This window comes from Musa acuminata, chromosome BXJ2-10, assembly GCF_036884655.1.
Source record: "Musa acuminata AAA Group cultivar baxijiao chromosome BXJ2-10, Cavendish_Baxijiao_AAA, whole genome shotgun sequence".
Taxonomy (NCBI): Eukaryota; Viridiplantae; Streptophyta; class Magnoliopsida; order Zingiberales; family Musaceae; genus Musa; species Musa acuminata.
In genome coordinates, this window is record NC_088347.1 from 23825231 (window position 1) to 23897319 (window position 72089).

General features: G+C 41.9%; 6 protein-coding genes across 6 annotated transcripts; all 6 read right to left on the reverse strand.

Moving 5' to 3' along the window:
• Positions 1-9606: 9606 nt before the first annotated feature.
• LOC135625682 (agglutinin-like) lies at positions 9607-15157 on the reverse strand. The gene is made up of 5 exons (XM_065130771.1): positions 14918-15157; positions 12910-13098; positions 12552-12773; positions 10066-10254; positions 9607-9858 (listed from the first exon to the last, which is right to left on the reverse strand). The coding sequence occupies exons 1-5, from the start codon at positions 15155-15157 to the stop codon at positions 9607-9609; spliced, it is 1092 nt and encodes a 363-aa protein (XP_064986843.1).
• A 1126-nt stretch (positions 15158-16283) lies between these two features.
• On the reverse strand, positions 16284-28023 carry LOC135625683 (jacalin-related lectin 3-like). The gene is made up of 5 exons (XM_065130772.1): positions 27841-28023; positions 27429-27633; positions 24078-24226; positions 16743-16931; positions 16284-16535 (listed from the first exon to the last, which is right to left on the reverse strand). The coding sequence occupies exons 1-5, from the start codon at positions 28021-28023 to the stop codon at positions 16284-16286; spliced, it is 978 nt and encodes a 325-aa protein (XP_064986844.1).
• Positions 28024-35670: 7647 nt separating this feature from the next.
• On the reverse strand, positions 35671-36301 carry LOC135625684 (salt stress-induced protein-like). The gene is made up of 2 exons (XM_065130773.1): positions 36062-36301; positions 35671-35925 (listed from the first exon to the last, which is right to left on the reverse strand). The coding sequence occupies exons 1-2, from the start codon at positions 36299-36301 to the stop codon at positions 35671-35673; spliced, it is 495 nt and encodes a 164-aa protein (XP_064986845.1).
• An 8448-nt stretch (positions 36302-44749) lies between these two features.
• Positions 44750-48296, reverse strand: LOC135625686 (mannose/glucose-specific lectin-like). Its single transcript, XM_065130774.1, has 4 exons — positions 48057-48296; positions 47699-47920; positions 45209-45397; positions 44750-45001 (listed from the first exon to the last, which is right to left on the reverse strand). Exons 1-4 carry the CDS (start codon positions 48294-48296, stop codon positions 44750-44752), a joined length of 903 nt encoding a protein of 300 aa, XP_064986846.1.
• Positions 48297-67643: 19347 nt separating this feature from the next.
• LOC135625687 (jacalin-related lectin 19-like) lies at positions 67644-68285 on the reverse strand. Its single transcript, XM_065130775.1, has 2 exons — positions 68103-68285; positions 67644-67895 (listed from the first exon to the last, which is right to left on the reverse strand). The coding sequence occupies exons 1-2, from the start codon at positions 68283-68285 to the stop codon at positions 67644-67646; spliced, it is 435 nt and encodes a 144-aa protein (XP_064986847.1).
• Positions 68286-70559: 2274 nt separating this feature from the next.
• Positions 70560-71190, reverse strand: LOC135625688 (salt stress-induced protein-like). The gene is made up of 2 exons (XM_065130776.1): positions 70951-71190; positions 70560-70814 (listed from the first exon to the last, which is right to left on the reverse strand). Exons 1-2 carry the CDS (start codon positions 71188-71190, stop codon positions 70560-70562), a joined length of 495 nt encoding a protein of 164 aa, XP_064986848.1.
• Between the last annotated feature and the right edge of the window lie 899 nt (positions 71191-72089).

The window sequence follows — 72089 nt, forward strand, 5'->3', positions numbered from 1 at the left end:
ATTGGATTCCCCTGTATCGTCTGGGGACTACGGCGTAGTGGCCTAGTACTTCCGTAGTCGATGAGTCGAGTGAATTATTACAGAGATAATAATTCACTAAGTTAGAAGGAGTTCTGACAGGTATGACTCACGGCCAGCTCGATATTGGGCCTAGAGGGTCACACACATATGGTAGGCATTGCGATGAGTAGAGGTTCGGATATGAGATATCCGACGGAGCCCTTGTCTTATTGGATGCAGATCCAATACCCACTAGGGAAAGGACCCATTAGGGTTTTGACACGGGATCTCTATAAATAGGAGGGATTCACAGCCTCATAGGCTAGAGTCTTTGCTTGCCCTTCCTATTCTCCTCTCCCTCTCCACCTCAGAGTAGGCCTGGAGTTTTGAGGAGCGTCGTCGCAACCCTGCTGTGTGGATCACCGCTAGAGAGGAGGACGCTTGACCTCCTTCACCCTCTCCTAAGGATCTGCAAGGAAACAGGGATATACGATCTCCCTAGGTAACACAATCTCTATACGCAGTTTTGTGTTTTGCGGATTTTGTGCACCAATCTTCGCACGACGACGAACATCTTTTTGGGAATCTGGGATTTTGTTTTTCTTGTTCTTCCGCTGCGCATATGATGTCGCCCCCAATGATTTCCCGACAGTGGTATCAGAGCCAGGTTGTTCGTGCGAATGATTGGTTTTGAACTGCGTGTATTGTGTTTAGGAAGAATATTGACGTCAAAATCGTTGACGCAAAAGCGAGGAAGGGCAGCAACAGTTGCTGCCCTCGATCTGCATGCCTGCAGCCACCTGCAGCGGCAGCCGCAGTCGCAGCCAGGCAGCACAGCGCCGGCGCATGCGCAAGCGCTGTGCCTGCAGCAGCCGGCCGGCGGCCTGCTTGCAGCAGGCTTGCGGCCGGCGGGGCTGGCAGCGAGGGCTGAGGCACCGCAGGGCAGCGGCGCCTGTGGCCGCTGCTCCCACGGGCAAAAACCCCGTAAGGGGCGGCCGCCAGCGAGGCAGCACCGCCTGCGGGCGCTGCCTCGCCGGCAGAACTGCCCGCGGAGGCGGCGACGCCCGCAGGCGAGGGCAGCGCCCCGCCCCTCGCCGCACAGGCCGCCGCCGGCAGGGTGGCGGCGGCGGCAGCAGCAAAAAGGGGAAAGGGCATTAGGGTTTTCTGGGAAAAAGATAGTTTTGCCCCTCGGAATTTGAGAAATTCCAGTTTCTGTCTTTTGTCCAAATTACGAAAATACCCTTAGGAATTGAAAAATTCCCTACATGTCCCTGATTTCAGAAAAATATTAATTAATTAAAAGGTTTAGTTGATTATTATTTTTATTATCTAGTAGTCCTACATGATGATGATTATTTATACATGTGATGTATGATGTGTGGACGGATGATCATGGACCGTGTGATGTGTGTACTTGTGATTATTATTATTGAGGTCTGCGAACCTCCATTATATTTCTCGTTTATTGTCGGGCCTGCGTGCCCATGATTAAGTTGTAATCACATGAGGAGGTGCAGCGGGAGCGTGGATGCGACAGCAGGACCCACGAGACGGACGATCGTGATGCATGGAGATGCATCAAGATGTCGACGAAACCGACGAGGACGAGATGGACGATCACAGGGCATGGAGATGCACCGTTGCACACATATATCTTGATGTGAGTGATTAGGCCTACTGGCTCGGGCCTAATCATATTAGGTTGTGGTCCATGATCATCTGATGTGATTGATTATACACATACTAGATATGTATATATATTTGCATGCGATGTAGATATATATTAAATATGTATATGTGTGACATGTCATATTAGGAGACCAAATTATAGAAACATCTCTCGATAATATTAAGTCGGTAAACGTGAGGCAATTAGATTGACCCACGTGGCCTTCCATCGTTATGAGTAGGAACCGAATCCCGGTGTAGGTTGAGTTGGTCGAGTCCCTCGAGACTCACCTATATCGCGATTCGCTATCTTGCTTACGACATAGAGATGTCACCGGTGACCTGAGGGCATGATATGCTTGGTCGAGTCCCTCGAGGGTATATCATCAAATCAGACTCATCTTGTAACGAAGATGTTGACTTAACCGAGCATCATGGTTGGTCGAGTCCCTCGAGGCCATGGTGATTCGGAGGCCGAACAGGACGGGAATCACAAGGAGTTGTGATCGGCAAGAGTTGTCTACCTTTTAGGCTTAGTGTGATTGGTCGAGTCCCTCGAGGTTACACTAAGACGCTGATTGGATCCTGATCCCCACTAGAAGTCTGCCGGAGACTTCCGTTTCACGTGCTGAGGGTGTCGCGTGACTCGTTAGTAAAATAGTGGGAGCATATTAAGATAGAAGTCCATATCTTGATAGTTTATTTCTTGCAAAATCTGCATGTTATTCATTTTGCTACATCTTTATTTTCAGAAAATGTCGCTTTCAAATCCCTTACGTGGCATACTTGATGTCAACCGCCTCACTGGTCCAAATTATACGGATTGGCTCCGTAACTTGAGAATTGTTCTCACAGCGGAGAAAATCGTGTACGTCCTTGATACAGTGATGCCTACGCCCGAAGAAGGGGCAAGCGAGGATGAGATCGCTCGCTACGTGAAGTACATTGATGACTCCACTCTTGCTCAGTGCTATATGTTGGGCTCTATGACTCCAGAGTTACAAAGACAACATGAAAAGATGGATGCCAGATCCATTCTCCTACATGTCCGTAAATTGTTTGAGGAACAGGGAAGGACTCAACGATATGAGATATCCAAGAGCCTTTTCCGCGCTAGGATGACTGAGGGGACACCGGTTCAGAACCATGTCCTAAAGATGATTGAGTGGATAGAGAAACTCACAGGTCTAGGAATGGTCCTAGAGGATAACTTGTGTGTGGACATTGTGCTTCAGTCCCTACCAGATTCCTTTTCACAGTTCATAATGAATTTTAATATGAACAAGCTTGAGGTGACTCTCCCAGAGCTCCTCAATATGTTGAGGGAGGCAGAGAGTACTATTAAGAAAGAGAAGCCAGTTCTCTACACTGGTGAGATCAGAAAGAAAAGGAAAGCAGAAAGGTCCCTTAAGAAGGGAAAGGGCAAGGGCAAACAAGGTAAAGCAAAGGTTGCTAAGAAAGACCCAACAAAGGACAAAGGCCAGTGCTTCCACTGTGGTAAAGATGGGCACTGGAAGAGGAACTACAAAGAGTACCTTGTAGAAAGGGCGAAATAGAAGCTTGGAGAAGCTTCAGGTATATTCATGATCAATCTCCAATTGGCAGATTTTTGTGATAATGCATTGGTATTGGATACCAATATTGCTTGTCACATCTACAATTTATTGTAAATTCTAGCAAAGCCGAGGGGAGATTGACGAGAGGAATATTGCATAAAGGTTTGTTTATGCAAGACACCACTCCACATATCATGAATGTAAATGTGTCCAAAAGGAAACGAGATGAGTTGAACAGTGCATACCTGTGGCATTGTGACTAGGTCACATCCATGAAAGAAGGATTCAAAAGTTGCTAAATGATGGATATCTAGATCCATTCGGCTATGTGTCATATGCAACTTGTGAGGCTTGCATTCGTGGAAAACTGACCAAATCTCCATTTAGTAGAACTGGAGAGAGAGCCACTGAGTTGTTGGAACTCATACATAGTGATGTATGTGGACCCATGTCAACTCATGCCATTGGAGGTTACTCCTACTTCATTACATTTACTGATGATTTCTCAAGGTATGGATATGTGTACTTAATGAAGTACAAGTCCGAGGCCTTTGAGAAATTCAGAGAGTATAAGAATGAGGTGGAGAACCAGACTGGAAAGAGTATCAAAACTCTTCGATCAGATCGAGGAGGTGAATACTTAAGTACAGAGTTTACTCAGTTCCTCAAGGACCATGGGATATTATCCCAATGGACACCTCCTTACACACCTCAGCTTAATGGTGTCTCTGAAAGGAGAAATCGTACTTTATTAGATATGGTACGGTCCATGATGAGTTTCGCTGACCTACCCATCTCATTCTGGGGATATGCCCTAGAAACCGCAGCTTACCTTCTGAACAGAGTTCCAACTAAGTCGGTAGTGTCTACACCATATGAGATATGGAAAGGGAAGAAGCCTGATCTTAAGGTTGTTAAGATTTGGGGCTGTTCTGCCCATGTTAAAAGACACAACCCCGATAAGTTAGAATCAAGGACACAGCGATGCAAATTTGTGGGATACCCCAAGGAAACTTGTGGGTATTATTTCTATCATCTCGAGGACCAAAAGGTCTTTGTAGCTAAGAGAGCAGTGTTCCTTGAGAAGGAACACATTCTTGGCGGAGACAGTGGGAGAATGATAGAGTTGAGCGAAGTTAGGGAACCAAGCTCAAGCACCACTCTACAGCCCGAGTTTGTTCAGGTACCTAATACACAAGTATCAACTTTACGCAGGTCTGATAGAGTATCCCATCCTCCTGAGAGATATGTGGGACATATTAGAGCAGAGGATGTAGAGGATATTGATCCTCAGACCTACGAGGAGGCTATTATGAGTATAGACTCCGGGAAGTGGCAAGAAGCCATGAATTCTGAGATGGATTCTATGTACTCCAATAAGGTTTGGAACCTAGTTGATGCGCCCGAAGGTATTGTACCCATCGGTTGCAAGTGGATCTTTAAGAAAAAGATCGGAGTAGATGGAAAGGTAGAGACCTATAAAGCAAGGCTAGTGGCTAAGGGGTATCGTCAAAGGCAAGGTGTTGACTACGACGAAACTTTCTCACCCGTAGCAATGCTAAAATCCATCAGAATTCTATTGGCTATTGCAGCACACTATGATTATGAGATCTGGCAGATGGATGTGAAAACCGCATTCCTCAACGGGAACCTGGAGGAGGAGGTGTATATGATGCAACCTGAGGGATTCGTGTCCAAGAACTGCCCAGATAAGGTGTGTAGGTTGCTTAGATCCATTTATGGACTAAAGCAAGCTTCCCGAAGTTGGAACATAAGATTTGATGAGGTAATCAGATCTTATGACTTCATTAAGAACGAAGATGAGCCTTGTGTATACAGAAAGGTAAGTGGGAGCGCTATCACCTTTTTGGTGTTATATGTGGATGACATCCTCATCATTGGGAATGATGTAGGAATGCTATCCACAGTAAAGACTTGGTTATCTAGACACTTCTCCATAAAGGACTTAGGGGAAGCATCCTATATCTTGGGGATTAGAATCTATAGAGATAGATCCAAGAGGATGCTTGGCTTGTCCCAGTCCAGGTACATAGAAACCATTGTCAAAATGTTTGGCATGGAAAATTCCAAAGGGCAAACATGAATATGATACCTTATACCTCAGCAATAGGGTCTATCATGTATGCCATGCTATGTACTAGGCCTGATATAGCGCATACTCTGAGTGTCACGAGCAGGTATCAGGCGGATCTAGGCTTGGAGCACTGGAAAGCAGTAAAGTGTATCCTTAAGTACTTGAGAAGGACTAAGGATCTTTTACTAGTATATGGAGGTAATAGCCTTAAGGTTGAAGGCTTCACTGACTCAAGTTTTCAGTCTGATGTCGATGATAGCAAGTCGAATTTAGGGTGTGTGTACACCTTGAATGGAGGAGCAGTGTGCTGGAAGAGTTCCAAGCAAGATACTACTGCTGACTCGACCACAGAGGCGGAGTATATTGCTGCATCGGATGCAGTAAAGGAGGGAGTCTGGATGAAGAAGTTCATCATAGATTTGGGAGTCGTGCCGAGTAACGAGGAGCCGACTTCCTTATATTGCGACAACTACGGGGCGATTACTCAAATAAGGGAACCTGGGTCTCATCAGAAGTGTTCTGAGGAGGTTCCACCTTATCAGAGAGATCGTGACCCGAGGAGATGTAGCAGTGGAAAGAGTTCCATCCGAAGATAACATTGCAGATCCACTGACAAAGCCGTTGTCTCAGATTGTCTGTGAGCGTCACAGGGGTCTGATGGGGATCAGACACATAGGTGATTGGCTTTAGGTCAAGTGGGAGATTGCTAGTCATAGGTGCCCAGCAAGCCAATCACGTGAGTGATGGCACGTGTGACTTGATACAGAATCTTTTTGCTTATTATATTTTGGCATATATCACTTTATAACTATTGCATAAATGCATATATATTGTGATGTCCTTGGATTTGTGCAATGGGAATCGGATCGTGATGAGATCACGATAATGAGATCGATTCACCTTTAAACACATATCCTAAATAATCCCGGTCATAGGTTACTCGAGAGGGACATCGTGATAACCGGATAGACTGGTGTGCTGTATACCCGTCCATATGATGGATGCAGCTGGTCTCATAGCTGCTCGTGTAGGGACACTAGGGATACAGTACAGGTGCTCATTGGAGAATGAGTTCACTGATTGATCCGCTTACGGAATGCTGGATGGTTGATGATGCCTTATTGTCAGACAGCGATTCCATAGTCCTAGTGGTGTATCTGGTCCTTAGACTTGAGACACCAAGGATGTCCTGTATGAGTGCTCCACTCTTTGATACTAGACTTATAGGTTTGACTGTTCTCAGATCTAGTACAGCTGGTCATTGGGAGTGGTAGTCGACCTTACGAGGGCTATTGAGTGTCGACAGAGGATCATCCACTCTCGGCGTCATGAGAGGAATATCCTATGTGTTCTTGCTCAGACAAATCCCTGGCCAGGGTCATTCGGGTTGAGAGAGAAAGAGTTCTCCGGGAGAATCCGATTAGAGCGAGACTCGAGTAGAAACCGTATGGGTCTGACAGCACCATGCTCGATATACGGTCTCTGGGATATTAGATGGATGAGGGACTATAGGTACATGGTAACTGAGGACAGACAGGTCCAATGGATTGGATTCCCCTGTATCGTCTGGGGACTACGGCGTAGTGGCCTAGTACTTCCGTAGTCGATGAGTCGAGTGAATTATTACAGAGATAATAATTCACTAAGTTAGAAGGAGTTCTGACAGGTATGACTCACGGCCAGCTCGATATTGGGCCTAGAGGGTCACACACATATGGTAGGCATTGCGATGAGTAGAGGTTCGGATATGAGATATCCGACGGAGCCCTTGTCTTATTGGATGCAGATCCAATACCCACTAGGGAAAGGACCCATTAGGGTTTTGACACGGGATCTCTATAAATAGGAGGGATTCACAGCCTCATAGGCTAGAGTCTTTGCTTGCCCTTCCTATTCTCCTCTCCCTCTCCACCTCAGAGTAGGCCTGGAGTTTTGAGGAGCGTCGTCGCAACCCTGCTGTGTGGATCACCGCTAGAGAGGAGGACGCTTGACCTCCTTCACCCTCTCCTAAGGATCTGCAAGGAAACAGGGATATACGATCTCCCTAGGTAACACAATCTCTATACGCAGTTTTGTGTTTTGCGGATTTTGCGCACCAATCTTCGCACGACGACGAACATCTTTTTGGGAATCTGGGATTTTGTTTTTCTTGTTCTTCCGCTGCGCATATGATGTCGCCCCCAATGATTTCCCGACAAAAACCACGGGGCAAACTAGAGATAATCCACTATGAGAATAATGAATATACAAATCTCAATCTCTTGCCTAAAACCCTAGCAACAATCACAAGAGAATAACTGGGATACAAGGATCACGTCACTGCCCACAATATCTAAAACCTCCCCAAGTAATCACAGCAAAAGTCTACTATAGATTTGATCTAACCTGAGATGAGAACATTGCTAGATGATTGTGAACAGTCTCTCTGCGTTGTCCTTGTCTTCTTCCCTTTCTTTCTCTTCCTTTTCTGCCTTGTTCTCCTTCTTCTCTTTGGAATCTCGTGGCTATAAAGATCTGCCTCGTTGCTGCCTTTTTATAGCTTTAATCTGCCTCTAAAACGCAGCCACCACACCCCCCTAATCTTAATTAGGGTTAGGTTAAGAGGGGGTGTGGGCTGTGGGCTGATAAAGCCCACATAGGCTGAATATGGGCCATCAGCCCAACATGTTTGACAATTATTCTCAGACCACAAAATCTTGCTCGGTGACTTATTATATTTACTGTCATTGCTGCGACTTAAGTCGCCGAAGGCCACGCTCCCCTTGAACGATCCAACGTCTCCCCTCTATCACTTCCATTCGACCCGTCGCCAGCGACCCTATACTCTTCCTCAGATCTATTGTTGCTCCTCATCATAACTCCTCACTACCACTGCTCCTCCTCCTTCGGCGGCTACAATCCTCTGGTCATGACTAGACCTCCATTGAGTTCTTCAATAACGTCGAGAAGAAGCAGGTTGCACGGTAGGAGGCTGAGCGCTCCAAATTCCTTATTGCTCGTGCCAGTAGGAGAGACACGTCGCCATCATCCAACTCTCCTAGGACGTCATGTTCGCCAACGCTGTCGAGAAGAAGCAGGTTGCACAGTAGGAGGTCGAGCGCTCCAAATCCCCCCTCGCCTCGATTCATCCTTAGGGCAGATTTGAGTGTTTCCATCATCATCATATGCTTGGCTTGTCACATCAGCGGCGATGAATCCGCAACCATATGATCCTGTGCCCGCGACCTCCTCGCTCGATATTCGCTAAATTAGTTCATATTCTAAGCATGTCTTTTTCATCTACATATGATGCTCCAATTATTCTTTCCTCGAGAAACAATAGTTCTCCTCAACATACAATACTTATATTCATCAATGCTGCAACTCTAAGCCACTTCAAACTATTCAAAAGCGGCAATTATACATCTCGGCAAGCACAATTCTCTGATCTTCTTTTTTGATATGAACTATTAGGTTACATCGACGGCTCTCTCAAATATTCATCAGAAAAAATCTAAATACCTAGAGAACCCATCCCAATAACAGATCCTGATTAGTTGCTACGAAAAGAACGTCTTATTCTATAAGCAATTCAAGCCTCAATCACTAGCTTCAAAGTACCATTAATATCTTTGTATAATACTACGTTAGAAGCATTGTCAAAGTTACACATTCTCAATGGCATAGGAGACGAATATAAGAAACCGACATCAATAATTCATGTATGAGACTCACCGATGTCATTTAAAGAACCGTATGATAAGTCGATTGATCATTAATAATATTTGAAAAGAGAAAAGAGGATGACATGACCAACTATCATAGCTCAATTCAATCAAAAATCTAAAAGAAAAAGCAATCAAAGCAATAATGACATCAACAAAGGATCGAACAAGATGTCTTCTGGATACATGGTAATACGTAGAGCCATCATCTTCTATTACACTATCAATCCTTCAATCATGGTGATAACTTTAATCCCAATAGCTTTGTAAATAACTTGTACTAAAACTCTTAGCAGCTTTGGCACCTTAACGATCACAATCAATAGAAGGTCACCTGCTAGCTCTTTGACAAAATTGGGCATACATAGGAAGTGATTATCGTCAAATAAGAGCCGTGGATTCCATCACGAAAGGCACACCAAGTAATGATAAGATATCAAAGTGGATTCGAGAACATTTCATTATTTATTGAAAGCAACACCGAATGACAAGGATAACAACGATGATGGCAAGAACCATAATAGTAATCGTTGCTTATTTATTACATCATTCCATAGATAGGAACACGAGCCAGTGCATACACTTAGTTAGGCAATGAGCAGTGAATCCCAATAGCGTCAATGGCTGTACCAGCTCGCCCAAAGAAGCCCAGAATCCTACTCCCCTCCTCTAAAGTAAGGGCGAAGGAAGAGCCAGTCTTGTTACCAACACTTATGGATGCACCCTTGTTGGTATCAAGAGTAAGCAACATCACAATTGCATGTCGCTGATAATTGGATAATGCATGAAAGTATCCGGAGATAGAAGTGAAGTACTCGTCCTCCTCAAGGATGATCTGCAAAAAAGGATCAAGGATTTAACGAGAAACAAACAATGGGAAAAAGAAAACTAATATTGCAATGTATTTTCAAGAGAAATTGGTTTGACTACCAAACGTGTTGCTAGAAAACATTCATCTGGTCGAACCAGTTTATATGGTTGGACAAAGACACGAAGTTGATAAGTGTGTATTTATATACACATAGATGTATAGATGATATACCTCCTTGGAAGCGCCGGTGGTGGTTCCACGTTTGTAGGTGTGGGAATTACCGTTAAGAATGTAGGTAATCTCCAACCCCACAATGTTATCTCCGTAATAGATTCGAAGTTTGGTAATGTGGTCGGCTTGTCCCATATCCCACACATTCCCTCCGTTGCCACCCCATGGCCCCACCTTCACCATTCTCCCCTGCGTGCATCAGAATAAACACCACATGTCATCCATCCATCTATGTTGTAGTATACGAGCAAGTGTAGTTGAAGAAGTCAGAAAAGGGATGGAATTTTGAAGACTAACAACGCCACTCACCATATTAGCAGCAACCGAGAATAATGAATGGACGCGCACACTCCCTTGGCGGCAGAAGATGCTATTGCAGGACTTGGTGCTGGGAAGGGCATCGGATGAGGGTATTTATAGCCCACCATTCTAGTTTGGATAAGTATGAGCTGATGTATACATCAAGGAAGAATTGCACCCCCCACCACCACCGTCCTAAAATCTCACGGAAACGTGAAACATGCATATTCCGTGCTCTTCCTTTTTTTTATTGCTTGCATGCAGTGTAATTAATTGTTTGCTAGGAACGAGATGCGAGGACTTCCGACGGAGTCGGTGAGTAAATATGATAATCTTGAACACGGTGGCCGGATGGTTGAGCCCAACAGCACCACTATCTCCTTCCATTGCCTCAGACGACGAGCTCCATCTACATCTTGTCCTTGTGGATAACCTCCAATTAAAAGGAAACATGGATTTGGTGGTCGCCCGCCTCGTCTCCTTCCTTCAGATGAGAAAGGACGGGCTCCATTGTCCACGGCCTGCCTGCTTAGTGCTTAGAGCCTCTAACTTCTTCGTCTCGTACTTGTCATGACAGAAGCATGCCCATTATTGTCACCAAGGTGAGGTGTGGTTAGGAAAATTATCTATCAAGAATAATCAAATAAATTTGATTATTTCTTATTGACACCTCTAATATTGTTTTGAACATACAAATGCTAATCGATAAAGAATTGTTTTTAAATATAATTTTCAGTTATCTAAGGAATATGAATCCTATTATTAAATGGCGAGGAGCCTGATCTCCTGACTTGATAATATTTTGGTTCACTCTAATGTGAACTATATCATTTATTTCTATCATCATCACTAAAGTTTAAGATTTTTTCGAAGAAAAATAATATATAGACTCTAAAATAAAAATCAATCCTAGCATAAACAAGTATTGAAATAAAGTGTTAGATGTCATATCGAGAGTTACGCGCTCATGCGTATAAAATCTAGTATATTTTGAAGATGTTTATTAGATGACGAACCGAGTAAATATTTTGACTCTTTATAGCAAGTATACCAAATCAAATCTCATCCTCGCCACTTACATTTGCAAAGAAAAAGAAAAAACATTGTGACAATGGCTGTTTGAATGAGAAAGTATTGGTACAAGAGTTATGGGTTTGTATTTGAATACAAGTTACATTAGGCCCTAGAGAACTCAAAATGAGATCCTTTATGCTCACACTACTCGTTCCCCAACTCTTCTTTTCCATAAAATCATGACATGCATTTTGGCTAATGACAGGGTTCATAAACTTGAGAGATCTATTCAACATATAAGTTATATATAAATTGAATGGACAAAATCTTGTCGAGGATGGTTCAAACTAAATTGTGAATTGTGATGGTTCGTTTAATGAAATAGATGGCGATATGTTTTGCATGATTTGCTCGCCATATTATCTTTATTGGTGGTAGGTAAATATAATAAAAAGGCATTACGTCATATGAAGCGTCGTGGTGATCTAGGAGGGTTTGAATGCGATTTCACGAAATGATGATTTTTGGCGTATCGCCATAAAATCAAATTTTGAATTCATCGGACAAATTCATTGCAACTTTATTGTACCATGGACACTTCACGGTCACTGACATTAAATATTTGTTACATAATTTCGAAGACTACGAGTTTATACATGTACATAAGAAGCAATCCAGGTGGCTATTCGGTTGGCCAATCACTCTGGAGTAATAAAATCTTCCTCATTTTAAAAGAAGGGAGTGACCCATTGAATATTTTGTGCTCGTTGATTGGATATCCGAGAATAAATAAGTATTAGACATTCTGAAAAATTATTATTATTTTTTATTTGGACAAAAAAAAGACTTACATTACCCAAATCAAATCATCAGGCATATCACAAGAACGGCTTCCACGATGATATATTGTTCATATTTACTCGAAGAAATGACATAGGAATGCAACCACCGATTGGATTCAACTATCATCATGTCGTCAATTAGCGTACAATAACCAGTGGACCCGTAACATACTTCTTGTTTTATTCAAAGAAACACAACGACGACGACGACGACAATTTCTGCCACTTATTTATCGCCCCAACCAAGCAGATACATTGCAGCAGACTAAGACACAGACACCAAGACGTGACGTGTGTTTAATTTGGTATAGTGCAGTAAACTCCGATTGCCTCGATGGCATCGATGGTAGAACCTTCACGTCCGAAGAAGCCTAGAATCTTACCCTCATCCTCTAGATTTAGGGAGAAATGACTGCCAATCGAATTGCCGGCGCTCACAGAATTGCCCTTGTTGGTCTCAAGGGTAAGTTGTGTTATGAAAACGTTTGTCGTCCACATCGTCTTGAAATGTCCAGAGATGAAAGTGAAGTATTCGTCCTCCTCTAGAGTAATCTATACAAGCAATCAAAGATGTAGTTAGACATAAACCACCAAAAAATAGTTAGGGAATTCGCTAGTATCCTAGGAATAATTAATTGTAACCTTTGATCAATAAATACTAAACGCATGTTTTCAGCTTTGACAGTACCTCATTGTACTGGGGTGCATCACCTCCGACGTGGATGGTCTTCTTCTTGCCGTCGACGGTGAAGGTGAAGTCAAACGCGAATACGGCATCGTTGTAATGAATTTTGACGTTGCTAATGTGATCCGCCTGTCTCATATTCCAGGTTTTGCCGCCGTTGCCACCCCATGGTCCTTGCTGGAGCACGCCCGCCTGCAACCGCACCGGCCGCCAGCAACGAAACCACAGCCAAATTAATACCATATATAGCAACAAAAGATATATATACAGGCAGGCATGCAAGCATGGCCTGCCCCAAATTAACACACAAGAAAATCTATTAAGATGGTAAGAAATGGAATCAAGCATCGCACCATTATCCGACTTGTATGAACTACTTCTGCGGAAGATATTAGCACGTATTGCAGGTACGGATGCGCTTGAAGAAGAAGAGCAACGAGTGGGGGTACTTATAGCCCTGCAGCCCTGAGTTTGGATAAGTATGAGGAGGCAGTGGCCCGTTTGCTTCGATGCCTGCCAACAGATCTCGCGCGTAGGTAAGCAAACAAACGTGAGTTTGGTGCGCGAGAACTGATGGATACACACATTAATGCGCCTTCCCTCCCGCAGTACATCAAGACATATAATCTAAAATGAGATCCTTCCTTCTCCCATGCATGAAACGTGAAACATGTTGTGTAGCAAAGATTACGTCTTCCCCTATATGAAACGTGAAACATGCGGAAACAAGTTACGAGGACTGCGAAGAGAGCCGGTGCATCGTACAGACAACCTTATCTCTTTCCATTGCCTGAGAGGGCGACCTCGAACCTCCACATGCTGCGCATCTCGAGCCTCAAACCTCGACTTCTCCTTGCCGTTTTGCATATGGACATGGCACTTCCGAAAACAATGGAGACTCCGCGTCCCACAGATCGAGATGAGCAGATTATGTCACGCGAGGTAGGATTCGGTAACATGGTTGGATATACTAATTTTACATTACATGAGATATGCATGCATATCCGACCAACTTACTTTCTCACAGTACAGTTTGGATGGGAATTCAACTTCGAAACTTAATCTTCCAAGCTGACCATGTGGCGTCCTTACAATGCGGCGATTAAATATAGACCGAGAAATTTTCTATTTTCTATTTTTTATGAGACTTGTGATATAATAATCTAATGGTTCATATTGACGGTGTATCCTATAAAAGCATAGATGAACCCCTCAAGATATATATAATTTCTTAAAGAATAGATATTAATGTGTTATGTAACCAATAGCGAGCTGGGAAAAGCCTGTGTACGTACACGGGAGGAGCACAAATTCTTCATCTCATTACCGACTCTTTTTCAACACATTCATTTGAAACATCATCATTTGTGGACACATTATGATCATCCTATTCCTATCCCGAAGAATTATCATATAAGATGGGGAACAAGTAAACTGCTTCCTTATATCCTTAATCAATCTATGATTTGAGGATAAATCATGAATTTGCGTAACTGATCTGATTACGTGATTTGAGCATTTGATCGACGGAAATCTCTTCCTCACTCACCTCAATGAATAAAATTCATCCCTTTCACAATATATTACTCAATTCTACATGGTATCAGAGGACCTGTTGTCTCGAGCAAAACATTGACCTTCCTCATTGTCTGGCGACTGTAATCCCTCCTCTACATATTTGCCACTACCGATTTTTTCTTCTGCTCGGCGATCCATCTCCTAAGCCAGGTCTCTCACAATCTGTCGATTTCACTATTCTGTTTGACAATTATTCTCAAACTGCAAAATCTTGCTCGGTGACTTATTATATTTACTGTCATTGCTGCGACTTCAGTCGCCGAAGGCCACGCTCCCCTTGAACGATCCAACGTCTCCCCTCTATCACTTCCATTCGACCCGTCGCCAGCGACCCTATACTCTTCCTCAGATCTATTGCTGCTCCTCATCATAACTCCTCACTACCGCTGCTCCTCCTCCTTCGGCGGCTACAATCCTCTGGTCATGACTAGACCTCCATTGAGTTCTTCAATAACGTCGAGAAGAAGCAGGTTGCACGGTAGGAGGCTGAGCGCTCCAAATTCCTTATTGCTCGTGCCAGTAGGAGAGACACGTCGCCATCATCCAACTCTCCTAGGACGTCATGTTCGCCAACGCTGTCGAGAAGAAGCAGGTTGCACAGTAGGAGGTCGAGCGCTCCAAATCCCCCCTCGCCTCGATTCATCCTTAGGGCAGATTTGAGTGTTTCCATCATCGTCATATGCTTGGCTTGTCACATCAGTGGCGACGAATCCGCAACCATATGCTCCTGTGCCCGCGACCTCCTCGCTCGATATTCGCTAAATTAGTTCATATTCTAAGCATGTCTTTTTCATCTACATATGACGCTCCAATTATTCTTTCCTCGAGAAACAATAGTTCTCCTCAACATACAATACTTATATTCATCAATGCTGCAACTCTAATCCACTTCAAATTATTCAAAAGCGGCAATTATACATCTCGGCAAGCACAATTCTCTAATCTTCTTTTTTGATATGAACTATTAGGTTACATTGACGGCTCTCTCAAATATTCACCAGAAAAAATCTAAATACCTAGAGAACGCATCCCAATAACAGATCCTGATTAGTGGCTACGAAAAGAACGTCTTATTCTATAAGCAATTCAAGCCTCAATCACTAGCTTCAAAGTACCATTAATATCTTTGTATAATACTACGTTAGAAGCATTGTCAAAGTTACATATTCTCAATGGCATAGGAGATGAATATAAGAAACCGACATCAATAATTCATGTATGAGACTCACCGTTGTCATTTAAAGAATTGTATGATAAGTTGATTGATCATTAATAATATTTGAAAAGAGAAAAAAGGATAACATGACCAACTATCATAGCTCAATTCAATCAAAAATCTAAAAGAAAGAGCAATCAAAGCAATAATGACATCAACAAAGGATCGAACAAGATGTCTTCTGGATACATGGTAATACGTAGAGCCATCATCTTCTATTACACTATCAATCCTTCAATCATGGTGATAACTTTAATCCCAATAGCTTTGTAAATAACTTGTACTAAAACTCTTAGCAGCTTTGGCACCTTAACGATCACAATCAATAGAAGGTCACCTGCTAGCTCTTTGACAAAATTGTGCATACATAGGAAGTGATTATCGTCAAATAAGAGCCGTGGATTCCATCACGAAAGGCACACCAAGTAATGATAAGATATCAAAGTGGATTCGAGAACATTTCATTATTTATTGAAAGCAACACCGAATGACAAGGATAACAACGATGGCAAGAAACATAATAGTAATCGTTGCTTATTTATTACATCATTCCATAGATAGGAACACGAGCCAGTGCATACACTTAGTTAGGCAATGAGCAGTGAATCCCAATAGCGTCAATGGCTGTACCAACTCGCCCAAAGAAGCCCAGAATCCTACTCCCCTCCTCTAAAGTAAGGGCGAAAGAAGAGCCAGTCTTGTTACCGACACTTATGGATGCACCCTTGTTAGTATCAAGAGTAAGCGACATCACGATTGCATGTCGCTGATAATTGGATAATGCATGAAAGTATCCGGAGATAGAAGTGAAGTACTCGTCCTCCTCAAGGATGATCTGCAAAAAAGGATCAAGGATTTAACGAGAAACAAACAATGGGAAAAAGAAAACTAATATTGCAATGTATTTTCAGGAGAAATTGGTTTGACTACCAAACGTGTTGCTAGAAAACATTCATCTGGTTGAACCAGTTTATATGGTTGGACAAAGACACGAAGTTGATAAGTGTGTATTTATATACACATAGATGTATAGATGATATACCTCCTTGGAAGCGCCGGTGGTGGTTCCACGTTTGTAGGTGTGGGAATTACCGTTAAGAATGTAGGTAATCTCCAACCCCACAATGTTATCTCCGTAATAGATTCGAAGTTTGGTAATGTGGTCGGCTTGTCCCATATCCCACACATTCCCTCCGTTGCCACCCCATGGCCCCACCTTCACCATTCTCCCCTGCGTGCATCAGAATAAACACCACATGTCATCCATCCATCTATGTTGTAGTATACGAGCAAGTGTAGTTGAAGAAGTCAGAAAAGGGATGGAATTTTGAAGACTAACAACGCCACTCACCATATTAGCAGCAACTGAGAATAATGAATGGACGCGCACACTCCCTTGGCGGCAGAAGATGCTATTGCAGGACTTGGTGCTGGGAAGGGTATTTATAGCCCACCATTCTAGTTTGGATAAGTATGTATTAGAGCTAGCCCCAGAAAATTTACCAAAGGATAATTTTGGCAACACAACAAAGACAATAAAGCAGAAACAATAAAAGCGACAAGAACAAACAAAACACCAGAACACCAGATATACGTGGTTCGGTCAATTGACTTTGACCTACATCCACGGAAGAAAGAGGAGCAAATTACTACTATAAAAGAGGGACACTTACAAATGCCTTAGAAGATGTTCCTAGGCCATAAAACACCTTCAGCTTACTAAACAAGAAAAACCCAAATCGTAAGCAGGTTTTCTTGTGGTGCCTCTTGTGCTGCCTGTGGTACCACTTGTGGTGCATCTGACTTCAAAGTCCAGGCCCTTATTTATAGTTCCAAGACGAGACAACAAGTCTGATTTTCCCGATGTGGGACTATGGGAATTGCCAAACTAACAAATCTCCACCTTGGCATGTCCCAACAAAACTTGCTCCACCTTCTTCACAAAAGACCCAACGGGCAATCACCAACAATGAATACCAACCAAGTCCAAGCACTGCTTGAACTTGTAAATCGGAAGAGGCTTCGTAAACATATCAGCTGGATTTGAGGATAAATCATGAATTTGCGTAACTGATCTGATTACGTGATTTGAGCATTTGATCGACGGAAATCTCTTCCTCACTCACCTCAATGAATAAAATTCATCCATTTCACAATATATTACTCAACTCTACATGGTATCAGAGTACCTGTTGTCTCGAGCAAAACATTGACCTTCCTCATTGTCTGGCGACTGTAATCCCTCCTCTACATATTTGCCACTACCGATTTTTTCTTCTGCTCGGCGATCCATCTCCTAAGCCAGGTCTCTCACAATCTGTCGATTTCACTATTCTGTTTGACAATTATTCTCAAACCGCAAAATCTTGCTCGGTGACTTATTATATTTACTGTCATTGCTGCGACTTCAATCGCCAAAGGCAACGCTCCCCTTGAACGATCCAATGTCGCCCCTCTATCACTTCCATTCGACCCGTCGCCAGCGACCCTATACTCTTCCTCAGATCTATTGCTGCTCCTCATCGTAACTCCTCACTACTGCTGCTCCTCCTCCTTCGGCGACTACAATCCTCTGGTCATGACTAGACCTCCATTGAGTTCTTCAATAACGTCAGAAAGAAGCAGGTTGCACGCTAGGAGGCTGAGCGCTCCAAATTCCTTGTTGCTCGTGCCAGTAGGAGAGACACATCGCCATCACCCAACTCTCCTAGGACGTCAAGTTCGCCAATGCTATCGAGAAGAAGCAGGTTGCATAGTAGGACGTCGAGCGCTCCAAATCCCCCGTCGCTTCGATTCATCCTTAGGGCGGATTTGAGTGTTTCCATCATCGTCATATGCTTGGCTTGTCACATCAGCGGCGACGAATCCGCAACCATATGCTCCTGTGCCCACGACCTCCTCGCTCGATATTCGCTAAATTAGTTCATATTCTAAGCATATCTTTTTCATCTACATCTGACGCTCCAATTAATCTTTCCTTAAGAAACAATAGTTTTCCTCAACATATAATACTTATATTCATCAATGCTGCAACTCTACTCCACTTCAAACTATTCAAAAGCGACAATTATACATCTTGGTCAATTCTCTAATCTTCTTTTTGGAAATGAACTTTTAGGTTACGTCGATGGCTCTCTCAGTTATTCACTAGAAAAAATCTAAATACCTAGAGAACCCATCCCAATAACAGATCCTGATCAGTGGCTACTAAAAGAACGTCTTATTCTATAATCAATTTAAAGCCTCAATCACTCGCTCCATAGCACCATTAATATCTTTGTACAATACTACAGTAGAAGCATTGTCAAAGTTACAAGCCACCCTCGTCAATCGCTCTCGCAAGCGCATGCTAACTCTCGTATCGATTATGATAAAAACAACACAAGAGGGAAGTATTATTATTGATTATATACATGATATAAAATTTATTATAGATGACTTAGCTTTTATAAGTCATCCTCTAAGTGATGAAGAAGTTACTATTCATATACTCAATGGCCTAGGAGACGAATATAAGAAACTGACATCAATAATTCCTGTATGAGACTCATCATTTAAAGAACTGTATGACAAGTTGATTGATCATTAATAATATTTGAAAAGAGAAAAAGGATGACATGACCAACTATCATAGCTCAATTCAATCAAAAGTCTAAAAAAAAGAACAATCAAAGCAATAATGACATTCACAAAGAATCGAACAAGATGTCTTCTGGATACATGGTAATACGTAGAGCCATCATCTTCTATTACACTATCAATCCTTCAATCATGATGATAACTTTAATCCAAATAGCTAAGTAAATAACTTGTGCTAAAACTATTAGCGGCTTTGGCACCTTAACCGTCACAATATCGTCAAATAAGAGCCGTGGATTCCATCACGAAAGGCACACCAAGTAATGATAAGATATCAAAGTGGATTCGAGAACATTTCATTATTTATTGAAAGCAACACCGAATGACATGGATAACAACGATGATGACAATCATGGCAAGAACCATAATAGTAATCGTTGCTTATTTATTACATCATTCCATAGAAACTTAATCTTCCAAGCTGACCATGTGGCGTCCTTACAAAGCGGCGATTAAATATAGACCGAGCAATTTTCTATTTTCTATTTTTTCTAAGACTTGTGATATAATAATTTAATGGTTGATATTGAAGGTGTATCCTATCAAAACATAGATGAACCACTAAAGAAATGTATAATTTATTAAAAAATAGATATTAATGTGTTATGTAACCAATAGCGAGCTGGGAAAAGCTTGTGAACGCTACACGGGAGGAGCACAAATTCTTCATCTCATTAACGACTCTTTTCCAACATATTCATTTGAAACATCACATTATCATCATCCTATTCCTATCCCGAAGAATTATCATATTTGATGGGGAAGAAGTAAACTTATATCTGATAGAAGATATGAGAGAGGTACACGTGGAATAACATCCTTGCTTCCTTATATCCTCAATCGATCTATGATTTGAGGATAAATCATGAATTTGCGTAACTGATCTGATTACGTGATTTGAGCATTTGATCGACGAAAATCTCTTCCTCAATCACCTCAATGAATAAAATTCATCCCTTTCACAATATATTACTCTATTCTACGTGGTATCAGAGTACCTATTGTCTCGAGCAAAACATTGACCTTCCTCATCGTCTGGCGACTGGAATCCCTCTTCTCTACTGTTTTGCCACTACCGATTTTCTCTTCTGCTCGGCGATCCATCTCCTAAGGCCGATCTCTCACAATCTGTCGATTTCACTATTCTATTTTGATGGGGATATAAATAGGAATAACCTTTGTATAGGAACAAATACTAGAAGACCAAAATACGCAGCGGAATAAAATGGAAACACAATCAAACAGAACACCAGGATATATGTGGAAAACCCCTTCAATGTGAAGGGTAAAAACCATGGGGCAAACTAGAGATAATCCACTATGAGAATAATGAATATACAAATCTCAATCTCTTGCCCAAAACCCTAGCAACAACCACAAGAGAATAACTGGGATACAAGGATCACGTCACTGCCCACAATATCTAAAACCTCCCCAAGTAATCACAGCAAGAGTCTACTGTAGATTTGATCTAATCTGAGATGAGAACACTACTAGATGATTGTGAACAGTCTCTCTGCATTGTCCTTGTCTTCTTCCCTTTCTTTCTCTTCCTTTTCTGCCTTGTTCTCCTTCTTCTCTTTGGAATCTCGTGGCTATAAAGATCTGCCTCGTTGCTGCCTTTTTACAGCTTTAATCTGCCTCTAAAATGCAGCCACCACACCTCCCTAATCTTAATTAGGGTTAGGTTAAGAGGGGGTGTGGGCTGTAGGCTGATAAAGCCCACATGGGCTGAATATGGGCCATCAGCCCAACAACCTCCCCCTTCAGCCCATAAGGGAGGCTGTCCCATGACTCCTCAATGTGAAGCCATGCCGACCAACTGTCGGTATATCTCCTGTCTTTCTTTTGGTAAGGTCTTCGTCAACATGTCTGCTTCGTTGTCATTTGTATGAATTTTCTGAAGCTGCAACTGCTTCTCTTTAAATACATTTCGAATCCAGTGGTATCTGACATCTATATGCTTTGACTTGGAATGAAACATTAGGTTCTTACACAAATGGATGGCACTCTGGCTGTCACAATGCACCACATAATTTTCCTGTTTCAGCCCCAATTCTTGTAAGAATTCTTTCATCCATAACATTTCTTTGCATACCTCTGTAGCAGCAATATATTCTGCTTCTGTGGTGGAGAGAGCAATACACCTTTGTAACCTGGATTGCCATGACACAGCTCCCCCTGCAAAAGTAAGTACATAACCTGAAGTAGACCTCCTCGTATCTATATCTCTTGTCATATCTGCATCTGTGTAACCTGTTAACACAGGTGGTCCACCTCCAAAGCTTAAACAAACCTTAGAGCTCCCTCTGAGATATCTAAAAATCCACTTCACTACTGCCCAGTGTTCTTTGCCTAGATTTGCAAGAAATCTGCTAGTAACACCCACTGCATATGCGATGTCCGGCCTCGTACATATCATTGCATACATTAAACTTCCAATTGCTGAAGCATAAGGAACCTTTTGCATTTTCTCATTCTCCTCATCACTTGACAGACTCTATTCTGAGCACAACTTGAAGTGACCTACAAGAGGAGAACCAACTGGCTTAGCATTGCTCATACTGAATCTTTCCAATACCTTCTCGATGTATTTCTCCTGTGATAACCAAATCTTCTTGTTTTTCCTGTCACGAGAAATCTGCATCCCTAGTATTTGTTTTGCTGGCCCCATGTCCTTTATTGCAAAAGACTCACTCAGTTCCTTCTTCAACCTGTCAATTTTAGACATATCTTTCCCAAGAATAAGCATGTCATCAACATAAAGTAAGAGAATAATAAAATTCTCACCAAACCATTTGATGTACACACAATGATCTGAAGCCATTCTTTTGTATCCATTTTCTGTCATAAATGAATCAAACTTTCTGTACCATTGTCTTGGAGCTTGCTTTAGCCCATACAAGCTCTTCTTCAACTTGCAGACAAAATTATCTTTACCTTTGACTTTGAAGCCTTCTGGTTGCTCCATATAAATTTCCTCATCCAAATCACAATGAAGGAAAGCTGTCTTCACATCTAACTGCTCAACCTCCAAGTCCTGGCTAGCAGCAATACCAAGAGCAACACGAATAGAAGACATTTTAACAACAGGAGAAAATATCTCTTCAAAGTCAATACCTTTCTTTTGACCAAAGCCTTTTACAACCAATCTAGCTTTGTACTTTGGTTGAGAACAATATTCTTGAGTCTTCAACCTAAAAACCCACTTGTTCTTCAAGGTCTTCATTCCATTTGGTAGCAGCACCAAATCATAAGTGTGGTTCTTCTGAAGAGCATCCATCTCTTCCTGCATAGCAACTAACCACTTCTCTTTCTGCTTACTCTCAACTGCTTCCTGGTAACTCTCTGGTTCACCTACATCAGTAAGCATCACATACTCATCTGTAGAGTATCTTCTGGAAGGTTGACATTGTCTAGAAGATCTTCTCAATTGAGGTTCTGCGGGAACTTGCTCTCCTACTTCTTCTTGCTCAACATGTCCTGCAGGTAAATCAACATCAGGCTCTACACTATTTTCCTGCACATCTCCCCCATCACCCTGATATACTGGAGGAATAACTGGGTCACAATCTGCTAATCCTTCTGTAGAAGTCTTGGCTGGTGCCTTCTTCTTCAAATCCTCAAAGGTTTGATCCTCAAAGAAGACCACATCTCTGCTCTTGAACACCTTCTGCTTTTCTGGATCCCAAAGCCTGTAACCAAACTGATCATGTGAGTAACCAAGAAAAATATATTCTTTAGACTTACCATCCAGCTTGCACCTCTCATAATCCGGAACATGTGCAAATGCACGACAACCAAATACTCTCAAATGCCTATAGGAAACATCTTTCTCTAACCATACATGCTCTACAACATCACCATCTAGGGCTGTACAAGGTGATAAGTTGATCACATCAACTGCAGTCCTCAAAGCCTCATCCCAAAACCTTTTGGGTAGCTTGGCCTGTGAAAGCATACATCTGATCTTTTCCATGATGGTGCGGTTCATCCTCTCTGCAATTGCATTATGCTGAGGTGTACCAAGAACTGTCATCTCATGTTAGATCCCATGTGACCTGCAATAGTCATTAAACAATCCCGTATACTCACCACCATTATCTGATCTTATGCATTTCAATTTCCTTTCTGTCTCCCTTTCAACCCTGGCATGAAACTCTTTGAAGACATTAATAACCTGATCTTTGGTCTTCAAAGCATAAGCCCAAACTTTCCTGGAAAAATCATCTATAAAAGTGACAAAATAAAGTGCACCACTTATACCAAGAACATCAACAGATCCACCAGGAGTTTTTGTCCTCAAAGGACCACATACATCTGTATAAACACAGTCTAAGGCATGCATTTTTCTCGACAAAGCAGCACTAGCCAATGAAACTCTATGTTGTTTACCAGCCAAACAATCAATACAAGGGTTCAGATGTATACCTCTAAGATCTGGTAATACCTCTCTCTTGGAAAGAGCTTGCAGCCCCTTCTCGCTCATGTATCCCAATCGCCTATGCCACAACTCCATACTGAAGTCTTTTTCTGTAGCATTTAACTGCTCACCATAAGCTTTAGCCTGCAACCTGTACAAAGTATGACATTTCTTTCCACTAGCTATAACAAGAGAACCCTTACTGAGCTTCCATTGCCCTCTATGAAATCTGCTTTCATACTCTTCATCATCTAGTCTTCAAACTGAAATTAAATTCAGCCTCAAGTCAACCACATGCCTCACATCCTTAAGTACCAACTTGCAGCCAAGGTTGGTCTTTAAATGGATATCACCCATGCCAATGATGTCCGCTGTGCCACAGTTGCCCATCTTGACAACACCAAAGTTTCCAGACCTATATGTAGCAAAAAACTCCCTCAGAGGTGTAGCATGATAAGAAGCACCTGTGTTAATCACCCACTTAAGATCTTGATACACATAAGAAAAAATATCATCAGAAGGAGACAAAATCAAATAATCACCACCCTGCACTGTAGCTGTAGTATTATCCTTTGACTCTGTAGACTCCACTTCTTTTCCCTTTTTCTTGTTCTTCTTAGGTTGCTTACATCGGTTCTTGTAATGTCCTTTCTCTCCACAGTTATAGCAAACAATATCTTTTCTTGATCTTGACTTGCTCCTACCCATACGTGAACTGCTTCTAGACTTTGACCTTCCTCTGTTCTCTGAGATAAGTGCCTATGAATCATTCTGAGATGTTGCCGAACTCTTTCTTCTCAACTCATTCAACAAACTGCTTGTTACTTGACTCATAGTGACAATACCATCTGGCGTAGAATTACTAAGGGAAACCACCAGTGTCTCCCAACTTTCTGGTAATGAACTGAGAAGTAACAATGTCTGCAACTCATCATCAAGAGACATTTTCATAGAGGATAACTGGTTAGTAATACTCTGTATTTCATTCAAATGCTCAACAATAGAAGCACCCTCTCTATATTTTAGGTTCACAAGTTTTCTGATCAAAAAAGCTTTGTTGCCAGCTGTTTTTCTTTCATAGAGACTTTCTAATTTTTTCCAAAGAGAATATGCAGAAATTTCAGTAGAAACATGGTGAAAGACACTATCATCAAGCCACTGTCTAATAAACCCAATTGTTTTTCGATCTAACCTCTTCCACTCATCATCTGTCATAGTTGTAGGTTTTGCACTATCCCCCTGCAAAGGTCCATACAAATCTTTGCAATACAAGAGATCTTCCATTCTTGGTTTCCATTTCATCCAATTATTTCCATTCAAACTAATCATGCGAAAAACATTACTGGCCTCCATGTTCAAATACAAAAATTAAATCACTAAAACCCGGCTCTGATACCAGTTGATGGGGATATAAACAGGAATAACCTTTGTATAGGAACAAATACTAGAAGACCAAAATACGCAGCGGAATAAAATGGAAACACAATCAAACAGAACACCAAGATATACGTGGAAAACCCCTTCAATGTGAAGGGTAAAAACCACGGGGCAAACTAGAGATAATCCACTATGAGAATAATGAATATACAAATCTCAATCTCTTGCCCAAAACCCTAGCAACAACCACAAGAGAATAACTGGGATACAAGGATCACGTCACTGCCAACAATATCTAAAACCTCCCCAAGTAATCACAGCAAGAGTCTACTATATATTTGATCTAACCTGAGATGAGAACACTACTAGATGATTGTGAATAGTCTCTCTGCGTTGTCCTTGTCTTCTTCCCTTTCTTTCTCTTCCTTTTCTGCCTTGTTCTCCTTCTTCTCTTTGGAATCTCGTGGCTATAAAGATCTGCCTCGTTGCTGCCTTTTTATAGCTTTAATCTGCCTCTAAACGCAGCCACCACACCCCCCTAATCTTAATTAGGGTTAGGTTAAGAGGGGGTGTGGGCTGATAAAGCCCACATTGGCTGAATATGGGCCATCAGCCCAACATGTTTGACAATTATTCTCAGACCGCAAAATCTTGCTCGGTGACTTATTATATTTACTGTCATTGCTGCGACTTCAGTCGCCGAAGGCCACGCTCCCCTTGAACGATCCAATGTCTCCCCTCTATCACTTCCATTCGACCCGTCGCCAGCGACCCTATACTCTTCCTCAGATCTATTGCTGCTCCTCATCATAACTCCTCAATACCATTACTCCTCCTCCTTCGGCGGCTACAATCCTCTGGTCATGACTAGACCTCCATTGAGTTCTTCAATAACGTCGAGAAGAAGCAGGTTGCACGGTAGGAGGCTGAGCGCTCCAAATTCCTTATTGCTCGTGCCAGTAGGAGAGACACGTCACCATCATCCAACTCTCCTAGGACGTCATGTTCGCCAACGCTGTCGAGAAGAAGCAGGTTGCACAGTAGGAGGTCGAGCGCTCCAAATCCCCCCTCGCCTCGATTCATCCTTAGGGCAGATTTGAGTGTTTCCATCATCGTCATATGCTTGGCTTGTCACATCAGCGGCGACGAATCCGCAACCATATGCTCCTGTGCCCACGAACTCCTCGCTCGATATTCGCTAAATTAGTTCATATTCTAAGCATGTCTTTTTCATCTACATATGACGCTCCAATTATTCTTTCCTCGAGAAACAATAGTTCTCCTCAACATACAATACTTATATTCATCAATGCTGCAACTCTAATCCACTTCAAACTATTCAAAAGCGGCAATTATACATCTCGGCAAGCACAATTCTCTGATCTTCTTTTTTGATATGAACTATTAGGTTACATCGACGGCTCTCTCAAATATTCATCAGAAAAAATCTAAATACCTAGAGAACCCATCCCAATAACAGATCCTGATTAGTGGCTACGAAAAGAACGTCTTATTCTATAAGCAATTCAAGCCTCAATCACTAGCTTCAAAGTACCATTAATATCTTTGTATAATACTACATTAGAAGCATTGTCAAAGTTACATATTCTCAATGGCATAGGAGACAAATATAAGAAACCGACATCAATAATTCATGTATGAGACTCACCGATGTCATTTAAAGAACTGTATGATTAGTCGATTGATCATTAATAATATTTGAAAAGAGAAAAGAGGATGACATGACCAACTATCATAGCTCAATTCAATCAAAAATCTAAAAGAAAAAGCAATCAAAGCAATAATGACATCAACAAAGGATCGAACAAGATGTCTTCTGGATACATGGTAATACGTAGAGCCATCATCTTCTATTACACTATCAATCCTTCAATCATGGTGATAACTTTAATCCCAATAGCTTTGTAAATAACTTGTACTAAAACTCTTAGCAGCTTTGGCACCTTAACTATCACAATCAATAGAAGGTCACCTGCTAGCTCTTTGACAAAATTGGGCATACATAGGAAGTGATTATCATCAAATAAGAGCCGTGGATTCCATCACGAAAGGCACACCAAGTAATGATAAGATATCAAAGTGGATTCGAGAACATTTCATTATTTATTGAAAGCAACACCGAATGACAAGGATAACAACGATGATGGCAAGAACCATAATAGTAATCGTTGCTTATTTATTACATCATTCCATAGATAGGAACACGAGCCAGTGCATACACTTAGTTAGGCAATGAGCAGTGAATCCCAATAGCGTCAATGGCTGTACCAGCTCGCCCAAAGAAGCCCAGAATCCTACTCCCCTCCTCTAAAGTAAGGGCGAAGGAAGAGCCAGTCTTGTTACCGACACTTATGGATGCACCCTTGTTGGTATCAAGAGTAAGCAACATCACAATTGCATGTCGCTGATAATTGGATAATGCATGAAAGTATCCGGAGATAGAAGTGAAGTACTCGTCCTCCTCAAGGATGATCTGCAAAAAAGGATCAAGGATTTAACGAGAAACAAACAATGGGAAAAAGAAAACTAATATTGCAATGTATTTTCAAGAGAAATTGGTTTGACTACCAAACGTGTTGCTAGAAAACATTCATCTGGTTGAACCAGTTTATATGGTTGGACAAAGACACGATGTTGATAAGTGTGTATTTATATACACATAGATGTATAGATGATATACCTCCTTGGAAGCGCCGGTGGTGGTTCCACGTTTGTAGGTGTGGGAATTACCGTTAAGAATGTAGGTAATCTCCAACCCCACAATGTTATCTCCGTAATAGATTCGAAGTTTGGTAATGTGGTCGGCTTGTCCCATATCCCACACATTCCCTCCGTTGCCACCCCATGGCCCCACCTTCACCATTCTCCCCTGCTTGCGTCAGAATAAACACCACATGTCATCCATCGATCCTTGTTGTAGTATACGAGCAAGTGTAGTTGAAGAAGTCAGAAAAGGGATGGAATTTTGAAGACTAACAACGCCACTCACCATATTAGCAGCAACTGAGAATAATGAATGGACGCGCACACTCCCTTGGCGGCAGAAGATGCTATTGCAGGACTTGGTGCTGGGAAGGGCATCGGATGAGGGTATTTATAGCCCACCATTCTAGTTTGGATAAGTATGAGCTGATGTATACAACAAGGAAGAACTGCACCCCCCACCACCACCGTCCTAAAATCTCACGGAAACGTGAAACATGCATATTCCGTGCACTTCCTTTTTTTTATTGCTTGCATGCAGTGTAATTAATTGTTTGCTAGGAACGAGATGCGAGGACTTCCGACGGAGTCGGTGAGTAAATATGATAATCTTGAACACGGTGGCCGGATGGTTGAGCCCAACAGCACCACTATCTCCTTCCATTGCCTCAGACGACGAGCTCCATCTGCATCTTGTCCTTGTGGATAACCTCCAATTATAAGGAAACATGGATTTGGTGGTCGGCCGCCTCGTCTCCTTCCTTCAGATGAGAAAGGACGGGCTCCATTTGTCCACGGCCTGCCTGCTTAGTGCTTAGAGCCTCTAACTTCTTCGTCTCGTACTTGTCATGACAGAAGCATGCCCATTATTGTCAGCAAGGTGAGGTGTGGTTAGGAAAATTATCTATCAAGAATAATCAAATAAATTTGATTATTTCTTATTGACACCTCTAATATTGTTTTGAACATACAAATGCTAATCGATAAAGAATTGTTTTTAAATATAATTTTCAGTTATCTAAGGAATATGAATCCTATTATTAAATGGCGAGGAGCCTGATCTCCTGACTTAATAATATTTTGGTTCACTCTAATATGAACTATATCATTTATTTCTATCATCATTACTAAAGTTTAAGTTTTTTTCGAAGAAAAATAATATATAGACTCTAAAATAAAAATCAATCCTAGCAGAAGCAAGTATTGAAATAAAGTATTAGATGTCATGTCTAGGTAAAGAGAGTTACGTGCTCATGCGTATAAAATCTAGCATATTTTGAAGATGTTAGATGACGAACCTGTTGGGTTCAGCCCAAATCAATAATTGAAGATAGAAATTAAAGAGAGAGAGATAGGGTTTAGTTAACGTGTGCGTGCAGCGGGCGTGTGTGCAGTTGAGCGTGCAGCGTGCAAGCGGCGACGCACATAGTGAAAAGAAGAGAGAGAAATAGAGAGAGAAAGTAAGGTTTAAGAGATTTCTGCTTGACGATTGGTGGCAAAACGTTGTCAGTTTTGGCCCAAATTTTATGTAGAAATTCCTTGCAGCAAACTCTACAATACTAACGGTGTTGATCTACTGTTTATCCTCTCTAAGGTGCTTTTCTACTATATCCATTTTGTGAGACTTAAATTTATCTTACGAGAAGATTCATCTATGTGATGAAGATATCTATTCCTGGGCTAAGATCTATGATCTTGATGTTATTGTGATCCTCTGATTATTCTAGAGAAGGCCGATTATAAACCTGTTATCATTACTATTGATAGTGGAAGTTTGAGGTGGACTACGGTCCCGTAGTTTTTTCCACATTGGGTTTTCCACGTTAAAAATATTTGGTTTCATTGTGTGATTGATTTTTGCTCTATTGTTTATGCTATGCTGGTTGATATTTTCATTTGGATATCAAGTTGGTATTTTGGTGAGGAACCCATTTTGATACACAAAGAGGGAAAAGAATATTCCGCTTTAACAGGTTTTTCCCAACAAGTGGTATCAGAGCATCAGGTTATTTGGTGCTAGTTTTTCTTATGTGATTGAAATAGAGCAGTCAGATGGTATGATTAAATTTAACTCATTAAATTATTCCACTTGGAGGCGTCTGATGGAAGATTTGCTTTATTGCAAAGATTTGTATAAGCCCATTAAGGTTAAAGATAAACCTTCTACTATGGACGATGAAGAATGGAAAGTTCAACATAGAAAAGCTATTGCCTATATTAGAAGATGGATGGATATAAACTTGCATGAGCATATTTCAGATGAAACCAAAGCTGATGTTGTTTGGCAAAAGTTAGAAAATCTCTTTGCGAAAAAAACCGTGGGAAATAGAATTTCTCTCCTCAGAAGGCTTGTAAATTTTAAGTATAAAGATGTGGTGGAAACATTGTTGAGCACATAAGCCTATTTCAGAGTCTTGCAAACAAGTTGGTTGCTATGAAAATGAATATAGATGATGAGATGCAAGGATTATTACTTCTCAACCATTTATCAAAAAGTTGGGAAACGTATGTGGTGACTATTTGCAACTCCACGCCAGAGGGAACTCTAACTATAGATATGGTTAAAGACAGTTTCCTAAATAAAGATGCCAGAAGGAAAGAACATGGTGAATCTTCTTCTAGGGCATTTGTTACTGAAAAACAAGAAAGACGTGGAAGAAGTCATAGCAGAAATTCACATGGTTATAGAGGAAGATCCAAGTAGAAGAGATATCAAATGTTTTCACTGTAACAGGCTAGGTCACATGAAGAAAGAGTGTAGGTTTTGGAAGCGAGAACATAATGAAATGAAGAAAAATGAGAAAGAGACAAATACAGTTGCTGCTGAAGGTAATATCACTATTGTCTGTGATGAAGGTTGTGTTAGTCTTGTAGCTCAGGACAGTAATTGGGTAATTGACTCTGGTGCTTCATTTCATGTTACTTCTCATGGTGATTTCTTTAGATCTTACATTGCTGGTGATTTTGGTAATGTCAGAATAGGAAACAGTGGTACATCTAAGATTTTGGGTATTGGAGATATTTGCTTAGAGACCAGTATTGAGAGCAAATTGATACTCAAAGATGTAAGACATGTTCCAGATATTCGTCTTAACTTGATATCTACAGGTAGACTTGATGATGAGGGCTTTGCACACTATTTTGGTGAAAGCAAATGGAAACTCACTAAAGGTTCTCTGATTGTGGCAAGAGGAAAGAAACTTAACTCATTTTATGTCATAGAAGATAAGCTACATAAAGGAGAGATTAATGTAATTTAAAAAGGTGAAAGTATAGATCTTTGGCATAAGAGGCTTGGACATATCAGCGAGAAGGGACTTCAAACTCTTGCTAGAAAGCAGTTCTTACCAGAGTTGCAAGGCACATCTCTTAAATCTTGTGATCATTGCTTAGCTGGAAAAACACATAGAGTTACATTTCAGACATATCCATCATCTAGAAGATCATATGTTATTGATTTAGTTCATACTGATGTTTGTACTATGCAAACTAGAACTCTTGGAGATGCTCTTTATTTTGTTACTTTTATTGATGACCATTCTAGAAAAGTATGGGCTTTTGCTTTGAAATCTAAAGACCAGGTACTCGATGTTTTCAAAGAGTTTCATGTCAGTGTTGAAAGAGAAACTAGCAGAAAGCTAAAGTGTATCCGATCAGATAATGGTGGCGAGTACAGGGGTCTTTTTGAGAATTATTGCAGGTTCTATGGTATCAGGCTTGAGAAAACAGTTCCTAAAACTCCTCAATAGAACGGTGTGGCAGAAAGGATGAACAGTACCATTGAAGAAAGGATTAGGTGTATGATTTCCCATGCCAAGTTACCAATGTCATTTTGGGGGGAGGCTATGAGAACTACAGTTAATCTGATAAATCTTTCTCCATCAGTTCATCTGAAAGGTGATGTTCTAAAGAGAGTATGGAGAGGAAAAGATATATCTTATAATCACTTAAGAGTCTTTGGGTGTAAAGCATTTGTTCATATTCCTAAAGATAAGAGGTCCAAGCTTCATAGTAAAGCAAAAGCATGTATCTTCTTGGGATATGGTCATGAAGAGTTTGGGTACAGATTATGGGATCTAGTGAACAAGAAGATTATTAGAAGCAGAGATGTTGTGTTTCTTGAAGACCAATTGTTTGATGATGGTGATAATATTGAGAAGCCAGAAACTTCTGTTTATATTCCTTGGAGTCTAGTCCAGTTCCTTCACCTGTAGTTCATGATGATCATGGGGGAGATGAACAAGAAGATTGTGGTGAGAATACCAGTGATGATACACCTACAGTTGATGATGCTGAACCAACTGAACAAGCACCTCCACCACTAGTTGAGATTCCATTGAGAAGATCCCCTAGAGAGCGACAACCATCTACCAGATATCCTCCACATGAGTATGTTATGCTTACTGACGGGCGAGAGCCAAAAACTTACCAAGAAGCTATTCTACATGAGAATAAGAATGAGTGGGTTAAAGCCATGCAAGAAGAGATGAGATCTTTGCTTGAGAACAACACCTATGACTTGGTAAAGTTGCCTAAAGAGAAGAAAGCTCTCAAGAATAAGTGGGTTTACAAATTGAAGACCGAAGACAATAGCTCACAACAAAGATACAAGGCACGACTAGTTGTGAAAGAAATCAGTCAGAAGAAAGATGTTGACTTTGAAGAAATATTTTCTCAAGTTGTGAAAATGTTCTCTATCCGAGTTGTTCTTGGTTTAGCTACCCGCTTGAATTTAGAAGTTGAGCAACTTGATGTAAAAACAACATTTCTTCATGGTGATTTGGAAGAAGAAATTTACATGGAACAACCAGAAGGTTTCGAAGTCAAGGAAAAAGAAATTTTAGTTTGTAAGCTTAAGAAAAGCTTATATGGACTTAAACAGGCACCTAGACAGTGGTACAAGAAGTTTGATTTCTTTATGATGAGCCAAGGGTATGATAGAACCACATCTAATCATTGTGTGTTTATGAAAAAATTTTCAGATGATGATTTTATTATTTTACTGCTATATGTGGATGATATGTTGATTGTTGGTCATGATGTTGGAAAAATTGGAAAGCTTAAAAGAGAGCTAAGTAAGGATTTTGTCATGAAAGACTTAGGATCGGTGAAACAAATACTTGGCATGAAGATTCTTCGTGATAGGAAGAAAAGGAAGATTTGGCTATCTCAGGAGACTTACATTGAAAATGTTCTTGAAAGATTCAACATGAGTAAAGCTAAAGCAGTTTGTTCTCCACTTGCAGGTCATTTCAAGCTTAATTCGAAACAATGTCCTGCAAGCGAGAAAGAAAAAGAAGAAATGTCCAAAGTGCCTTACTCATCTGAAGTAGGCAGTTCGATGTATGCTATGGTTTGTACTAGGCCAGATATAGCTCATGCAGTTGGAGTAGTCAGTCGATTTCTCTCTAATCTTGGAAAGGAACATTGGGCTGCAGTGAAATGGATATTAAGATATCTAAGAGGTACTTCCAGGTTGTGTTTATGTTTTGGCAGTGATGAATCTGTGTTAGAAGGTTACACAGATGCAGACATGGCAGGTGATACTGATTCCAGGAAATCCACTTCGGGATTCTTGATAACATTTGCAAGAGGAGCAATCTTTTGGCAGTCTAAGTTACATAAGTTTGTTGCTCTATCAACCATAGAAGCAGAATACATAGCAATTACTGAAGCCTGCAAGGAAGCTTTATAGATGAAAAAGTTTCTACAGGAATTGGACTTAAAACAGGAAGGATATACTGTTTACTGTGACAGTCAGAGCGCCATTCACCTCTCCAAAAATTCAACATACCATTCTAGATCCAAGCATATTGATATAAGATATCACTGGATTCTTGATGTGCTTGAGTTGAAAGAATTACAGTTGAAAAAAGTGCATACCAGTGAGAATGGTTCAGATATGTTGACAAAGTCTTTGCCTAAGGAGAAGCTTGAAGCATGTATGCGAAGAGCGGGCTTGGTACAGCCCACCATATGAGCTGGAGAGGAAGAATTGTTGGGTCCAGCCCATATGTAGGCTTGGACAATTGGGCTTATTGAGCCCAAATCAATAATTGAAGGTAGAAATTAAAAAGAGAGAGATAGGGTTTAGTGAACGTGTGCGTGCAGCGGTTGTGTGTGCAGTTGAGCGTGCAGCGTGCAAGCGACGGCGCACATACAGAAAAGAAGAGAGAGAGAGAAATAGAGAGAGAAAGTAAGGTTTTAGAGATTTCTGCTTGACGATCGGTGGTAAAACGTTGTCAGTTTTGGCCCAAATTTTATGTGAAAAATCCTTATAGCAAACTCTACAATCCTAATGGTGTTGATCTACAGTTTACCCTCTCTAAGGTACCTTACTGCTATATCCACTTTGTGAGACCTAAATTTCCCTTACGAGGAGATCCATCTATGTGATGAAGATATCTATTCCTAGGCTAAGATGTATGATCTTGATGTTATTATGATCCTCTGATTATTCTAGGGAAGACCGATTTTAAATCTGTTATCATTACTATTGATAGTGGAAGTTTGAGGTGGACTACGGTCCGTGATTGATTTTTGCTCTATTGTTTATGCTGTGCTGATTGATATTTTTATTTAGATATCAAGTTGATATTTGGATGAGGAACCGATTTTGATACACAAAGAGGGAAAAGAATATTCCGTTTTAACATGTTTTTCCCAACAGAACCGAGTAAATATTTGGACTCTTTATAGCAAATATACCAAATCAAATCTCATCGTCGCCACTTACATTTGCAAAGAAAAAGAAAAAACACTGTGACAATGGCTGTATGAATGAGAAAGTATTGGTACAAGAGTTATGGGTTTGTATTTGAATACAAGGTACATTAGCTTGTAGTGGCCCTAGAGAACTCAATCCTTTATGCTCACACGATTCGTTCCCCAACTTTTCTTTTCCATAAAATCATGACATGCATTTTGGCTAAGGACAGGGTTCGTAAACTTGAGAGATCTATTCAACATATAAGTTATATATAAATTGAATGGACAAAATCTTGTCGAGGATGGTTCAAACTAAATTGTGATGGTTCGTTTAATGGAATAGATGGCGGTTTAGGATATGTTTTGCATGATTTGCTCGCCATATTATCTTTATTGGTGGTAGGTAAATATAATAAAAAGGCATTACGTCATATGAAGCGTAGTGGTGATCCAGGAGGGTAGGGTTTGAAAGCGGCTTCACGAAATGATGATATTTGGCGTATCGTCATAAAATCGAATTTTGAATTCATCGTACAAATTCAATGCAACTTCATCGTACCATGGATACTTCACAGTCCGGTCACTGACATTAAATATTTGTTACATAATTTCGAGGACTACAAGTTTATACATGTAATCAGGTGGCTATTCGGTTGGCCAATCACTCTGGAGTAATAAAATCTTCCTCATTTTAAAAGAAGGGAGTGACCCATGGAATATTTTGTGCTCGTTGATTGGATATCCGAGAATAAATAAGTATTAGACATTCTGAAAAATTATTATTATTTTTTATTTGGACAAAAAAAAGACTTACATTACCCAAATCAAATCATCAGGCATATCACAAGAACGGCTTCCACGATGATATATTGTTCATATTTACGCGAAATGACATAGGAATGCAACCACCGATTGGATTCAACTATCATCATGTCGTCAATTAGCGTACAATAACCTGTGGACCCGTAACATATTTCTTGTTTTATTCAAAGAAACACAACGACGACGACGACGACAATTTCTGCCACTTATTTATCGCCCCAACCAAGCAGATACATTGCAGCAGCCTAAGACACAGACACCATGGCGTGACGTGTGTTTAATTTGGTATAGTGCAGTAAACTCCGATTGCCTCGATGGCATCGATGGTAGAACCTTCACGTCCGAAGAAGCCTAGAATCTTACCCTCATCCTCTAGATTTAGGGAGAAATGACTGCCAATCGAATTGCCGGCGCTCACAGAATTGCCCTTGTTGGTCTCAAGGGTAAGTTGTGTTATGAAAACGTCTGTCGTCCACATCGTCTTGAAATATCCAGAGATGAAAGTGAAGTATTCGTCCTCCTCTAGAGTAATCTATACAAGCAATCAAAGATGTAGTTAGACATAAACCACCAAAAAATAGTTAGGGAATTCGCTAGTATCCTAGGAATAATTAATTGTAACCTTTGATCAATAAATACTAAATGCATGTTTTCAGCTTTGACAGTACCTCTTTGTACTGGGGTGCATCACCTCCGACGTGGATGGTCTTCTTCTTGCCGTCGACGGTGAAGGTGAAGTCAAACGCGAATACGGCATCGTTGTAATGAATTTTGACGTTGCTAATGTGATCCGCCTGTCTCATATTCCAGGTTTTGCCGCCGTTGCCACCCCATGGTCCTTGCTGGAGCACGCCCGCCTGCAACCGCACCGGCCGCCAGCAACGAAACCACCACCAAATTAGTACCATATATAGCAACAAAAGATATATATACAGGCAGGCATGCAAGCATGGCCTGCCCCAAATTAACACACAAGAAAATCTATGAAGATTGCAAGAAATGGAATCAAGCATCGCACCATTATCCGACTTGTATGAACTACTTCTGCGGAAGATATTAGTATGTAATGCAGGTATGAATGCGCTTGAAGAAGAAGAGCAACGAGTGGGGGTACTTATAGCCCTGCAGCCCTGAGTTTGGATAAGTATGAGGAGGCAGTGGCCCTTTTGCTTCGATGCCTGCCAACAGATCTCGCGCGTAGGTAAGCAAACAAACGTGAGTTTGGTGCGCGAGAACTGATGGATACACACATTAATGCGCCTTCCCTCCCGCAGTACATCAAGACATAATCTAAAATGAGATCCTTCCTTCTCCCATGCATGAAACGTGAAACATGTTGTGTAGCAAAGATTACGTCTTCCCCTATATGAAACGTGAAACATGCGGAAACAAGTTACGAGGACTGCGAAGAGAGCCGGTGCATCGTACAGACAACCTTATCTCTTTCCATTGCCTGAGAGGGCGACCTCGAACCTCCACATGCTGCGCATCTCGAGCCTCAAACCTCGACTTCTCCTTGCCGTTTTGCATATGGACATGGCACTTCCGAAAACAATGGAGACTCCGCGTCCCACAGATCGAGATGAGCAGATTATGTCATGCGAGGTAGGATTCGGTAACATGGTTGGATATACTAATTTTACATTACATGAGATATGCATGCATATCCGACCAACTTACTTTCTCACAGTACAGTTTGGATGGGAATTCAACTTCGAAACTTAATCTTCCAAGCTGACCATGTGGCGTCCTTACAATGCGGCGATTAAATATAGACCGAGCAATTTTCTATTTTCTATTTTTTCTGAGACTCGTGATATAATAATTTAATGGTTGATATTGAAGGTGTATCCTATCAAAACATAGATGAACCACTAAAGATATGTATAATTTATTAAAAAATAGATATTAATGTGTTATGTAACCAATAGCGAGCTGGGAAAAGCTTGTGAACGTACACGGGAGGAGCACAAATTCTTCATCTCATTAACGACTCTTTTCCAACATATTCATTTGAAACATCACATTATCATCATCCTATTCCTATCCCGAAAAATTATCATATATGATGGGGAAGAAGTAAACTTATATCTGATAGAAGATATGAGAGAGGTACACGTGGAATAACATCCTTGCTTCCTTATATCCTCAATCGATCTATGATTTGAGGATAAATCATGAATTTGCGTAACTGATCTCATTACGTGATTTGAGCATTTGATCGACGGAAATCTCTTCCTCAATCACCTCAATGAATAAAATTCATCCCTTTCACAATATATTACTCTATTCTACGTGGTATCAGAGTACCTGTTGTCTTGAGCAAAACATTGACCTTCCTCATCGTCTGGCGACTGGAATCCCGCTTCTCTACTGTTTTGCCACTACCGATTTTCTCTTCTGCTCGGCGATCCATCTCCTAAGCCCGATCTCTCACAATCTATCGATTTCACTATTCTGTTTTGATGGGGATATAAACAGGAATAACCTTTGTATAGGAACAAATACTAGAAGACCAAAATACGCAACGGAATAAATTGGAAACACAATCAAACAGAACACCACGATATATGTGGAAAACCCCTTCAATATGAAGGGTAAAAACCACGGGGCAAACTAGAGATAATCCACTATGAGAATAATGAATATACAAATCTCAATCTCTTGCCCAAAACCCTAGCAACAACCACAAGAGAATAACTGGGATACAAGGATCACGTCACTTTCCACAATATCTAAAACCTCCCCAAGTAATCACAGCAAGAGTCTACTGTAGATTTGATCTAACCTGAGATGAGAACACTGCTAGATGATTGTGAACAGTCTCTCTGCATTGTCCTTGTCTTCTTCCCTTTCTTTCTCTTCCTTTTCTACCTTGTTCTCCTTCTTCTCTTTGGAATCTCGTGGCTATAAAGATCTGCCTCGTTGCTGCCTTTTTATAGCTTTAATCTGCCTCTAAAACGCAGCCACCACACCCCCCTAATCTTAATTAGGGTTAGGTTAAGAGGGGGTGTGGGCTGTAGGCTGATAAAGCCCTCATGGGCTGAATATGAGCCATCAGCCCAACAACCTCCCCCTTCAGCCCATAAGGTAGGCTGTCCCATGACTCCTCATTGTGAAGCCATGCTGACCAACTGTCGGCATATCTCTTATCTTTCTTTTGGTAAGGTCTTCGTCAACATGTCTGCTTCGTTGTCATTTGTATGAATTTTCTGAAGCTGCAACTGCTTCTCTTCAAATACATTTCGAATCCAGTGGTATCTGACATCTATATGCTTTGACTTGGAATGAACATTGGGTTCTTACACAAATGGATAGCACTCTGGCTGTCACAATGCACCACATAATTTTTCTATTTCAGCCCCAATTCTTGTAAGAATTCTTTCATCTATAACATTTCTTTGCATACCTCTGTACCAGCAATATATTCTGCTTCTGGGGTGGAGAGAGCAATACACCTTTGTAACCTGGATTGCCATGACACAGCTCCCCCTGCAAAAGTAAGTACATAACCAGAAGTAGACTTCCTCGTATCTATATCTCTTGCCATATCTGCTTCTGTGTAACCTGTTAACACAGGTGATCCACCTCCAAAGCTTAAACAAACCTTAGAGCTCCCTCTGAGATATCTAAAAATCCACTTCACTGCTGCCTAGTGCTCTTTGCCTAGATTTGCAAGAAATCTGCTAGTAACACCCACTGCATATGCGATGTCCGACCTCGTACATACCATTGCATACATTAAACTTCCAACTGCTGAAGCATAAGGAACCTTTTGCATTTTCTCCTTCTCCTCATCACTTGACGGACTCTGTTCTGAGCACAACTTGAAGTGACCTGCAAGAGGAGAACCAACTGGCTTAGCATTACTCATACTGAATCTTTCCAATACCTTCTTGATGTATTTCTCCTGTGACAACCAAATCTTCTTGTTTTTCCTGTCACGAGAAATCTGCATCCCTAGTATTTGCTTTGCTGGCCCCATGTCCTTCATTGCAAAAGACTCACTCAGTTCCTTCTTCAACCTGTCAATTTTAGACATATCTTTCCCAAGAATAAGCATGTCATCAACATAAAGTAAGAGAATAATAAAATCCTCACCAAACCATTTGATGTACACACAATGATCTGAAGCCGTTCTTTTGTATCCATTTTCTGTCATAAATGAATCAAACTTTCTGTACCATTGTCTTGGAGCTTGCTTTAGCCCATACAAGCTCTTCTTCAACTTGCAGACAAAATTATCTTTACCTTTGACTTTGAAACCTTCTGGTTGCTCCATATAAATTTCCTCCTCCAAATCACCATGAAGGAAAGCTGTCTTCACATCTAACTGCTCAACCTCTAAGTCCTGGCTAGGAGCAATACCAAGAGCAACACGAATAGAAGACATTTTAACAACAGGAGAAAATATCTCTTCAAAGTCAATACCTTTCTTTTGACCAAAGCCTTTCACAACCAATCTAGCTTTGTACTTTGGTTGAGAACAATATTCTTGAGTCTTCAACCTAAAAACCCACTTGTTCTTCAAGGTCTTCATTCCATTTGGTAGCAGCACCAAATCATAAGTGTGGTTCTTCTGAAGAGCATTCATCTCTTCCTGCATAGCAACTAACCCCTTCTCTTTCTGCTCACTCTCAACTGCTTCCTGGTAACTATCTGGTTCACCTACATCAGTAAGCATCACATACTCATCTGTAGAGTATCTTCTGGAAGGTTGACGTTGTCTAGAAGATCTTCTCAATTGAGGTTCTGCGGGAACTTGCTCTCCTACTTCTTCTTGCTCAACATGTCCTGCAGGTAAATCAACATCAGGCTCTACACTATTTTCCTGCACATCTCCCCCATCACCCAGATATACTAGAGAAATAACTAGGTCACAATCTGCTAATCCTTCTGCAGAAGTCTTGGCTGGTGCCTTCTTCTTCAAATCCTCAAAAGTTTGATCCTCAAAGAAGACCACATCTCTGCTCCTGAACACCTTCTGCTTTTCTGGATCCCAAAGCCTGTAACCAAATTGATCATGTGAGTAAGCAAGAAAAATATATTCTTTAGACTTACCATCCAGCTTGCACCTCTCATTATCTGGAATATGTGTAAATGCACGACAACCAAATACTCTCAAATGCCTATAGGAAACATCTTTCTCTGACCATACATGCTCTGCAACATCACCATCTAGGGCTGTACATGGTGATAAGTTGATCACATCAACTGCAGTCCTCAAAGCCTCATCCTAAAACCTTTTGGGTAGCTTGGCCTGTGAAAGCATACATCTGATCTTTTCCATGATGGTGTGGTTCATCCTCTCTGCAATTGCATTATGCTGAGGTGTACCAGGAACTGTCATCTCATGTTGGATCCCAAGTGACATGCAATAGTCATTAAACAATCCCGTATACTCACCACCATTATCTGATCTTATGCATTTCAATTTCCTTTCTGTCTCCCTTTCAACCATGGCATGAAACTCTTTGAAGACATTAATAACCTGATCTTTGGTCTTCAAAGCATAAGCCCAAACTTTCCTGGAAAACTCATCTATAAAAGTGACAAAATAAAGTGCACCACTTATACCAAGAACATCAAAAGATCCACCATGAGTTTTTGTCCTCAAAGGACCACATACATCTGTATAAACACGGTCTAAGGCATGCATTTTTCTAGACAAAGCAGCACTAGCAAATGAAACTCTATGTTGTTTACCAGCCAAACAATCAATACAAGGGTTAAGATGTATACCTCTAAGATCTGGTAATACCTCTCTCTTGGAAAGAGCTTGCAGCCCCTTCTCGCTCATGTATCCCAATCGCCTATGCCACAACTCCATACTGAAGTCTTTCTCTGTAGCATTTAACTACTCACCATAAGCTTTAGCCTGCAACCTGTACAAAGTATGACATTTCTTTCCACTAGCTATAATAAGAGAACCCTTACTGAGCTTCCATTGCCCTCTGTGAAATCTGCTTTCATACTCTTCATCATCTAGTCTTCCAACTGAAATTAAATTCAGCCTTAAGTCAACCACATGCCTCACATCCTTAAGTACCAACTTGCAGCCAAGGTTGGCCTTTAAATGGATATCACCCATGCCAATGATGTCTACTGTGCCATAGTTGCCCATCTTGACAACACCAAAGTTTCCAGACCTATATGTAGCAAAAAACTCCCTCCGAGATGTAGCATGATAAGAAGCACCGGTGTTAATCACCCACTCAAGATCCTGACACACACAAGAAAAAATATCATCAGAAGGAGACAAAATCAAATAATCACCACCCTGCACTGTAGCTGTAGTATTATCCTTTGACTCTGTAGACTCCACTTCTTTTCCCTTTTTCTTGTTCTTCTTAGGTTGCTTACATCGGTTCTTGTAATGTCCTTTCTCACCACAGTTATAGCAAACAATATCTTTTCTTGATCTTGACTTGCTCCTACCCATACGTGAACTGCTTCTAGACTTTGACCTTCCTCTGTTCTCTGAGATCATTCTAAGATGTTGCCGAACTCTTTCTTCTCAACTCATTCAACAAACTGCTTGTTACTTGACTCATAGTGACAATACCATCTGGCGCAGAATTACTAAGGGAAACCACTAGTGTCTCCCAACTTTCTGGTAATGAATTGAGAAGTAACAATGCCTGCAACTCATCATCAAGAGACATTTTCATAGAGGATAACTGGTTAGTAATACTCTGTATTTCATTCAAATACTCAGCAATAGAAGCACCCTCTTTATATTTTAGGTTCACAAGTTTTCTGATCAAAAAAACTTTGTTGCCAGCTGTTTTTCTTTCATAGAGACTTTCTAATTTTTTCTAAAGAGAATATACAGAAATTTCAGTAGAAACATGGTGAAAGACACTATCATCAAGCCACTGTCTAATAAACCCAATTGTTTTTCGATCTAACCTCTTCCACTCATCATCTGTCATAGTTGTAGGTTTTGCACTATCCCCCTGTAAAGGTCCATACAAATCTTTGCAATACAAGAGATCTTCCATTCTTGGTTTCCATTTCATCCAATTGTTTCCATTCAAACTAATCATGCGAAAAACATTACTGGCTTCCATGTTCAAATACAAAAATTAAATCACTAAAACCCTACTCTGATACCAGTTGATGGGGATATAAACAGGAATAACCTTTGTATATGAACAAATACTAGAAGACCAAAATACGCAGCGGAATAAAATGGAAACACAATCAAACAGAACACCAAGATATACGTGGAAAACCCCTTCAATGTGAAGGGTAAAAACCACGGGGCAAACTAGAGATAATCCACTACGAGAATAATGAATATACAAATCTAAATCTCTTGCCCAAAACCCTAGCAACAACCACAAGAGAATAACTGGGATACAAGGATCACGTCACTGCCAACAATATCTAAAACCTCCCCAAGTAATCACAGCAAGACTCTACTATAGATTTGATCTAACCTGAGATGAGAACACTGCTAGATGATTGTGAATAGTCTCTTTGCGTTGTCCTTGTCTTCTTCCCTTTCTTTCTCTTCCTTTTCTGCCTTGTTCTCCTTCTTCTCTTTGGAATCTCGTGGCTATAAAGATCTGCCTCGTTGCTGCCTTTTTATAGCTTTAATCTGCCTCTAAAACGCAGCCACCACACCCCCCTAATCTTAATTAGGGTTAGGTTAAGAGGGGGTGTGGGCTGTGGGCTGATAAAGCCCACATAGGCTGAATATGGGCCATCAGCCCAACATGTTTGACAATTATTCTCAGACCACAAAATCTTGCTCGCTGACTTATTATATTTACTGTCATTGCTGCGACTTAAGTCGCCGAAGGCGACGCTCCCCTTGAACGATCCAACGTCTCCCCTCTATCACTTCCATTCGACCCGTCGCCAGCGACCCTATACTCTTCCTCAGATCTATTGTTGCTCCTCATCATAACTCCTCACTACCACTGCTCCTCCTCCTTCGGCGGCTACAATCCTCTGGTCATGACTAGACCTCCATTGAGTTCTTCAATAACGTCGAGAAGAAGCAGGTTGCACGGTAGGAGGCTGAGCGCTCCAAATTCCTTATTGCTCGTGCCAGTAGGAGAGACACGTCGCCATCATCCAACTCTCCTAGGACGTCATGTTCGCCAACGCTGTCGAGAAGAAGCAGGTTGCACAGTAGGAGGTCGAGCGCTCCAAATCCCCCCTCGCCTCGATTCATCCTTAGGGCAGATTTGAGTGTTTCCATCATCATCATATGCTTGGCTTGTCACATCAGCGGCGACGAATCCGCAACCATATGCTCCTGTGCCCGCGACCTCCTCGCTCGATATTCGCTAAATTAGTTCATATTCTAAGCATGTCTTTTTCATCTACATATGACGCTCCAATTATTCTTTCCTCGAGAAACAATAGTTCTCCTCAACATACAATACTTATATTCATCAATGCTGCAACTCTAAGCCACTTCAAACTATTCAAAAGCGGCAATTATACATCTCGGCAAGCACAATTCTCTGATCTTCTTTTTTGATATGAACTATTAGGTTACATCGACGGCTCTCTCAAATATTCATCAGAAAAAATCTAAATACCTAGAGAACCCATCCCAATAACAGATCCTGATTAGTGGCTACGAAAAGAACGTCTTATTCTATAAGCAATTCAAGCCTCAATCACTAGCTTCAAAGTACCATTAATATCTTTGTATAATACTACGTTAGAAGCATTGTCAAAGTTACACATTCTCAATGGCATAGGAGACGAATATAAGAAACCGACATCAATAATTCATGTATGAGACTCACCGATGTCATTTAAAGAACTGTATGATAAGTCGATTGATCATTAATAATATTTGAAAAGAGAAAAGAGGATGACATGACCAACTATCATAGCTCAATTCAATCAAAACTCTAAAAGAAAAAGCAATCAAAGCAATAATGACATCAACAAAGGATCGAACAAAATGTCTTCTGGATACATTGTAATACGTAGAGCCATCATCTTCTACTACACTATCAATCCTTCAATCATGGTGATAACTTTAATCCCAATAGCTTTGTAAATAACTTGTACTAAAACTCTTAGCAGCTTTGGCACCTTAACGATCACAATCAATAGAAGGTCACCTGCTAGCTCTTTGACAAAATTGGGCATACATAGGAAGTGATTATCGTCAAATAAGAGCCGTGGATTCCATCACGAAAGGCACACCAAGTAATGATAAGATATCAAAGTGGATTCGAGAACATTTCATTATTTATTGAAAGCAACACCGAATGACAAGGATAACAACGATGATGACAATCATGGCAAGAACCATAATAGTAATCGTTGCTTATTTATTACATCATTCCATAGATAGGAACACGAGCCAGTGAATACACTTAGTTAGGCAATGAGCAGTGAATCCCAATAGCGTCAATGGCTGTACCAGCTCGCCCAAAGAAGCCCAGAATCCTACTCCCCTCCTCTAAAGTAAGGGCGAAGGAAGAGCCAGTCTTGTTACCGACACTTATGGATGCACCCTTGTTGGTATCAAGAGTAAGCAACATCACAATTGCATGTCGCTGATAATTGGATAATGCATGAAAGTATCCGGAGATAGAAGTGAAGTACTCGTCCTCCTCAAGGATGATCTGCAAAAAAGGATCAAGGATTTAACGAGAAACAAACAATGGGAAAAAGAAAACTAATATTGCAATGTATTTTCAAGAGAAATTGGTTTGACTACCAAACGTGTTGCTAGAAAACATTCATCTGGTCGAACCAGTTTATATGGTTGGACAAAGACACGAAGTTGATAAGTGTGTATTTATATACACATAGATGTATAGATGATATACCTCCTTGGAAGCGCCGGTGGTGGTTCCACGTTTGTAGGTGTGGGAATTACCGTTAAGAATGTAGGTAATCTCCAACCCCACAATGTTATCTCCGTAATAGATTCGAAGTTTGGTAATGTGGTCGGCTTGTCCCATATCCCACACATTCCCTCCGTTGCCACCCCATGGCCCCACCTTCACCATTCTCCCCTGCGTGCATCAGAATAAACACCACATGTCATCCATCCATCTATGTTGTAGTATACGAGCAAGTGTAGTTGAAGAAGTCAGAAAAGGGATGGAATTTTGAAGACTAACAACGCCACTCACCATATTAGCAGCAACCGAGAATAATGAATGGACGCGCACACTCCCTTGGCGGCAGAAGATGCTATTGCAGGACTTGGTGCTGGGAAGGGCATCGGATGAGGGTATTTATAGCCCACCATTCTAGTTTGGATAAGTATGAGCTGATGTATACATCAAGGAAGAATTGCACCCCCCACCACCACCGTCCTAAAATCTCACGGAAACGTGAAACATGCATATTCCGTGCTCTTCCTTTTTTTTATTGCTTGCATGCAGTGTAATTAATTGTTTGCTAGGAACGAGATGCGAGGACTTCCGACGGAGTCGGTGAGTAAATATGATAATCTTGAACACGGTGGCCGGATGGTTGAGCCCAACAGCACCACTATCTCCTTCCATTGCCTCAGACGACGAGCTCCATCTGCATCTTGTCCTTGTGGATAACCTCCAATTATAAGGAAACATGGATTTGGTGGTCGCCCGCCTCGTCTCCTTCCTTCAGATGAGAAAGGACGGTTCCATTGTCCACGGCCTGCCTGCTTAGTGCTTAGAGCCTCTAACTTCTTCGTCTCGTCTCGTACTTGTCATGACAGAAGCATGCCCATTATTGTCACCAAGGTGAGGTGTGGTTAGGAAAATTATCTATCAAGAATAATCAAATAAATTTGATTATTTCTTATTGACACCTCTAATATTGTTTTGAACATACAAATGCTAATCGATAAAGAATTGTTTTTAAATATAATTTTCAGTTATCTAAGGAATATGAATCCTATTATTAAATGGCGAGGAGCCTGATCTCCTGACTTGATAATATTTTGGTTCACTCTAATGTGAACTATATCATTTATTTCTATCATCATCACTAAAGTTTAAGATTTTTTCGAAGAAAAATAATATATAGACTCTAAAATAAAAATCAATCCTAGCATAAACAAGTATTGAAATAAAGTGTTAGATGTCATATCGAGAGTTACGCGCTCATGCGTATAAAATCTAGTATATTTTGAAGATGTTTATTAGATGACGAACCGAGTAAATATTTTGACTCTTTATAGCAAGTATACCAAATCAAATCTCATCCTCGCCACTTACATTTGCAAAGAAAAAGAAAAAACATTGTGACAATGGCTGTTTGAATGAGAAAGTATTGGTACAAGAGTTATGGGTTTGTATTTGAATACAAGTTACATTAGGCCCTAGAGAACTCAAAATGAGATCCTTTATGCTCACACTACTCGTTCCCCAACTCTTCTTTTCCATAAAATCATGACATGCATTTTGGCTAATGACAGGGTTCATAAACTTGAGAGATCTATTCAACATATAAGTTATATATAAATTGAATGGACAAAATCTTGTCGAGGATGGTTCAAACTAAATTGTGAATTGTGATGGTTCGTTTAATGAAATAGATGGCGATATGTTTTGCATGATTTGCTCGCCATATTATCTTTATTGGTGGTAGGTAAATATAATAAAAAGGCATTACGTCATATGAAGCGTCGTGGTGATCTAGGAGGGTTTGAATGCGATTTCACGAAATGATGATTTTTGGCGTATCGCCATAAAATCAAATTTTGAATTCATCGGACAAATTCATTGCAACTTTATTGTACCATGGACACTTCACTGTCACTGACATTAAATATTTGTTACATAATTTCGAAGACTACGAGTTTATACATGTACATAAGAAGCAATCCAGGTGGCTATTCGGTTGGCCAATCACTCTGGAGTAATAAAATCTTCCTCATTTTAAAAGAAGGGAGTGACCCATTGAATATTTTGTGCTCGTTGATTGGATATCCGAGAATAAATAAGTATTAGACATTCTGAAAAATTATTATTATTTTTTATTTGGACAAAAAAAAGACTTACATTACCCAAATCAAATCATCAGGCATATCACAAGAACGGCTTCCACGATGATATATTGTTCATATTTACTCGAAGAAATGACATAGGAATGCAACCACCGATTGGATTCAACTATCATCATGTCGTCAATTAGCGTACAATAACCAGTGGACCCGTAACATACTTCTTGTTTTATTCAAAGAAACACAACGACGACGACGACGACAATTTCTGCCACTTATTTATCGCCCCAACCAAGCAGATACATTGCAGCAGACTAAGACACAGACACCAAGACGTGACGTGTGTTTAATTTGGTATAGTGCAGTAAACTCCGATTGCCTCGATGGCATCGATGGTAGAACCTTCACGTCCGAAGAAGCCTAGAATCTTACCCTCATCCTCTAGATTTAGGGAGAAATGACTGCCAATCGAATTGCCGGCGCTCACAGAATTGCCCTTGTTGGTCTCAAGGGTAAGTTGTGTTATGAAAACGTCTGTCGTCCACATCGTCTTGAAATGTCCAGAGATGAAAGTGAAGTATTCGTCCTCCTCTAGAGTAATCTATACAAGCAATCAAAGATGTAGTTAGACATAAACCACCAAAAAATAGTTAGGGAATTCGCTAGTATCCTAGGAATAATTAATTGTAACCTTTGATCAATAAATACTAAACGCATGTTTTCAGCTTTGACAGTACCTCATTGTACTGGGGTGCATCACCTCCGACGTGGATGGTCTTCTTCTTGCCGTCGACGGTGAAGGTGAAGTCAAACGCGAATACGGCATCGTTGTAATGAATTTTGACGTTGCTAATGTGATCCGCCTGTCTCATATTCCAGGTTTTGCCGCCGTTGCCACCCCATGGTCCTTGCTGGAGCACGCCCGCCTGCAACCGCACCGGCCGCCAGCAACGAAACCACAGCCAAATTAATACCATATATAGCAACAAAAGATATATATACAGGCAGGCATGCAAGCATGGCCTGCCCCAAATTAACACACAAGAAAATCTATTAAGATGGTAAGAAATGGAATCAAGCATCGCACCATTATCCGACTTGTATGAACTACTTCTGCGGAAGATATTAGCACGTATTGCAGGTACGGATGCGCTTGAAGAAGAAGAGCAACGAGTGGGGGTACTTATAGCCCTGCAGCCCTGAGTTTGGATAAGTATGAGGAGGCAGTGGCCCGTTTGCTTCGATGCCTGCCAACAGATCTCGCGCGTAGGTAAGCAAACAAACGTGAGTTTGGTGCGCGAGAACTGATGGATACACACATTAATGCGCCTTCCCTCCCGCAGTACATCAAGACATATAATCTAAAATGAGATCCTTCCTTCTCCCATGCATGAAACGTGAAACATGTTGTGTAGCAAAGATTACGTCTTCCCCTATATGAAACGTGAAACATGCGGAAACAAGTTACGAGGACTGCGAAGAGAGCCGGTGCATCGTACAGACAACCTTATCTCTTTCCATTGCCTGAGAGGGCGACCTCGAACCTCCACATGCTGCGCATCTCGAGCCTCAAACCTCGACTTCTCCTTGCCGTTTTGCATATGGACATGGCACTTCCGAAAACAATGGAGACTCCGCGTCCCACAGATCGAGATGAGCAGATTATGTCACGCGAGGTAGGATTCGGTAACATGGTTGGATATACTAATTTTACATTACATGAGATATGCATGCATATCCGACCAACTTACTTTCTCACAGTACAGTTTGGATGGGAATTCAACTTCGAAACTTAATCTTCCAAGCTGACCATGTGGCGTCCTTACAATGCGGCGATTAAATATAGACCGAGCAATTTTCTATTTTCTATTTTTTATGAGACTTGTGATATAATAATCTAATGGTTGATATTGACGGTGTATCCTATAAAAGCATAGATGAACCCCTCAAGATATATATAATTTCTTAAAGAATAGATATTAATGTGTTATGTAACCAATAGCGAGCTGGGAAAAGCCTGTGTACGTACACGGGAGGAGCACAAATTCTTCATCTCATTACCGACTCTTTTTCAACATATTCATTTGAAACATCATCATTTGTGGACACATTATGATCATCCTATTCCTACCCCGAAGAGTTATCATATATGATGGGGGAAGAAGTAAACTAATATATGATAGAAGATCATGATCGAGGCACACATGGAATAATATCCCTGCTTTCTTATATTCCCAATCAATTGATGATTTGAGGATCAATCATTGATTTGGGCAACTGATCTGATTAGTGATTTGAGCATTTGATTGAAGGAAATCTCTTTCTCAAAACCTATATAAATATTCAGCACCTCAGTGAAAAAAAATCATCCCTGTCACAATATATTACTCAATTCTACATGGTATCAGAGTTCCTGTTGTCTCGAGTAAGACTTTTCCTTTCTTACTGTCTGGCGACAGCAAGCCCTCTTCTTTGTTGATCTATCGTTGTCGGTTTCCTCCTCTGCTCGGTGATCCATCTCCCAAGTAAAATCTCTCATAGATCTGTCGATTTCACTCTTCTAATTGGTAATTTTTCTATGACTATGACATCTTGCTTGATGACCTGTTATCTTTGTTGTCATTTCTATGACTTCAGGCATCGAAAGCCATGTTGCTTTTAACGAATCCAACGTCTTCGCTCCCTCTCTTCCTTTCTATTGGGAAATCTTAATATAGCATCACATGCATAGTGAAAAACAAAACCAAAAACCTAGATATTCTAAAAAAAAGAAAATCTAGTCATTATGCGAAGATTGATCCTTGAGAAATTGTAAAATCGAAAAATCTACACGTCATGTGTTAGATATAATACATGGGAAGATCGTATATCCCCGTAAAATTTCAGATTCATAGGATAGGATAAATGAGATCAGTTGTCCTCTTCTCTAGCAATGATCTGCATAGCAGATGGGGCGACGATGCTAGTCATAGGTACCCTGCAAGCGAATCAAATGATGACACGTGTGACATGACATGCACCCTTTTTGCTTATTGTTATTATGGTATTTTTTTACTTTATATTGCTTAATGCATAAATATATTTTGATGTTCATGGATCTATGCAATGGGAGTCGGATCGTGATGATATCATGATAATGAGACCGATTCACCTTTAAACACAAACCCTAAATAATCTTGGTTATAGGTTACTCGAGAAGGACATCGAGATAATTGGACATACTGGTGTGTTGTATACCCATCCATATGAAGGAGGTGGCTAGTCTCATAGTTGTTCGTGTGGGAACACTAGGGCTACAGTGCAAGTGCTTATATTTTTACTACTTGATGCATAAATATATTATGATTTCCATCGATCTATGTAATGGGAATCAGATCATGATTAGATCACAATAATGAGATCGATTCACCTTTAAACACAGATCCTAAATAATCCTGATCATAGGTTACTCAGGAAGGATATCGAGATAACCGAACAGATTAGTATGCTGTATACCCATCTATATGATGGAGGCGGCTAATGTCATAGCCGCTCATGTGGGGACACTAGGGCTACATTGTACGTGCTCATTGGAGAATGAGTTTACTAATTGATCCGTTCACAGATTATTGGATGGTTGATGATACTTTATTGTCAAACAGTGATTATGTCATCCAAATAGTGTACTTGGTCCTTAGACTTGAGAAACCAAAGATGTCTTATATGAGTACTTCACTATTTGATACCAAACTTGTATGTTTTGAAGCTCTAAATCTAGCATAATTGGTCATCTGGAGTGGTAGACAATCTTACCAGGGCTATTGATTATCGATAGAGGATCGTCCACTCTTGATATCATGTGAGAAATATACCATATATTCTTGCTTAGAAAAATCCTTGACCAATGTCATTAGGATTGAGAGAGAAAGAGTTCTCTGGAAGAATATGATTAGAGCGAGACTCAAAAAGAAACCGTATAGGCTTGATATCACCATGCCCGGTATACGGTCTCAAGGATATTAAATAAATAAGAGACTATAGGTACACTATAACTAAAGATAGATTGGTACAAATATTGGATTACCCTATATCATCTAGGGACTATGGCATAGTGGCCTAGTACGTCCGCAGTCGATGAATCGATTGAATTATTATAAAGATTATAATTCACTGAGCCAAAAGGAGTTCTAATAAGTATGACTCACGGCCAACTCGATATTGGGCCTATAGGGTCACACACATATGACAATTGTTGCAATGAGTAGAGATTCGGATATGAGATATCCTCTAGAGCCCATATCTTCTTGGATATCCTTTAAGCCCTAAAATTATTGGATCCTATATATGAGATCCAATTGTCGGGATTGAAATCAGCACTAAAACGAGGGGTGAATTAGTTCTTACGATAAAAACATCGATGATTTAGAAAAACTATTTCGATAAAGCCCATATAAAAAATGATATCGAAAGGGTGCTTCACTTAAAATAAATATATTAAGCAATTAAAATAGAGAATAATAGTAATGAAGATAAGAAAGAGAATGCACACCAAATTTATAGTGGTTCGGTTGTCATGACCTACGTCCACTCTCGATTCCTCTTCCGTCGATGCCATCGGCGTATACTAATGATCTTCCTTCTATGGGTGAAGCATAACTACCCTCTTACAACTCTTTCTCCGTTTCATAAGTTTAGGAGACAACCTTTACAATTCACTTACCCTTCTCTTAAACTAAAACCGAAACTTAGAGCTAGTAGAGAATTCTCAAGTAATTACAATAGAGTTTTCATACTTTTAGGTCTTAGTTTTGTGTGAACTGAGCAGGGATGAGTGGGGTATTTATAGGCCCCAGATGTATTTAAATTTAGAGCCAAAATGGTCTCATCCCGAGTTTCTTGGGTCCTAGTGGTACCACCACATGTGTTGGACGGTACCACCGCCTACAGCACTAACACCGAGTGGTACCATCACTCAGTCGAGTGATACCACTACCTGATAGTCTGGGTGACTTTGTCGGGGCGATACCACTGCCCAGTCTATTGGTACCACTGCCCGACACACTGACACCCTGCTAGCCTAGTGGTACCACTACCTGATAGCTTGGAAAAGTGTGTCTTGACTTTTTCAACTCATATGCGGTTCAACCTATCCATGGGTCACTGAATGAGCCTTCCACTTGGTCCAAAATAGTCAAACTTAGGCCCAATGAGCCCCTAATTGAGTTAGCCTGATTCAACTTGAAACTAAATCAATTAGACATAAACTTCTTAGATCTAGATAAATTATTACAATCATGAATCCTATATTGTCTGGCATGTCATTGGTTCCTTCGGTACTTCGTTCGTTGTTTTGGCGCATTGTCCTCTGCTTTGGTGTATTGTCCAATCGGTTTATTGATCCCCAAAACATCTGATCTCCTTGGCATAATATCCGATCCTTCGGCTCGATGCCCGAACTCATAGCACGAAGTCCTTTTGTCAGTACGTCGATCGATCCTTTGACTCGACGTCCAATCTCCTGACATGTTTCTGCTAGTCATAGGTGCCCAGCAAGCCAATCACGTGAGTGATGGCACGTGTGACTTGATACAGAATCTTTTTGCTTATTATATTATGGCGTATATCACTTTATAACTATTGCATAAATGCATATATATTGTGATGTCCTTGGATTTGTGCAATGGGAATCGGATCGTGATGAGATCACGATAATGAGATCGATTCACCTTTAAATACATATCCTAAATAATCCCGGTCATAGGTTACTCGAGAGGGACATCGTGATAACCGGATAGACTGGTGTGCTGTATACCCGTCCATATGATGGATGCAGCTGGTCTCATAGCTGCTCGTGTAGGGACACTAGGGATACAGTATAGGTGCTCATTGGAGAATGAGTTCACTGATTGATCCGCTTACGGAATGCTGGATGGTTGATGATGCCTTATTGTCAGACAGCGATTCCATAGTCCTAGTGGTGTATCTGGTCCTTAGACTTGAGACACCAAGGATGTCCTGTATGAGTGCTCCACTCTTTGATACCAGACTTATAGGTTTGACTGTTCTCAGATCTAGTACAGCTGGTCATTGGGAGTGGTAGTCGACCTTACGAGGGCTATTGAGTGTCGACAGAGGATCATCCACTCTCGGCGTCATGAGAGGAATATCCTATGTGTTCTTGCTCAGACAAATCCCTGGCCAGGGTCATTCGGGTTGAGAGAGAAAGAGTTCTCCGGGAGAATCCGATTAGAGCGAGACTCGAGTAGAAACCGTATGGGTCTGACAGCACCATGCTCGATATACGGTCTCTGGGATATTAGATGGATGAGGGACTATAGGTACATGGTAACTGAGGACAGACAGGTCCAATGGATTGGATTCCCCTGTATCGTCTGGGGACTACGGCGTAGTGGCCTAGTACTTCCGTAGTCGATGAGTCGAGTGAATTATTACAGAGATAATAATTCACTAAGTTAGAAGGAGTTCTGACAGGTATGACTCACGGCCAGCTCGATATTGGGCCTAGAGGGTCACACACATATGGTAGGCATTGCGATGAGTAGAGGTTCGGATATGAGATATCCGACGGAGCCCTTGTCTTATTGGATGCAGATCCAATACCCACTAGGGAAAGGACCCATTAGGGTTTTGACACGGGATCTCTATAAATAGGAGGGATTCACAGCCTCATAGGCTAGAGTCTTTGCTTGCCCTTCCTATTCTCCTCTCCCTCTCCACCTCAGAGTAGGCCTGGAGTTTTGAGGAGCGTCGTCGCAACCCTACTGTGTGGATCACCGCTAGAGAGGAGGACGCTTGACCTCCTTCACCCTCTCCTAAGGATCTGCAAGGAAACAGGGATATACGATCTCCCTAGGTAACACAATCTCTATACGCAGTTTTGTGTTTTTGCGGATTTTTTGCGCACCAATCTTCGCACGACGACGAACATCTTTTTTGGGGATCGGGGATTTTTGTTTTCTTGTTCTTCCGCTGCGCATATGATGTCGCCCCCAATGATTTCCCAACAGTGGTATCAGAGCCAGGTTGTTCGTGCGAATGATTGGTTTTGAACTGCGTGTATTGTGTTTAGGAAGAAAATTGACGTCAAAATCGTTGACGCAAAAGCGAGGAAGGGCAGCAACAGTTGCTACCCTCGATCTGCATGCCTGCAGCCACCTGCAGCGGCAGCCGCAGTCGCAGCCAGGCAGCACAGCGCCGGCGCATGCGCAAGCGCTGTGCCTGCAGCAGCCGGCCGGCGGCCTGCTTGCAGCAGGCTTGCGGTCGGCGGGGCTGGCAGCGCGGGCTGAGGCACCGCAGGGCACAGCCGCGGGCTGAGGCACCGCAGGGCAGCGGCGCCTGTGGCCGCTGCTCCCACGGGCAAAAACCCCGCAGGGGCGGCCGCCAGCGAGGCAGCACCGCCTGCGGGCGCTGCCTCGCCGGCAGAACTGCCCGCGGAGGCGGCGACGCCCGCAGGCGAGGGCCGCGCCCCGCCCCTCGCGGCACAGGCCGCCGCCGGCAGGGTGGCGGCGGCGGCAGCAGCGAAAAGGGGAAAGGGCATTAGGGTTTTCTGGGAAAAAGACAGTTTTGCCCCTCGGAATTTGAGAAATTCCAGTTTCTGTCTTTTATCCAAATTACGAAAATACCCTTAGGAATTGAGAAATTCCCTACATGTCCCTGATTTCAGAAAAATATTAATTAATTAAAAGGTTTAGTTGATTATTATTTTTTATTATTATCTAGTAGTCCTACATGATGATGATTATTTATACATGTGATGTATGATGTGTGGACGGATGATCATGGACCGTGTGATGTGTGTACTTGTGATTATTATTATTGAGGTCTGCGAACCTCCATTATATTTCTCGTTTATTGTCGGGCCTGCGTGCCTATGATTAAGTTGTAATCACATGAGGAGGCGCAGCGGGAGCGTGGATGCGACAGCGGGACCCACGAGACGGACGATCGTGATGCATGGAGATGCATCAAGATGTCGACGAAACCGACGAGGACGAGATGGACGATCACAGGGCATGGAGATGCACCGTTGCACACATAGATCTTGATGTGAGTGATTAGGCCTACTAGCTCGGGCCTAATCATATTAGGTTGTGGTCCATGATCATCTGATGTGATTGATTATACACATACTAGATATGTATATATATTTGCATGCGATGTAGATATATATTAAATATGTATATGTGTGACATGTCATATTAGGAGACCAAATTATAGAAACATCTCTCGATAATATTAAGTCGGTAAACGTGAGGCAATTAGATTGACCCACGTGGCCTTCCATCGTTATGAGTAGGAACCGAATCCCGGTGTAGGTTGAGTTGGTCGAGTCCCTCGAGACTCACCTATATCGCGATTCGCTATCTTGCTTACGACATAGAGATGTCACCGGTGACCTGAGGGCATGATATGCTTGGTCGAGTCCCTCGAGGGTATATCATCAAATCAGACTCATCTTGTAACGAAGGTGTTGACTTAACCGAGCATCATGGTTGGTCGAGTCCCTCGAGGCCATGGTGATTCGGAGGCCGAACAGGACGGGAATCACAAGGAGTTGTGATCGGCAAGAGTTGTCTACCTTTTAGGCTTAGTGTGATTGGTCGAGTCCCTCGAGGTTACACTAAGACGCTGATTGGATCCTGATCCCCACTAGAAGTCTGCCGGAGACTTCCGTTTCACGTGCTGAGGGTGTCGCGTGACTCGTTAGTAAAATAGTGGGAGCATATTAAGATAGAAGTCCATATCTTGATAGTTTATTTCTTGCAAAATCTGCATATTATTCATTTTGCTACATCTTTATTTTAGAAAATGTCGCTTTCAAATCCCTTACGTGGCATACTTGATGTCAACCGCCTCACTGGTCCAAATTATACGGATTGGCTCCGTAACTTGAGAATTGTTCTCACAGCGGAGAAAATCGTGTACGTCCTTGATACAGTGATGCCTACGCCCGAAGAAGGGGCAAGCGAGGATGAGATCGCTCGCTACGTGAAGTACATTGATGACTCCACTCTTGCTCAGTGCTATATGTTGGGCTCTATGACTCCAGAGTTACAAAGACAACATGAAAAGATGGATGCCAGATCCATTCTCCTACATGTCCGTAAATTGTTTGAGGAACAGGGAAGGACTCAACGATATGAGATATCCAAGAGCTTTTTCCGCGCTAGGATGACTGAGGGGACACCGGTTCAGAACCATGTCCTAAAGATGATTGAGTGGATAGAGAAACTCACAGGTCTAGGAATGGTCCTAGAGGATAACTTGTGTGTGGACATTGTGCTTCAGTCCCTACCAGATTCCTTTTCACAGTTCATAATGAATTTTAATATGAACAAGCTTGAGGTGACTCTCCCAGAGCTCCTCAATATGTTGAGGGAGGCAGAGAGTACTATTAAGAAAGAGAAGCCAGTTCTCTACACTGGTGAGACCAGAAAGAAAAGGAAAGCAGAAAGGTCCCTTAAGAAGGGAAAGGGCAAGGGCAAACAAGGTAAAGCAAAGGTTGCTAAGAAAGACCCAACAAAGGACAAAGGCCAGTGCTTCCACTGTGGTAAAGATGGGCACTGGAAGAGAAACTGCAAAGAGTACCTTGCAGAAAGGGCGAAATAGAAGCTTGGAGAAGCTTCAGGTATATTCATGATCAATCTCCAATTGGCAGATTTTTGTGATAATGCATTGGTATTGGATACCAATATTGTTTATCACATCTACAATTTATTGTAAATTCTAGCAAAGCCGAGGGGAGATTGACGAGAGGAATATTGCATAAAGGTTTGTTTATGCAAGACACTACTCCACATATCATGAATGTAAGTGTCTAAGAGGAAACGAGATGAGGTGAACAGTGCATACCTATGGCATTGTAGGCTAGGTCACATCCATGAAAGAAGGATTCAAAAGTTGCTAAATGATGGATATCTAGATCCATTCGACTATATGTCTTATGCAACTTGTGAGCCTTGCATTCGTGGAAAATTGACCAACTCTCTATTTAGCGGAACTAGAGAGAGAGCCACTGAGTTGTTGGAACTCATACATAGTGATGTATGTGGACCCATGTCAACTCATGCCATTGGAGGTTACTCCTACTTCATTACATTTACTGATGATTTCTCAAGGTATGGATATGTGTACTTAATGAAGTACAAGTCCGAGGCCTTTGAGAAATTCAGAGAGTATAAGAATGAGGTGGAGAACCAGACTGGAAAGAGTATCAAAACTCTTCGATCAGATCGAGGAGGTGAGTACTTAAGTACAGAGTTTACTCACTTCCTCAAGGACCATGGGATATTATCCCAATGGACACCTCCTTATACACCTCAGCTCAATGGTGTCTCTGAAAGGAGAAATCGTACATTATTAGATATGGTACGGTCCATGATGAGTTTCGCTGACCTACCCATCTCATTCTGGGGATATGCCCTAGAAACCGCAGCTTACCTTCTGAACAGAGTTCCAACTAAGTCGGTAGTGTCTACACCATATGAGATATGGAAAGGGAAGAAGCCTGATCTTAAGGTTGTTAAGATTTGGGGCTGTTCTGCCCATGTTAAAAGACACAACCCCGATAAGTTAGAATCAAGGACAGAGCGATGCAAATTTGTGGGATACCCCAAGGAAACTTGTGGGTATTATTTCTATCATCTCGAGGACCAAAAGGTCTTTGTAGCTAAGAGAGCAGTGTTCCTTGAGAAGGAACACATTCTTGGCGGAGACAGTGGGAGAATGATAGAGTTGAGCGAAGTTAGGGAACCAAGCTCAAGCACCACTCTACAGCCCGAGTCTGTTCAGGTACCTAATACACAAGTATCAACTTTACGTAGGTCTGATAGAGTATCCCATCCTCCTGAGAGATATGTGGGACATATTAGAGCAGAGGATGTAGAGGATATTGATCCTCAGACCTACGAGGAGGCTATTATGAGTATAGACTCCGGGAAGTGGAAAGAAGCCATGAATTCTGAGATGGATTCTATGTACTCCAATAAGGTTTGGAACCTAGTTGATGCACCCGAAGGTATTGTACCCATCGGTTGCAAGTGGATCTTTAAGAAAAAGATCGGAGTAGATGGAAAGGTAGAGACCTATAAAGCAAGGCTAGTGGCTAAGGGGTATCGTCAAAGGCAAGGTGTTGACTACGACGAAACTTTCTCACCCGTAGCAATGCTAAAATCCATCAGAATTCTATTGGCTATTGCAGCACACTATGATTATGAGATCTGGCAGATGGATGTGAAAACCGCATTCCTCAACGGGAACCTGGAGGAGGAGGTGTATATGATGCAACCTGAGGGATTCGTGTCCAAGAACTGCCCAGATAAGGTGTGTAGGTTGCTTAGATCCATTTATGGACTAAAGCAAGCTTCCCGAAGTTGGAACATAAGATTTGATGAGGCAATCAGATCTTATGACTTCGTTAAGAACGAAGATGAGCCTTGTGGATACAGAAAGGTAAGAGGGAGCGTTATTAGCTTTTTGGTGTTATATGTGGATGACATCCTCATCATTGGGAATGACATAGGAATGCTATCCACAGTAAAGGCTTGGTTATCTAGACACTTCTCCATGAAGGACTTAGGAGAAGCATCTTATATCTTGGGGATTAGAATCTATAGAGATAGATCCAAAAGGATGCTTGGCTTGTCCCAGTCCAGGTACATAGAAACTATTGTCAAAAGGTTTGGCATGGAAAATTCCAAGAGAGGTCTCATACCGATGAGACATGGGATATCGCTTTCTACGAGTATGTCCCCAAAGACTCTAGAAGAAAGGGCGAACATGGATATGATACCTTATGCCTCAGCAATAGGGTCTATCATGTATGCCATGCTATGTACTAGGCCTGATATAGCGCATGCTCTGAGTGTCACGAGCAGGTATCAGGCGGATCCAGGCTTGGAGCATTGGAAAGCAGTAAAGTGTATCCTTAAGTACTTGAGAAGGACTAAGGATCTTTTACTAGTATATGGAGGTAATAGCCTTAAGGTTGAAGGCTACACTAACTCAAGTTTTCAGTCTGATGTCGATGATAGCAAGTCGAATTCAGGGTATGTGTACACCTTGAATGGAGGAGCAGTGTGCTGGAAGAGTTCCAAGCAAGATACCACTGCTGACTCGACCACAGAGGCGGAGTACATTGCTGCATCAGATGCAGCAAAGGAGGGAGTCTGGTTGAAGAAGTTCATCACAGATTTGGGAGTCGTGCCGGATAGTGAGGAGCCGATCTCCCTATATTGCGACAACAACGGGGCAATTGCTCAAGCGAAGGAACCTAGGTCTCATCAGAAATCTAAGCATGTTCTGAGGAGGTTCCACCTTATCAGAGAGATCGTGACCCGAGGAGATGTAGCAGTGGAAAGAGTTCCATCCGAAGATAACATTGCAGATCCACTGACAAAGCCGTTGTCTCAGATTGTCTTTGAGCGTCACAGGGGTCTGATGGGGATCAGACACATAGGTGATTGGCTTTAGGTCAAGTGGGAGATTGCTAGTCATAGGTGCCCAGCAAGCCAATCACGTGAGTGATGGCACGTGTGACTTGATACAGAATCTTTTTGCTTATTATATTATGGCGTATATCACTTTATAACTATTGCATAAATGCATATATATTGTGATGTCCTTGGATTTGTGCAATGGGAATCGGATCGTGATGAGATCACGATAATGAGATCGATTCACCTTTAAATACATATCCTAAATAATCCCGGTCATAGGTTACTCGAGAGGGACATCGTGATAACCGGATAGACTGGTGTGCTGTATACCCGTCCATATGATGGATGCAGCTGGTCTCATAGCTGCTCGTGTAGGGACACTAGGGATACAGTACAGGTGCTCATTGGAGAATGAGTTCACTGATTGATCCGCTTACGGAATGCTGGATGGTTGATGATGCCTTATTGTCAGACAGCGATTCCATAGTCCTAGTGGTGTATCTGGTCCTTAGACTTGAGACACCAAGGATGTCCTGTATGAGTGCTCCACTCTTTGATACCAGACTTATAGGTTTGACTGTTCTCAGATCTAGTACAGCTGGTCATTGGGAGTGGTAGTCGACCTTACGAGGGCTATTGAGTGTCGACAGAGGATCATCCACTCTCGGCGTCATGAGAGGAATATCCTATGTGTTCTTGCTCAGACAAATCCCTGGCCAGGGTCATTCGGGTTGAGAGAGAAAGAGTTCTCCGGGAGAATCCGATTAGAGCGAGACTCGAGTAGAAACCGTATGGGTCTGACAGCACCATGCTCGATATACGGTCTCTGGGATATTAGATGGATGAGGGACTATAGGTACATGGTAACTGAGGACAGACAGGTCCAATGGATTGGATTCCCCTGTATCGTCTGGGGACTACGGCGTAGTGGCCTAGTACTTCCGTAGTCGATGAGTCGAGTGAATTATTACAGAGATAATAATTCACTAAGTTAGAAGGAGTTCTGACAGGTATGACTCACGGCCAGCTCGATATTGGGCCTAGAGGGTCACACACATATGGTAGGCATTGCGATGAGTAGAGGTTCGGATATGAGATATCCGACGGAGCCCTTGTCTTATTGGATGCAGATCCAATACCCACTAGGGAAAGGACCCATTAGGGTTTTGACACGGGATCTCTATAAATAGGAGGGATTCACAGCCTCATAGGCTAGAGTCTTTGCTTGCCCTTCCTATTCTCCTCTCCCTCTCCACCTCAGAGTAGGCCTGGAGTTTTGAGGAGCGTCGTCGCAACCCTGCTGTGTGGATCACCGCTAGAGAGGAGGACGCTTGACCTCCTTCACCCTCTCCTAAGGATCTGCAAGGAAACAGGGATATACGATCTCCCTAGGTAACACAATCTCTATACGCAGTTTTGTGTTTTTGCGGATTTTTTGCGCACCAATCTTCGCACGACGACGAACATCTTTTTGGGGAATCGGGGATTTTTGTTTTCTTGTTCTTCGACTGCGCATATGATGTCGCCCCCAATGATTTCCCAACAGTTTCACTCTGTCCTAACGTTTGATTCCTCCTGCTTTAATCGATTTTCCTTTTCTGATCGAAGTTAGTCCTGCATCACTCAAAATGCAGATTAGATTATAAACTTATCAATTGATTCCATTATCAAAATATGAGATTTAACAAAATTTGAGATATCCACTAGAGCTCATATTTTAATGGATATCCATTATGCCCTTGAATGATTAGATCCTATAGATGAGATCCAATAAGATATTATTTGGTAGAGACTCACTAATCTAAGAGACTTGAGTAATTGGATAGAGATCCAATACCTAATAAAGTCAAAGACCTCTATAAATAGGAGGGAATCAAAGGGCCATAGTGTCACGAACGGTCGTCGCACACCCGCAACAACTCGGTTCAACGAACCATTCGTCGCTCACACCCGCATGTACAGCTGCTTGACAGCATGTTTTCTCATGGTTTTGTGTCATTTTGCTGTAAATATGTAAGTTCGAACCAGCTGCAGCGTTGCAAAAGCGATCGCTCACCGAACCAAGCAAAACAACCCCAAAACAGCCCAAAACGGCTCCGTTTTCGCGTGCCGCGGGAGGTGAGCGGAGTGCTACCTCCGCTCACCAAAATGTCAGCCATCTCAGCACCCAGGAACCCCCCGGGTGGCACATGGCTGGATGGGGCTTCGGTTATATACCGGGCGTTGAACACTCATTCGCAAGTTCGCACGTGACCTTTACGGGAACTTGGTGTTGCGCCTGGGACCAGGTGAGCGGCTGTTTGTGGGCTTGCAGCTGTTCGTTCATCCTTGAAAGCCTTGTTTTCCTCCCTCTCCCTCTTTTCTCTTGTGCACACAAGGTGTTCGACGATTTGCTTGTAAAGCTTCCCTTTTCGCGAGACTTCGGGACTTGTCCGTTGCTCGTTCTTTCGATCTAACTTTCTTTCTCTTTTACAGGTCCTTCGGGACCTGCGAGAGGTTACAAAGTGGCTGATCCTTGCGGAGCAAGATCGCAAGGGCGAAGCGCGACTTAGGCAACGCAAGCTAAGTTCGCGTCTTTGCCGCACGGGTGACCCGCGACTTTGGCAACGCATGCTAGCTTCGAGTCTTTGGCCGCAAGGGTGCCTCACGCCTTAGGCAATTCCAGCTAAGGTCGTGACATTGTGGTATCAGAGCGGGCAAGCTCTTCGATCGAACAGCGAACGAACTTCGCAACTTCGCCATGGCAAAGCATCGTGGCGAATCAAGCAAGACGGGGCAAGCCGGAACCTTGCCCCAAGCAGCCGCAAGTGGACTGCATGTGCACACTCGCTCTCATGCTGTTGAAGCCGCTCACGAGGATCGCGGCAGCGAACAGGATGAGCGAGAAGTTGGCAACTCTCCGCGAGCGGAGGAAGCGCAATCTGGTGCGCTAACGGGGAAAAAGAGTCATAAGGAGAGACTCACGACGGCGGAAACCCGCCTGGATGTTCTGGAAGCGAGCATGGAGGAACTCTACCATGGCCAACAAAGTCTTGTTGGGGTAGAGAGCTCGCAAGAGGAAGCGGAGTCCAGGATCGACAAGGTCGAGGCCCTAGTCGACCGACTGTCTGATGACACCAAGGACTCCGTGCTACACTTACAGGATGTTGTGGCGGAACTCACGGCAAAGGTGGCTATGCTCACAAGAACGCTAAATGCGGGAGGAGGCAACACCCGCGTTGCACCGCCACAAAACTTGAGGGCACCTGAGCCCCATGGATACGGAGGGGCTAGAGATGCCAAAGAGCTCGAGAACTTTTTGTTCGACATGGAGCAATACTTCCGAGCTACGAGGCCCGATTCTGAAGATACCAAAGTTTCTATAGCAACAATGTATCTGAACGGAGATGCGAAACTTTGGTGGCGAACTCGTTGGGAGGAGATCCAACAAGGTCGGTGTCGAGTCGACACATGGGAAGACTTGAAGCGGGAGTTGAGAACTCAGTTCCTACCGGAGAACACAGAGTTCGTCGCAAGAAGGAAGTTGAGACAACTCCGCCAAAGTACCACCATCCGAGACTACGTGAAGCAATTTTCTGCACTAATGCTGGACATACAGGACATGTCCGAGAAGGACAAGTTGTTCAGCTTCCTTGATGGTTTGAAACCATGGGCCCAACAAGAGCTGAATCGAACGAATGTTACCGATGTGGTCGGGGCAATTGCAGCTGCAGAAAGACTCACCGACTTTGTTTCCTCTGAAGACCCGGCGAGAAGGAAACAATCTTCAAGCAATCGCCCTCCAAAACATTCTCGAGGGAAGGAGCTCGGGGGCGAACAAAAGAAGAAGAGCTCACACAAAGGGCCGAACCCTAAAGGCAAGGCCTCAAAACCTGGAGGATGCTTCTTGTGCGGAGGACCGCACATGGTAAGGGAGTGCCCACAGAAACAGGCACTCAATGCTTTGACGGCTTCCATCCACCCTCCCCGATCGGACAAGGGCAAAGCTGTTGCTCTTAGCTCGAGCAGTTCAGAATCCAGCAGCGATGACGAAGAGTCGCAAGGACCCCGAATGGGAGCAATGCGTTTGTTGAACGCTATGCGGGGTCAAGTGGGGGAGAACAACAAGACAAAGCAACAGAAAGCAGGAAGTGGTGAGTTGATGTACGTAGACATCAAGTTGAATGGCCAAATGACCCGTGCAATGGTGGACACGGGCGCTACCCACAACTTCATAGCCGATCGTGAAGCACAACGACTTGGGTTGATCTTGGAGAAGAGCCCAAGCCGAATGAAAGCGGTGAACTCGGAGGCCAGGCGAATCTCCGGGTTGGCGAAGGGTGTTCCTATCAAAATCGGGACTTGGAGCGGAAACACCAACATTATGGCCGTGCCACTGGACGACTTCCAAGTGATTCTTGGAATGGAATTTATGCACGCGGCGAAGTTGGTGCCGATGCCGTTCTTGAACTCCTTATGTATGATGGGAGGCGATGACCCCTGCGTGGTTCCCGTCTCTCGGAGAGGAACCAAGGAGCACCAACATATTTCAGCGTTACAATTGAAGAAAGGGGTGCGAAAGGGCGAACTGACATTCGTGGCTGCTATGAAGCTAGAGCCACTCAACGAAGAGGCCATTCAAGAACCTACTGTGGTGGCGAACGTCCTGAAGGAGTTCAAAGACGTTATGCCACCCGAGTTGCCGAAGACTCTTCCACCACGCAGAGGCGTGGATCACAGTATCGAGCTGGAGCCAGGAGTGAAGCCTCCAGCGAGACCACCCTACCGCATGCCCCCGCCAGAGTTGGCAGAACTCAGAAAGCAGTTAGGTGAACTGTTAAGCGGTGGTCTCATCCGCAGCTCAAAAGCACCTTTCGGAGCTCTAGTTCTCTTCCAGAAGAAACAAGATGGGAGCCTCCGATTATGCGTCGACTACCGAGCCCTCAACAAAGTAACAGTGAAGAACAAGTATCCCATCCCGCTCATTGCGGACTTGTTCGATCAATTGGGCAAGGCGAAGTATTTCTCAAAACTCGACCTTCGGTCGGGATATTGGCAGGTGCGCATTGCTGAAGGCGACGAAGCAAAGACTACTTGTGTGACCAGATACGAAGCAAAGACTACTTGTGTGGTTTTTAGTGAATGAGTTTTTGTGCATCAATACAATGAACACCTTTTGAGATATCTACGATTTTTATTTTCTATTCTTCTGCTATGTATGTGATGTCACCCATAGATTTTCCTACAAACGATGCTCCTTAAATCATAACATGATCTTTCTCTCCACGCTCACCATAAGGCTACACCGTGATCAAGAAGGGGTCGGCCCTTCTTGTTGTCCACATGCCCCAAACAGAGGTTGTCGACTAAGGGGGAGAGGAGAGGGAGGAAGAAGTAAACTTATTTGTGACAGATAGAGGCACACATGAAATAACATCTTTTACCTTATATCCTCAATCAATCTATTATTTGAGAATTAATCACGGTTTTGGGTAACTGATCTGATTGCATGATTTGAGCATTTGATCGAAGGAAATCTCTTCCTCAAAACTTGTATAAATACTCATTACCTCATTGAATAAATTTCACCCCTTTCACAACATATTACTTTATTCTACTTGTATCAGAGTTCTTGTTGTCTCTAGCAAGACTTTTCCTTTCCTGCTGTCTAGCGACAACAATCCATCTTCTCTGTTGATCTGCCGTTGTCGGTTTCCTTCTATGCTCGGCGATCCATCTCATAAGCCAGATCTCTCGTAATATGTCAATTTCACTCTTCTGCTTGGTAATTTTTCCTAGACCACGACATCTTGCTCGGTGACCTGTTGTCTTCATTGTCATTGCTGTGACTTCAGTCGCCGAAGGCTGCACTCCCCTTGATTAATCCAATGTCTCCCCTTCCTCTCTTCCTTTCTACCTGTCGCCAATGCCCCTGTACTCTGCCTTATTCCAATCATCTTCCTCCCTTCCTCGTTGCACCGACAGCCTCCTTCTCTTTCCTACGTTGATGTCTTTCCTTCTCCTCCCTGTGCCGATAGCTTTATCTATAGCATCCATTAACCCTCGCGGCTAGTGTCGTCTCCCCCTTCAATTCGATGTGATCGCCCGCCAACTTCTAGATAGCCTCCTCCACCCTCTTCCCCACCAGTTTGTCTAAACCCCAACTTCTTCCTCTATATATAAAAGCCCGTCTTCCCCATCACATCTCTCCATCTCTTCTTTATCGAGCTCTGCTTTGGATGAACCGATTGTCGTTGTTGCAGATAGCCACCCCAACTATCAGCAACTTCTCTAAGTTGCTACTTCTCTGCGGGTTTGTTCATCGCCTCCTCAGATCTACTGCTACTCCATATCGCAACTCCTCACTACTGTTGCTCCTCCTTCAGTGGCTACAATCCTCTAGTCATGAGTAGACCTCCATTGAGTTCTACAATAGCATCGAGAAGAAGAAAGTTGCATGGTAGGAGGTCGAGCGCTCCAAATTCCTTATTGCTCATGCAATTGGGAGAGACACATCACCATCGCCCACCTCTCCTATGACGTCAAGTTCTCTAATGCTGTCGAGAAGAAGCAGGTTGCCCAGTAGGAGGTCGAGCTCTCCAAATCCCCTGTCGCCTCAATCCATCCTTGGAGCAAATTTGAGTGTTTCTCTCATTGCCATATGCTTGGCTTGTCTCGTCAGCGGTGACGAATCCTCAACCATATGCTCTTGTGCCCTCAACCTCTTCGCTCGATATTCGCCAGATTCGTTCATATTTTAAGCACATCTTTATCATCTACGTTCGACGCTCTAATTATTATTTTCTCAGGAAATAATAGTTCTTCTCAGCATACAAGACTTGTATTCATCAATGGTGTGACTCTAATCCCCTTCAAACTATTCAAGGGTGGCAATTATACATCTTAGAGAGCACAATTCTTCAATATCTTTTTGGATATGATATATTAGGCTACATCGATGACTTTCTCAGTTGTTCACCAAAAAAAATCTAAATGCCTAGAGAACCTAGCCCAATAATAAATTATGATCATAAGTTATGGTTACGACAGGATCGTCTTATTCTATAAGCAATTCAAGCCTCAATCACTAGCTTCGTAGCACCACTAATATCTTTGTATAATACTATAGTAGAAGCATTGTCAAAGTTACAAATCACCCTCGTCAATCGCTCTCGCACGTGCATGCTAACTCTCATATCGATTATGATAAAAACAACACAAAAGAGAAGTATTATTATTTATTATATACAAAATATAAAAATTATTATAGATGACTTAGATTTTATAAGTCATCCTCTAAATGATGAAGTTACTATTTATATTCTCAATGGCCTAGGAGACGAATATACGAAACTGACATCAATAATTCATGTATGAGACTCACCGATGTCATTTAAAAAACTGTATAACAAATTGATTGATCATTAATAATATTTAAATGGAGGAAAGAGGATGACATGACCAACTATCATAGCTCAACTCAATCAAAAATCTAAAAAAAAGTACAATAAAAGCAATAATGACATTAACAAAGAATCGAACAAGATGTCTTCTGGATACATGGTAATACGTAGAGCCATCATCTTCTATTACACTATCAATCCTTCAATCATGATGATAACTTTAATCCAAATAGCTAAGTAAATAACTTGTACTAAAACTATTAGCGGCTTTGGCACCTTAACAATCACAATATCGTCAAATAAGAGCCGAGGATTCCATCACGAAAGGCACACCAAGTAATGATAAGATATCAAAGTGGATTCGAAAACATTTCATTATTTATTGAAAGCAACACCGAACACAAGGATAACAACAAGGATAACAACGATGGCAAGAACCATAATAGTAATCGTTGCTTATTTATTACATCATTCCATAGATAGGAACACGAGCCAGTGAATACACTTAGTTGGGCAATGAGCAGTGAATCCCAATAGCGTCAATGGCTGTACCAGCTCGCCCAAAGAAGCCCAGAATCCTACTCCCCTCCTCTAAAGTAAGGGCGAAGGAAGAGCCAGTCTTGTTACCGACACTTATGGATGCACCCTTGTTGGTATCAAGAGTAAGCAACATCACAATTGCATGTCGCTGATAATTGGATAATGCATGAAAGTATCCGGAGATAGAAGTGCAGTACTCGTCCTCCTCAAGGATGATCTGCAAAAAAGGATCAAGGATTTAACGAGAAACAAACAATGGGAAAAAGAAAACTAATATTGCAATGTATTTTCAAGAGAAATTGGTTTGACTACCAAACGTGTTGCTAGAAAACATTCATCTGGTCGAACCAGTTTATATGGTTGGACAAAGACACGAAGTTGATAAGTGTGTATTTATATACACATAGATGTATAGATGATATACCTCCTTGGAAGCGCCGGTGGTGGTTCCACGTTTGTAGGTGTGGGAATTACCGTTAAGAATGTAGGTAATCTCCAACCCCACAATGTTATCTCCGTAATAGATTCGAAGTTTGGTAATGTGGTCGGCTTGTCCCATATCCCACACATTCCCTCCGTTGCCACCCCATGGCCCCACCTTCACCATTCTCCCCTGCGTGCATCAGAATAAACACCACATGTCATCCATCCATCTATGTTGTAGTATACGAGCAAGTGTAGTTGAAGAAGTCAGAAAAGGGATGGAATTTTGAAGACTAACAACGCCACTCACCATATTAGCAGCAACCGAGAATAATGAATGGACGCGCACACTCCCTTGGCGGCAGAAGATGCTATTGCAGGACTTGGTGCTGGGAAGGGCATCGGATGAGGGTATTTATAGCCCACCATTCTAGTTTGGATAAGTTTGAGCTGATGTATACATCAAGGAAGAATTGCACCCCCCACCACCACCGTCCTAAAATCTCACGGAAACGTGAAACATGCATATTCCGTGCTCTTCCTTTTTTTTATTGCTTGCATGCAGTGTAATTAATTGTTTGCTAGGAACGAGATGCGAGGACTTCCGACGGAGTCGGTGAGTAAATATGATAATCTTGAACACGGTGGCCGGATGGTTGAGCCCAACAGCACCACTATCTCCTTCCATTGCCTCAGACGACGAGCTCCATCTACATCTTGTCCTTGTGGATAACCTCCAATTAAAAGGAAACATGGATTTGGTGGTCGGCCGCCTCGTCTCCTTCCTTCAGATGAGAAAGGACGGGTTCCATTGTCCACGGCCTGCCTGCTTAGTGCTTAGAGCCTCTAACTTCTTCGTCTCGTACTTGTCATGACAGAAGCATGCCCATTATTGTCACCAAGGTGAGGTGTGGTTAGGAAAATTATCTATCAAGAATAATCAAATAAATTTGATTATTTCTTATTGACACCTCTAATATTGTTTTGAACATACAAATGCTAATCGATAAAGAATTGTTTTTAAATATAATTTTCAGTTATCTAAGGAATATGAATCCTATTATTAAATGGCGAGGAGCCTGATCTCCTGACTTGATAATATTTTGGTTCACTCTAATGTGAACTATATCATTTATTTCTATCATCATCACTAAAGTTTAAGATTTTTTCGAAGAAAAATAATATATAGACTCTAAAATAAAAATCAATCCTAGCATAAACAAGTATTGAAATAAAGTGTTAGATGTCATATCGAGAGTTACGCGCTCATGCGTATAAAATCTAGTATATTTTGAAGATGTTAGTTAGATGACGAACCGAGTAAATATTTTGACTCTTTATAGCAAGTATACCAAATCAAATCTCATCCTCGCCACTTACATTTGCAAAGAAAAAGAAAAAACATTGTGACAATGGCTGTTTGAATGAGAAAGTATTGGTACAAGAGTTATGGGTTTGTATTTGAATACAAGTTACATTAGGCCCTAGAGAACTCAAAATGAGATCCTTTATGCTCACACTACTCGTTCCCCAACTCTTCTTTTCCATAAAATCATGACATGCATTTTGGCTAATGACAGGGTTCATAAACTTGAGAGATCTATTCAACATATAAGTTATATATAAATTGAATGGACAAAATCTTGTCAAGGATGGTTCAAACTAAATTGTGAATTGTGATGGTTCCTTTAATGGAATAGATGGCGATATGTTTTGCATGATTTGCTCGCCATATTATCTTTATTGGTGGTAGGTAAATATAATAAAAAGGCATTACGTCATATGAAGCGTCGTGGTGATCTAGGAGGGTTTGAATGCGATTTCACGAAATGATGATTTTTGGCGTATCATCATAAAATCAAATTTTGAATTCATCGGACAAATTCATTGCAACTTTATTGTACCATGGACACTTCACGGTCACTGACATTAAATATTTGTTACATAATTTCGAAGACTACGAGTTTATACATGTACATAAGAAGCAATCCAGGTGGCTATTCGGTTGGCCAATCACTCTGGAGTAATAAAATCTTCCTCATTTTAAAAGAAGGGAGTGACCCATGGAATATTTTATGCTCGTTGATTGGATATCCGAGAATAAATAAGTATTATTCATTCTGAAAATTTATTATTATTTTTTATTTGGACAAAAAAAAAAAGACTTACATTACCCAAATCAAATCATCAGGCATATCACAAGAACGGCTTCCACAATGATATATTGTTGTTCATATGTACGCGAAATGACATCAGGAATGCAACCACCGATTGGATTCAGCTATCATCATGTCGTCAATTAGCGTACAATAACCAGTGGACCCGTAAAATATTTCTTGTTTTATTCAAAGAAACACAACGACGACGACGACGACAATTTCTGCCACTTATTTATCGCCCCAACCAAGCAGATACATTGCAGCAGACTAAGACACAGACACCAAGACGTGACGTGTGTTTAATTTGGTATAGTGCAGTAAACTCCGATTGCCTCGATGGCATCGATGGTAGAACCTTCACGTCCGAAGAAGCCTAGAATCTTACCCTCATCCTCTAGATTTAGGGAGAAATGACTGCCAATCGAATTGCCGGCGCTCACAGAATTGCCCTTGTTGGTCTCAAGGGTAAGTTGTGTTATGAAAACGTCTGTCGTCCACATCGTCTTGAAATGTCCAGAGATGAAAGTGAAGTATTCGTCCTCCTCTAGAGTAATCTATACAAGCAATCAAAGATGTAGTTAGACATAAACCACCAAAAAATAGTTAGGGAATTCGCTAGTATCCTAGGAATAATTAATTGTAACCTTTGATCAATAAATACTAAACGCATGTTTTCAGCTTTGACAGTACCTCATTGTACTGGGGTGCATCACCTCCGACGTGGATGGTCTTCTTCTTGCCGTCGACGGTGAAGGTGAAGTCAAACGCGAATACGGCATCGTTGTAATGAATTTTGACGTTGCTAATGTGATCCGCCTGTCTCATATTCCAGGTTTTGCCGCCGTTGCCACCCCATGGTCCTTGCTGGAGCACGCCCGCCTGCAACCGCACCGGCCGCCAGCAACGAAACCACCACCAAATTAGTACCATATATAGCAACAAAAGATATATATACAGGCAGGCATGCAAGCATGGCCTGCCCCAAATTAACACACAAGAAAATCTATGAAGATTGCAAGAAATGGAATCAAGCATCGCACCATTATCCGACTTGTATGAACTACTTCTGCGGAAGATATTAGTATGTAATGCAGGTATGAATGCGCTTGAAGAAGAAGAGCAACGAGTGGTGGTACTTATAGCCCTGCAGCCCTGAGTTTGGATAAGTACGAGGAGGCAGTGGCCCTTTTGCTTCGATGCCTGCCAACAGATCTCGCGCGTAGGTAAGCAAACAAACGTGAGTTTGGTGCGCGAGAACTGATGGATACACACGTTAATGCGTCATCCCTCCCGCAGTACATCAAGACGTATAATCCAAAATGAGATCCTTCCTTCTCCCATGCATGAAACGTGAAACATGTTGTGTAGCAAAGATTACGTCTTCTCCTATATGAAACGTGAAACATGCGGAAACAAGTTACGAGGACTGCGAAGAGAGCCGGTGCATCGTACAGACAACCTTATCTCTTTCCATTTCCTGAGAGGGCGACCTCGAACCTCCACATGCTGCGCATCTCGAGCCTCAAACCTCGACTTCTCCTTGCCGTTTGGCATATGGACATGGCACTTCCGAAAACAATTGAGACTCCGCGTCCCACAGATCGAGATGAGCAGATTATGTCATGCGAGGTAGGATTCGGTAACATGGTTGGATATACTAATTTTACATTACATGAGATATGCATGCATATCCGACCAACTTACTTTCTCACAGTACAGTTTGGATGGGAATTCAACTTCGAAACTTAATCTTCCATGCTGATCATGTGGCGTCCTTACAATGCGGCGATTAAATATAGACCGAGCAATTTTCCATTTTCTATTTTTTC

What these genes read in the sequence shown, in the direction of transcription:
- LOC135625682 (XM_065130771.1), bottom strand. Translation starts at nt 15,157, where the DNA reads ATGATGGAAACACTCAAATCTGCCCTAAGGATGAATCGAGGCGAGGGG. An exon ending in ATGCACCCCAGTACAATGAG is followed by an intron (nt 12,774 to 12,909) that starts GTACTGTCAAAG and finishes TTGCTTGTATAG; the next exon opens with ATTACTCTAGAGGAGGACGA. An exon ending in CCACCGGCGCTTCCAAGGAG is followed by an intron (nt 9,859 to 10,065) that starts GTATATCATCTA and finishes CCTTTTTTGCAG; the next exon opens with ATCATCCTTGAGGAGGACGA.
- LOC135625683 (XM_065130772.1), bottom strand. Translation starts at nt 28,023, where the DNA reads ATGGTGAAGGTGGGGCCATGGGGTGGCAACGGAGGGAATGTGTGGGAT. An exon ending in GGGCTTCTTTGGGCGAGCTG is followed by an intron (nt 24,227 to 27,428) that starts GTACAGCCATTG and finishes TGATTAACACAG; the next exon opens with GTGCTTCTTATCATGCTACA. An exon ending in CCACCGGCGCTTCCAAGGAG is followed by an intron (nt 16,536 to 16,742) that starts GTATATCATCTA and finishes CCTTTTTTGCAG; the next exon opens with ATCATCCTTGAGGAGGACGA.
- LOC135625684 (XM_065130773.1), bottom strand. Translation starts at nt 36,301, where the DNA reads ATGGTACTAATTTGGTGGTGGTTTCGTTGCTGGCGGCCGGTGCGGTTG. An exon ending in ATGCACCCCAGTACAAAGAG is followed by an intron (nt 35,926 to 36,061) that starts GTACTGTCAAAG and finishes TTGCTTGTATAG; the next exon opens with ATTACTCTAGAGGAGGACGA.
- LOC135625686 (XM_065130774.1), bottom strand. Translation starts at nt 48,296, where the DNA reads ATGGTATTAATTTGGCTGTGGTTTCGTTGCTGGCGGCCGGTGCGGTTG. An exon ending in ATGCACCCCAGTACAATGAG is followed by an intron (nt 47,921 to 48,056) that starts GTACTGTCAAAG and finishes TTGCTTGTATAG; the next exon opens with ATTACTCTAGAGGAGGACGA. An exon ending in CCACCGGCGCTTCCAAGGAG is followed by an intron (nt 45,002 to 45,208) that starts GTATATCATCTA and finishes CCTTTTTTGCAG; the next exon opens with ATCATCCTTGAGGAGGACGA.
- LOC135625687 (XM_065130775.1), bottom strand. Translation starts at nt 68,285, where the DNA reads ATGGTGAAGGTGGGGCCATGGGGTGGCAACGGAGGGAATGTGTGGGAT. An exon ending in CCACCGGCGCTTCCAAGGAG is followed by an intron (nt 67,896 to 68,102) that starts GTATATCATCTA and finishes CCTTTTTTGCAG; the next exon opens with ATCATCCTTGAGGAGGACGA.
- LOC135625688 (XM_065130776.1), bottom strand. Translation starts at nt 71,190, where the DNA reads ATGGTACTAATTTGGTGGTGGTTTCGTTGCTGGCGGCCGGTGCGGTTG. An exon ending in ATGCACCCCAGTACAATGAG is followed by an intron (nt 70,815 to 70,950) that starts GTACTGTCAAAG and finishes TTGCTTGTATAG; the next exon opens with ATTACTCTAGAGGAGGACGA.